Genomic DNA, 71337 nt, shown 5'->3' with positions numbered 1-71337 from the left:
TCTCATCGTCAAGAAATAGCATTTGTAACCCTCCATTTTCAAACCATCTTATCGTATAACTATTCACAGGTCCCACTATTTCTCAAATTTATTTTTTCTCAAACAAATATAATAAAAATTGAAATGTAATATTATTTTTAAAATAATATTCAAATTTTGTATTGAAAAATTCAAAATTTATATATTTTTGGGGGATTGGGAAAATTTTATTAATTTTGGTAAAAAAAAAATGTAAATAAACGAGCCGCGCGCGACTTATGGAAATGAATTAATATATGAAGTAGCAATTTTTCACACTTTATCATTACTTAATTTTTTTTCTTACTTTATTTTCGTTTCACTTATCTCTTATATTATCGCTTTTACTTTATCATCTCATCACTTAACATTTAACATTTTTTTTTGAATCTCCATAGTAAAAACAATTTTGTTATTATCATAAAACAACTTTGGTAAGATTCAAATTGTTTAAGGTCATCCACAATCCCATCTCCAGTTCATTTTATATCTATTCATGGTGGCCCCACACCACTTTTTACTTCATTACTTCATCAAGAGATATCACTTGTAACCCTCCATCTCCGAACCATATCATCTTATAACTATTCATAGGTCCCACTATTTCAATTCAAATTTAATTTTTTTCAAACAAATATAAATAAAATTGAGATGCAATATTATTTTTTAAAATAATATTCACCTTTTGTAATATTTTTGGGAAATTGAGAAAATTTTACTTAGTTTTGGTTTTTTTTTTCAATTTTTTCTGATTTTTTAAAAGAAATACAAAAAGTAATAAACGGAGTCCACTCGCGGACCTAATCCAAGCTCGCAGCCCGCGAGATTTTATGGAGATGAGAGGTTTGCAGCCCGGTCTCTTAGCCATCTCATCTTGGCGAGACAAGATGGCGCCAAGATGGAGATGGCTAAAAGCCGAGTCGTGGATGCTTTATTAATTGTTTTAATATTTGTTGTATTGAATGCTCTGTTCATGAATAAATCCGAATTAATCAGAAAATATTGACAAGTTCTACATTGGGGTTAATTGTTTTAAATGGGTTTGATATTTGAATTTGTAATTACATATGCATAATATCGTCATTAAATTAAATATTATGATTGTAGAACTATCTAAATAATACCTAATACTACTTTTTTAACGATTACAATATTTTAAAAATCATATTTGAGATTAAAATTCGTGGTTTAGTTATGTGAATTCGATAGTCCTATAAATGGTGTCTTGTGTGAAACGATCTCGTAAAACAAAATTAATGACAATAATTTAGATTCTGATTTAATACAATAAAACATCTACGTAATTATAATATGGATTCCACATGGAATCTTAACCTTTTCTATTGCTGGAGTATCACATGAAGATATTTCATTGGATGGGCTAGCTAAACTCAAAATTTCCCTCTCTTTTTCAACTTATTAGTATAAAGGATAAAAACTAGTAGTACTATCTATGGAATGAAATGAGTAACTAATGATTAAAGGACGTTCTAACAAATCAATCTCAACCCACTCTTTGTAACAACAACTCCAATTTCATAAAATAAATGTTTGTACGTTTCATAAGAGACAAAAGTTTTTTATTTAATTCATTCACGTGTGTATAAAGGAAAAGCGTTTGTGGCATCGTACCTCGCGGTGCGGTAGTTTTTTAAGGTGTTTAGCAATTGCCAATTTGAGACAAAAAAAAAAAAATTGAAGCCACGTTTTCATTGAGAATTAGTTGTAGCACAAGACGTTAAACCCAAAACATTAGTATTTCTTACAAATTTTAGTTAGAACTTAGTAGTTACATAATATTTCGAATGTTTCGTAAATTAGATTCAATTTTTTAGCATAACAACTTCTCAATTAGTAATAAACTCGTTTCTTTTAATTGATGCATCTATTTAAGATAATATTCAAATATCCATTTGGCTTTAACGTTGACATGTCCTCCATTTTAGTTCATTTATTACGTTTGACAAATGAGTAATTGACTCGGGATCTGAAATGGTCACATGGTATTTGGCTAGATGATAAAATATGATGGTGTTATAGATCTTAGTGGAATATAATACTAACAAAATATACTAATGCATAAGGCAGAAGTTAGATTTATAGAAAAGTCATATATGAATTATTGGAATCATATATATATAAAAATGGATCTCCTCCTCCTGGAGAAGGCGCTGATCGGCCTCTTCTCCGCCATCATCGTCGCCGCCGTGGTCTCCAAGCTGCGGGGGAAGAAGTTCAAGCTCCCGCCGGGGCCGATGCCGGTCCCGATCTTCGGCAATTGGCTCCAGGTCGGCGACGATCTCAACCACCGGAACCTCACCGACTACGCCAAGCGCTTCGGCGACATCTTCCTCCTCCGCATGGGGCAGCGCAACCTCGCCGTCGTCTCGTCGCCGGATCTGGCGAAGGAGGTGCTCCACACGCAGGGGGTCGAGTTCGGCTCGCGCACGCGCAACGTCGTGTTCGACATCTTCACGGGGAAAGGGCAGGACATGGTGTTCACCGTCTACGGCGAGCACTGGCGGAAGATGCGGCGGATCATGACGGTGCCGTTTTTCACCAACAAGGTGGTGCAGCAGTACCGCCAGGGGTGGGAGGCGGAGGCCGCGGCGGTCGTGGACGATGTGAAGAAGATGCCGGAGTCGGCGACGACGGGGATCGTGCTGAGGAGGCGGCTGCAGCTCATGATGTACAACAACATGTACCGGATCATGTTCGATCGGAGGTTCGAGAGCGAGGAGGATCCTCTGTTTGTCAAATTGAAGGCGTTGAATGGAGAGAGGAGCCGATTGGCGCAGAGCTTCGAGTACAACTATGGCGATTTCATCCCGATTTTGAGGCCGTTCCTCAGAGGCTACCTCAAGCTGTGCCAGCAGGTCAAGGAGAGGAGGCTGCAGCTGTTCAAGGATTACTTCGTTGATGAAAGGAAGTAAGTTCCTCAATTCTAAACGATACAAACTATGAAAATATACACAGATTCGTCGTTCTTAATTCTAATTGGCTGACTTGATTGTGTTTTAATTAACTTTGATTTGGATGTTGATGTTGTTATGTGGGGCTTAGCTTTATTTAGTATATGATTGTGTGGGAACTTCTATTTTAGGATATACAACTAACTTTTGAGGGAAAGGTATTGAACAGGGGAATTGAGTCTTATCTGCTTGCATAAATCATAGTTGGATTCCACTCAATTTTGAACCCATGGTTATTGTCTCATTTGTAGGGTCTGCTTTTACTTTTGCATTAGTGCATTTTAGTTTGCATAGTGTTCATAGCTTTTTAAAAAAATGAAGTTGAGGACTTTGCTCCTTTTTCGTATTGGCTTTGGACTGTGATTTGATCCTAGTAAATGAAAATGTATTAGTGCAATAATGTTGCTCTCTTATTTTTATTCTAGCTATATGAATAAGTATCAAGAAAATCCTTTCTTTCCTTTTCCACTCCTGATGGATGCTTTTTGTATCTATAGAAAGCTCGTGAGCACGAAACAGGGCGATAATGGCCTAAAATGCGCGATCGATCACATGCTTGAAGCCCAGCAGAAGGGAGAGATCAATGAGGATAATGTCCTTTACATTGTTGAGAATATTAATGTTGCTGGTATGTTTCTCCTAGCTAATCCTTGTTATAAGTCTCCATGTGATTTGGTGCACTTTTATATTCAACCAAGTAAAAGAGTCCAATTTATCCTTGGGAAAGGATATTGTTGTCACATGATTTTCGCACATATTGCTCGCCTTCCACGCCACGTATCCTAACTATGGAAATGTTTGGATTTGATTGTGACATGTCACTTAGTGGATTGATGGCCTTCACAATATGAAAATTAATAACAATACTTGTCTCCAAATTGCAGCAATTGAGACAACTCTATGGTCGATTGAGTGGGGAATTGCTGAGCTAGTGAACCACCCCGAGATCCAGAGCAAGCTCCGTCACGAACTCGACACGGTACTCGGCCCGGGAGTCCAAATCACGGAGCCCGACACCACCAAGCTCCCGTACCTCCAGGCCGTGATCAAGGAGACCCTCCGTCTCCGGATGGCCATCCCGCTCCTCGTGCCCCACATGAACCTCCACGATGCAAAGCTCGGCGGCTTCGACATCCCTGCCGAGAGCAAGATCCTGGTCAACGCGTGGTGGCTTGCCAACAACCCCGACCACTGGAAAAACCCGGAAGAGTTCAGGCCCGAGAGGTTCTTGGAGGAGGAGGCGAAGGTCGAGGCCAACGGCAACGACTTCAGGTACCTCCCATTCGGGGTCGGGCGGAGGAGCTGCCCCGGGATCATCCTCGCGCTGCCTATCCTTGGCATCACGATAGGCCGCCTCGTGCAGAACTTCGAGCTGCTGCCTCCCCCGGGGCAGTCGAAGATCGACACCTCGGAGAAGGGCGGGCAGTTCAGCCTCCACATTTTGAAGCACTCCACCATTGTCATGAAGCCAAGATCGTTTTGAATCAAACAACGTTACACTCTTGTAGTAAGTATTTAAATAGGTGATGGTTTCTAATGTTTCTAATGGTCAACGGTTTTAATTTTGTGAATGTTGGGATGATGCCAAATGTCATGGTCAGTTAAAGCCCCATCCAGGGTCGAGCTATGTAACATTGTGGCCTGGGCGTGGTATTTAGAGATAGGTGATGGTTATTCAAGACTGAAGTTAAGTAGCTGGTTTGACAACATTGATGTAAGGTATTGTTGTTATGGTTTGAATATGGCTTTTTTATAAAATATATCTAATTTATACGTGCAAAGTGATAACTAAAATCTGATCGGAGGATTACATGGGGATGTTGAACTTGATCCTTATGGTGAGGTGATAAAGGATGATATCTTGGCAGTTGCGAGAAGAGTTCACGTCATCGAATTTAATTTCATCCCCAGAGATTGTAATCGTGTTGCTCACTTGTCATCTAGGTGTCCAAATTTTGTGGGTATAAATTTTATTCCTAAAAATATTTTGACTATTGTATCAGAAGAAACATCTTACTCCTATATATATATATATGAAATTTTCTTCTTTTCTAAAAAATAATTCCCTTTGAGGGTCAAGCAATGTCACTATGTCTACTATTCATAGAAAACGCACTAATATATACTCCCTCCGTCCCTGATTAATTATCACTCCTTTTCATTTCGGTCCATCCTTCAATAATGTCACACTTCATTTTTACCATAAATGGTAAGTAGGTCTCACATTCCACTAACTCACTTTATTCACATTTTATTATAAAACTAATATAAAAAAGTGGGTCCCCCATTCCACAAATTTTTTCAATCAATTTTTCTTTATATTTTTTAAAACTCGCGCCCGGTCAAAGAGTGATAATTAATCGGGGACGGAGGGAGTATTTCAGCCTATAAAAATAAAGACTTTGAGAATAACACGAGTTTTAGTACGAAATTAATAAAGTAGTATGAGACTGATTGCTAGAAAAAGTGATTGGAGTTTTGTTAGTGGAGAATAAGAAAGACCTCAAAAGAAATTAAAACTTACCAAAAATAGATGTGGATTCTTTTGTGGTTAGTTAAATATGGAAAAAGAAGACTATTTTTATAGGATAGAAGGAGAATTAAATAATTATAATGATGAAATAAGTTTATAAATATGTATTGTTGATAACAATAAATTTTACAAATATTATTATAAATCATCATCCGCATGGTGCCTATTCATTCTTAGTACAGTACTATGTAATTAAACAAAGAGTGAACTAAATAAATGGTACCTGATCTTTCACTTTCACACGCAAATAGTACGTGATCTTTATTTTATATCGTTTTTGGTACCCAGTGACAAAAATAACCCTAACTACTAAACTTGTGATTATTTTGTTATGAAGGATATTTTTGGAAATTTCTATTAAATTGTATACCAAACATGTGATTATTTTTTTCTTCATTTTTTATTTCTTTTTTTCTTCTTTAGTTTCTCCTTCTTTCTTTTTTCTTCATTTTCTTCCTTCTTTTGAGTATTTTTTCTTCCTTACTTCTTTCTTTTTCTCATTAGTTTATGTTTCCTCTTTTTTCTTTCTCTTCTTGTTCTTCTTTTTTTAGTGTTTTATACATACATCTGATTGCATTTATAATATAAATAAAAAACAAAACACCTAATTAAATTAATTATTTAAAATATTTAAATTAATTAAATATTTTGTATTGAATTGTTTTATACTCATTTTATGGTTGAAACACCTAACTAAAAATATTCAACTCTTAATATCATTATGAATATAATTCACAATTTTAAATTTTTATTAAGATTATATTTATTATTTATTAGTATAATGTAAAATAATAATAATAATAATAATTATTATTATTATTATATAAATGATGTGATTCATAATTTAAATAATTATATTATTATTACTATTTATTAGAACTAGTTTTTAGTATTATAAAAATAATATTATTATAATAATTAAATATAATTATTACTATAATTACGTATATTTGACTGATATTAAAAAATAAATTAATTATTAATTTATAATATCAAAATAAAATTTTAATATTGATTAATAATAATAGTATAAAGAGTGAGAAGAATGAGTGAAGAGATTATAATATCACTTTTGGTACTTAGTTTTGTATGCCCAAAATAACCTTAATGATACAAATGGAAATATGTATTTGTTTAGAGGGCATTTTGGGGTCAAAATTGCATCAGGTACCAAAAATGTGATTTATATGTACCAAAAACGATATAAAATAAAGATCAAGTACCATTTATGTGCGAAAGTGAAAGATCAAGTACTATCATTTATGTAGTTCACTCTTAAACAAAATTAAACCAATACCCATGAATAATTATAAAAATTATTTATATGAGTACATGCTTAAGCTGTTTAAAATATTTTGCAAACATACAAAAATTTCTGAGTTCTTTTTATTCGGTTTTGATTTTATAAATTTCAAATTCTCATTTCCACAAAGAAATGCAATTTGGAACAAATTTTTACAACTTTTTTTAATCCTTGATCTATAAAACTACAGACTTACTATTCTTTACAGTATGTTGAATTACAAATGTAGATCTATAAAATTACAGACTTACTTTTTACGTATTACTCCCTTCGTCCCACTTTAGGAGTTTCATTTGAGTTCAGCACGAGTTTTAAAAAATATAAAGAAAAGTTAGTGAAAAAAGATAGTGGAACGTGAGTCATACTTTTATATACACCCTCCGTTCCCGATTAAGAGTCGCACTTTTCCATTTCGGTCCGTCCCCAATTAAGAGTCACAGTTCATTTTTACCATAAATAGTAAGCATGTCTCACATTCCATTAACTCAATTCACTCACATTTTACTATAAAATCAATATAAAAAATGGGTCACACATTCTACTAACTTTTTCAATCAACTTTTCTTTACATTTCTTAAAACTCGTGCCAGGTCAAAGTGTGACTCTTAATCGGGGACGGAGGGAGTACTAGTTTTATAATAAAATATGAGTGGAAAAAGGTTAGTGGAATGTGGGCCTTTTACCATTTATGGAATATTCCAACTCGGGACTCCTAAAGTGGGGTAGATGGAGTAACTGATTTTTTGTCTGATTATTGTTTTTCGAAAAACTGCAGATTTAGATTTCAAAAATATACCAACGTCCTTATAGAACAATTATCAACAAACAACAAAAATTTCTAAACTCATTTTTACTAGTCAGTGGAGCGGGACTCAAAACATCAGAGTCAACTAAAGAGAAAAAATGGAGTTCACATGAGTATTCTTGAGTTTAAATGATATAGATGGCGTTTGGGTAAAAAATACGTTTCACAATTTAAGGGAGTTTGAGTAAAAATTTCATTGTCATTCCACATTGTGGCTACATAATAATTTGGTGTACCTTCCTAATAACTTCTTGGCAATTGAAAATACAAAAGGGTCCAATACCAGGGTAATGGCACCGCACTATCCATTTTCATCAATATTTAAAATTAATACAACATGTTTTAAGTTTACATGAATCGTGAAAAAAGTTTCTTTACTATTTTAAGGGCATGTTTGATAAGTTAGTAATACCAAGATAGAGAATTATATATGGACATTTCTTATTGTTTGATATTATAGTTAAGCTTAACTCAAAGCCCAGTATAAGACCATGACCCTATCTAATCTTACCAAAATTATAACATTAACCTTGTTTATGTATCTCACCAATTTGTCAAGTTAAGCCATGTTATTTAATTTATTTTCTATCAAACAATAACGGAAAAAAATCATATCTTTGCATATCTTGACATGAAGCCCGTATTTCTTATCTTATTTTACATATCTTCTCATATCCCATCTTTTTTATCAAACGAGTCCTAAGTTAATACATTCCGTTTAAAAGATACTGCTCAAGTATCTCTTCTATGATTAATTAAGTACACCGAAGTTCGGGCTGTAACATCATGCTGCATCTATTTAATTCACCATCCACTCAACAACTCAAACAGTTAGTTCATGAAGATAGTCAATATATTCTGATATTCCAATAACAATTTGGACAAATTAGCAAGTCTAATTATAGTGACTAAAGAATTGATACATATATGGAGTACTTAGAAAGGTAAGTATGGCTAAGTTAAAATCGGTAAACCAAACTCTTGTAAACTAGCTCTGTAGTTATTACTCCACTTATTAGCTCCGAATATAATTTCTAATACTAATATCTTTAATAGGCAACAAAGGAAGAACTCCCTTGTCTTCTCTATTTCAAGGTGAGAAATAGTATTAGGTTTAGGCAGATCAAAACAATTTGTTTCTCCAACAATACATTAGTGATAAGGTAAGGACCTAGCCACAAGAAACTCACCAGTAATTATGCTAAAACAATGAGAAAATGAACAAAAACATGTCATGACAAGTACTCCCTCCGTCCCGGCTAAGATGACATATTGCTTAGCCGGCACGGGATTTTAGGAGTTATTGGTTAAAGTGTTTAATTGGAGAGAGAGAAGGTGGGTGTAGGTATTAAAGTAGAGAGATGGAGATAGATGAATATTTTAATAGGAGTGAGAAAAAGTGGTTGAGTGTATTAATTGAAGAGAGAAAGTTACCAAAAAAGGAAATGTGTCATCTTAATTGGGACAAACTAAAAAGGAAAACGTGTCATCTTAAGCGGGACGGAGGGAGTACTACTTAGCGCAGGACCTACGCCTCTGTCATTCACCAACATAAACACAGGACCGTCAATCCCAAAGTTTACATTTTTAGTACTCCCTCCGCCCGACATTAAGAGTCTCCTTTGAGTTCATGAGCACGGCTCTTCCACTATTGTGGACACTCTTACACCCCTGATTTGATAAAACACATGGATCGGTTGGCAGGTGTTAGTGATATCGAATGTATGGCCAATCTTAGGATGTACAAAAATACATTCGTAGACTTTACATCTTATGAAAACAAACAACCAATCTTATATTCGAAGGAGACGAAAAGAAACTAACGAATCTATAGTTGTATGAACCTTAGTTATTTGACAATAGAGTTCAGCTTAATTAGTACTCCCTCCGTTCCAAGGAAGTGACCTCTTCCTTGAGGAGCACGGGTTTTTATGCACTTTTATTTTGTGTGATAGGTGGAGTGAGTAAAAAGAGATGGAATAAATTAGAGATAAAAGAGTTTTCATTTTTAGTAATAGGTCATCCTGATTGGGACAAGTCAAAAAGAAAAGTGGATCATCTTTAACGAAACGGAGGGAGTAAGATATCTCTCCTCCAATCAATAGGTTAGTGGGAGAACTAGTGTTGATCTTCTAACAAACACCTTAGTTATTTCAATGTCAAAGATAACGTGAAACGAGCGTTATTTTCGATTAGCTAAGATATGTAGATGGTTGGCTCTTTACACTTTATTGTTGAAAGGCATAAACTATAATATTCACACCTATAATCTTGTTTTATGCTAAAGTAATGGGAATTACAAATGTCATTTGATAAAAGCATTTTCGGTTAAAGGAAATTCTAAGATACCTCTACTTTGCATCAATAGTTGCGGTAGTACTCTCTCCGTTTCTTCATAATTGAGGCGGAACTTTTCGGTACGGAGGTTTATAAATGAATGTTGGGTGTGTTAAATAAATAGATAAAAAAGTAAGATGAGAAAAGATAGAGAGAATAAAGTAAGAAAGAGTAAAAAGTTACCATATATGGAAATGACTCAACTATAAAGAAACATCTTGAAATGGAAAAATAACTCAACTATAAAGAAACGGAGGGAGTATTTTTATAGAATAGAAAAATATAAATAGAAACTAAAATACTTGTACTTGCTGGTCTTAAAGTAGAACAAAAGACATTAATCAAACAATACAAGCTCACACTTTTTCATAGTACTTGGGTATTGTATGAGACAATCCAATCTTCTAAACAATTACACCAACACAGCTCTAGAAACTTGGTGATCTGGAATTGGCCTTCAGTTCTTGAGGCTCACCCTTCTTTAAGTCTTGCCTGCAGAATTTGGTACAAGTACAACCAACTCAATTTCAAACATCTCCCATTTAATTCTTTTTTTTTTTTGAGTTTTAGTATATAATACTCTTCGTCTTACTCTAATTAAAGTACTCCCTCCGTCCCACGTTACTTGAGTCACTTCTTTTTCACACTCGTTTTGAAAAAATAATAATAAATAGTTAAAGTGGAGATAAAGTAAAGTAAGAAAGAGAATAATATAGTTAAGAGTCTTAAATATATTATTCTCTTTCTTACTTTACTTTATCTCCACTTTAACTATTTATTATTATTTTTTCAAAATGAGTATGAAAAAGAAGTGACTCAAGTAACGTGGGACGGAGGGAGTATTTTTTATACGGAATTTAAGGAAGTGTTAGTTTAGTGATTTTAGTATAAAGAAAATAAAATAATTAAATAAATAAGTTAAAGTTAAATAAAGTAGAAGATGGAATGAAATAGTAGAAAATCAAAGAGAAATTAAATATGTTAATTTTTTCATAAAGAAAAATACTCTCAATTAGAGGGGAACAACTTAAAGAATACTCAACTCGTTGGGACAATGAAATAGTTATTACTTTTTTGTTTTGTAAAAAATATTTGAGACCTTTTTTTTAAGCGTAGAGTAAAGTGAAAATAGAGAAGGAGAATGAATAAAGTAGATAAGTAGTGAGAAAAAAATGGAAGGGAATAAAGAAAGATCAAGAGAATAGGATTTTGCCAAAAATAATTTGATAATATAGAAAATACGACTAAACAATGGGACAGAGAGGAATATTAAGAACATAGTAGTCTAATTTTCACATTACCGCAGTATGCCAACGCTTCAGTGCTTCAGCGATATCAACTCTGACTTCAAATTTGGGTTTCTTCTATATTCCTAACATCATCTACAACATGAAGGTCTAGTTGGTCTCCATATGAATCCTCTCGTTCTTCTACTATCTTTTTAGCTGACACCATAAGTGATTTATTCATACTGCAAAATCTCAAATAAATTGATTTCAGCATTGCTATATCTCCAACTTGTGATGGGATCTCTTTCAATTCATATAAACTAGAAAGATGAAGTTGTTGGAGAAGTGGAAAGAGAGAGTTATGTGTGACAATCCAATCTTCTAGACCATCACAATTGGCCAAAGTTAGAAACTTGAGGCTTGGAAATTGGCCTTCAATTGTTTCCCACATGCCTGTTTTGAAGAAACCATTACGTAATACAAACTTCTCAAGAAGAGGCAACGAACCGACTTTTTCCAATAAGCCCTCCAACTCCTCATCATCAGATGCATTAACAGTCAACTTCTTGAGTGAATGTGGGAACCTAATCCACTGCCACCACTCACCACTTCCATCTTCGGTGGAGCACCGCAAGTTTTCCAATTTACTCAAACATTGAAGATATCTTAGACACTTTTCTTCCTCCATTTGTTTCCCATGGTAGCTTATATGCAATACCTTCACATTAGGAATTCTTTTAACCACCTCCTCATCCAAAATCAAATTCTTCACCCCTTTGAGTGTTTGCAAATTCTCCATGATAACAACGTTATTGCCGCCTCTAGGAGGAACCGGGAGAATCACCTCGGCTTCCTTGAACTCGAGATGTCGAAGTGGATGCATTTTCCAAATTTCAGTCGGCACGATAAGATAATCCTCACAATAAATAATCAATGTGTGAAGATTCCAAAGTAGCTCGATCGAAGACGGGAATTTGGGCTTAAGAACACCAATAGCAAGATACCGAGAGTTCACCAATTCAAACACATTTTCTAGGAAATAAGCACCACTCACAGTATCTTCGTTAAGTGCTTTCAATATCCTCAGCAATCTAAGAGTGTGAGGTAGTCGAACTTCTACATCACAATCATCTTTAATGTGACAATCACTTATTATGGAACGAGCATGTGAAAAAGATCCCAAAACTTCACTTTTTAACAATTTTGAGGCTTTAGGTGGAAAAACAACCCGGCGTTCGGAATTATTAGATGGAGGATCATCTCTTATGACATAATGAAACCCTTCCTTTTCAGCTTCTTTCAAACACATGTCTCTCAACAAATCATGGATTTTACAATACGTAACATTTCCAATAGACCCCAACTCATCAACTAAAATGAGATTTCTATCAACCAACTCCTTAAAGTACTCTTGCGCAATTGTTTCCAAACATTTTCCACTCCTCGGTTTCAAAAATCCTTCAGACACCCATAGCCTTTCAAGCGTCGATACACGGATACTACAATCTTCCTCAAATATAGACAAATACAAAAAACTTGGCTTCAAATAGTTTGGCAAATAGATATAGCTCATCCTCAATATTCTCAAGCACAAATCATCATTACTACTATTAACAATTGAATTCAAATTTTGATCGACACGCTCCCAATATGCTCTCGTATGCTCAGATTTTGCCAAAAGTCCTCCAATCGTAACAATTGATAAAGGAAGACCTTTACAATTTGCTACAATATTCTTGCCAATATTCTCAAACTCAATAGGACAGCTCTCTTTCCCAAACACAATCTTAGAAAACAAATCCCAACTACTAGCCTCATCCAGAAACTCCATATCAACTCTATGAGACTCATTCAATTGAGCGCTCAAGTTTGACATCCTAGTTGTTATAATTATTCTACTCCCATTTTCACAATCAGGAAAGAAAATTTTTATCTTCTCCCACACATCCACACTCCACATATCATCCATTATTACGAGATACCTTCTGCCATATAAAAACTTATATAATTTTTCTCCCAATTGATTGTCATCCAGATGGGTCAAATTTTCATCCCCACTTGCTTGAATATAAACTTGTCTAAGTGTTTCTCTAAAATTATAAGTTTGAGAAATTGTAGTCCAAGCACGAATATCAAAACTCTCCTTAACAAGTCCATTCTCAAATAAACTTTTGGCAAGAGTGGTCTTACCAATTCCGCCCATCCCCGTGATGGGGATGATTTGGCGGTTGAGTTGATCCCGAGTGAGCTCATCCAAAACTTCAAGAAACACTTGTTCAGATCCCACCATCACGTTTTCGGTGGAATACGACCTCGTCAAGGGAGCAACAGGCTTTTTCTGCTGCTGAGGTTCGACTGCAATCTTTTGCACCTCTTTCGTGATCAGATCCATTTCTTCTATCACTTTTTGTAGATTAGTGTAAAAGCTGTCATCTTCAACAGAAGTGGATCGTTTATCAATTTGAACCACAATTTGGGCTTCAATAATATCCTCAGCTGCATAAACTGCGTTAGCAATGCTACGCTCTAATGGATCAGCTTCATGGCTATTGGCAAAAGGGGAAATATAAGTATCAAGAAACTCTTGCAAGAAGGTGACATTTTGAGTAAGAGAATGAAGTTGTGGTTTGGGGATTGAAATGGGAGGGGAAGGGTGTTTGTGAAGGGTGTCTATAATATGCGTAAGAGAAACCAGAGCACCATAAGCTGCCATGATAACTCTTTGAAGGAAATTAAAGAACACAACCAATATGATTCCCCAAATGAGAATTGCAACTTTTATAGCATAAAATTAAACACATAGTAGAAGAATCATGTGCACCATTGATATCGATATAAGTTGGATACAGATAATGTTGAATGCTTTTTCTACTTTTTTTACTTTTCCATATACTCCCTCCTTCCGCCATTAGAAGTTCCATTTACGAGCGGCACAAGTTAAGAAAAGTGAGTGAATAAAAGTTAGTGGAATATGAGTTCCACATGTATATATTAATTTTAAATGAAATGTGAGTGAAATGAGTTAGTGAAAGGTAGGACTCTATAACCATTTATGGTAAAAGTGAACCGGGACTCCTATTCGTAAATAGACTAAAATGGAAAAATGGAACTTTTATTCACTAACCGAGGGAATACATATTAAAGAACTAAGGGAATATATAAAGTTACAAATTCTCAATGTGGCACCAATACATAGTTGTCTCCAATTTGCCCAAAAAGAGAAACCACTACAAAATTCCTGGGGCAAAAGAAAATGATACTAGTACAATTTGATCTTTTTATCCGCATCACTAAAAATCAAAAAGTGACCGTGAATGGCAGGCCGAACAAGTCGACCTCGCGCGTGGCAACAACGATATTGAATGCAGAAAATGCTTTGGTTTCAGGATTAAGGGGAAGCACCGTTTTATGGTTGGTGTGTGTTGGAGATATCACGGAAGATACACCAAGATTAGGAACTAAATTAGAATGATCTCACATTAATTGTAAATTATCTCTTCCTGATTTATAGCTAGGGTAAATCATACCATATGTACATGATTCTCAGCCTATTTAGGCGTGTATTCTCCTCTCTATGAAATACACTTGAATGAATATATGAAACAATAGAAAACATGGCTTCAGAGCAGGAGATTCAGAGGCTCAGAAAATAGTTCATCATCGCCAATACCTTGTCCCGACCAGAAGGCGACGGACAACCGAACCTGCAAAATGTCAGGGGATGAAGATGATGTTAAACCCGGCGATATCAGACTCAAAACCAACAAGAATGTGACGGTAGCATTCAAACTAAATGGGAGAAATTATCCATTATGGGCTCGGCTTATGCGAGTTGCCATTGGATGCAGACGGGCATCGAGGCACATCACGGGAGTGCCGGCGCCCCCAGACCCAACAGATAAGGAGTATCTGGAGTGGGAAGAGACCGATTTGGTGGTCTTTTCCTGGATCGTTGACAATATGGAGATCAACCTCGTCGGAGATTTCGCACATCACCAAAGTGCGAAGGCGATTTGGGATAGCTTGGCTGTGACGTATCAAAGTACGTCGGATGCATATCTGATATACGACCTAGAGGAGAAGGTCAGTCGAATTGTCCAAGGGGACATGGATCTGGAAACGTACTGGAGAACCCTGCACGGAGTATGGGTGGAGATCGATAGATGCCAGAACAAAACCATCACCTGCTGCGACAAAGGAGTGTGTCAGTATCGAGAAATCATCAATACACGCAGATTATACAAATTTTTGGCCGGATTGAATTCTCAATACGAAGGAGTCAGAAGGGATATCCTCAAAGATAGCCCGACACCTCCAGTGGACGTCGCATATGGCTGGGTAAAACGGGAGGCTATACGACAGAAAATCATGTCGCCGGCGAACCCGACTGGAGCGTCGACTGGAGAAGCGCCGTCAGGAGGAGTGGGCTTCGGATTCGGAGCCCGAAACCAGCGAACCTCATCCCAACCGGCGCCGCCCCGCCAGCAGACCCAACACCCCGCCGCCACCAACAACCGCCGCGGTGGAGCCAACAAGCCAGACAAAACCAAGTTGTGGTGCTCTCATTGCGGGATGAATAAACATACCAAGGAAACCTGCTTCAAATTAGTGGGATTCCCGGAATGGTGGGATGAAACTCAAAAGGGGAAGGCACGATTGGCCATCGGAGTGGAGGAAGCCGGTGGAACAGAGTTCAATTCCCGTGGGAGAGGCGCCGACGGAGAAACTCCACGCGGCGGCGGCGGCAGGCGAGGCGAAGAAGTCGGGCAGGCAGCCTTCGCCGGACGCGTCGGAGGAGAAGAGAGCGGCGGGATTTTCCCAGGAGGTAATGGGCTGGGTTTGAGAAACCCTAGCCCAATTTATAATTTTCCTGCCAGCCCCTCTTTTTTGAAAAAACTACATATTGAACCCCATGTCTCACAATCTGACCCCCATAGTTTGAGTATTTCGAAAAATGACCCCATATTATGTGATAATGCATTTGTCAGCCCCAATAGATTTGAAATCTTGCACAAATTGCCTATTGCATGTAATGTAGAATGTAAGCCGAGTGAAAAAGATAGAGGGTGGATTTTTGATTGTGGGGCGACTGATACTATGACTCATGATAGGAGGGATTTTTTGGATTTTTGTGGAAAAATATGAAAAGTCAAATACAGACTGCAGATGGGGAATTAACATCAGTAGAGGGTAGTGGAACAATTGAGATTTCTCCCACGCTAAAATTGTCGAATTGTCTCTATGTTCCCAAATTATCTCACAAGTTGATGTCTATTAGTCACGTGACGAAGGAATTAAATTGTACGCTACTAATGCATCCTAATTTCTGTGTATTACAGGATATCAGGACGAGGAGGATAATTGGGCGTGGCACTGAGCGTCAAGGCCTCTACTATGTTGACGAGATGGCTCACCAAGGGAGTGCCGCAATGCTGGCTCACGGATCTGCGACTCGAGAAGCTTGGTTGTGGCATAGACGTTATGGTCACCCATCTCATGGTTATTTTAAATTACTTTTTCCTAAGTTTTCTCATTTTAAGAACTTTGATTGCGAATCTTGTGTTTTGGCCAAGAGCCACAGACAATCGTTTAAATCATCTGAAACTCGAGTTAAGAGTCTTTTTTCTTTGGTACATGCTGATGTCTGGGGTCCTGCACCCGTTACTGGTGATCATGGTTTTAAATATTTTTTATTGTTTGTGGATGATTGTTCGAGAATGACGTGGGTATATTTTTTGAAAAACAAATCTGAGGTGTACGAAAAATTTGTCCTTTTTTACAAACTGGTTCAAACTCAATTTCAGATAACCATTAAAATTCTTAGGTCAGACAACGGGAGGGAGTTTGTAAATCGGGAAATGTCAAATTTTTTCGTGGATAAAGGGTTAGTTCACCAAACCTCTTGCCCATATACCCCCGAACAAAATGGAGTAGCTGAAAGGAAAAATAGGATCATTTTGGAAATTACTCGTGCCTTGTTTTTTGATTCTAATGTTCCAAAATTTTTATGGCCTGAGACTGTTGCTACATCTGTGTATTTAGTTAACCGTCTACCAACAAAAATTTTAAACATGAAAACTCCTTTACAACTTTTATCTTCCCTAGCCAAAATACCTGAACCACTTACCTTACCACTTAAAATTTTTGGGTGTTCCGTGTATGTCCATGTTCCAAAACACGAAAGAACCAAATTTTCCGCTTGCGCCATAAAATGTGTTTTTTTGGGGTATGGAATCAACCAAAAGGGGTATAGGTGCTTTGATCCATCCTCTAGGAAGATAATAACCACTATGAATTGCAACTTTCTTGAGTGTGAGTATTACTACACCAACCTTAGTGGTCAGGGGGAGAGTAGAACTATTGATAGGACGAGTGGACCTCTAAGTTGGTTTGTGTCACCACCAAGCAACTCTGCCGCGGAACCAACAGAGACAGTTAGTACTGCCGCAGAGCCTGTCTTGTCAACAGCGGAGCCTCCTCACTCGCCTTCTCCCGATAGTCCTCCTCCAGTGATATCTGAGGTAATTACTGAACCTGGAGTCAATAGTACGAATATTCCTAATGACTCTGTGACAGAACTGGAACCGGTAGAGACTGCTGCGATTGATGGAGATACAGGACAGTACATACTCCCTTATCGAACCACAAGGGGCGTCCCACCCAAGAGGTACAGCCCAGAACGTATCTCGAAGAAGAGTAGATATTCGGTGGCGAATCTGGCTAAAGCAAATTTGACGGAGATGGCAAGGGCCTTCACAGCAGCTCTATATGATGAAGAGGAAATTCCCAGAACTGCGGAAGAATCAATGAAAATCAAACATTGGAGGGAAGCAATGCTCGTAGAAATGAAGGCACTAATGAAAAGCAGAACGTGGGAAGTGTGTCTGAGACCCGAGGGGTCTAGACTAGTAGGATGCCGTTGGGTATTCACGATCAAGAGGAAGCCAGACGGTTCAATTGAGCGCTACAAGGCGAGGTTAGTGGCAAAGGGCTATACTCAAACCTATGGAGTCGATTATTCAGAGACCTTCTCACCAGTGGCCAAAATGAGTACTATACGTGTGCTTTTCTCTATTGCCGCAACAAAGAACTGGCCGCTACATCAGTTTGACGTGACTAATGCCTTTCTACATGGCGAACTCACTAAACCAATCTATATGGAGGCTCCACCAGGATTTGATGGGGAATTCAAGGCGGGAGAGGTGTGTAAGCTGAGAAGGACTCTTTATGGTTTGAAACAATCTCCGAGGGCATGGTTTGGGAGGTTTACTGAAGTAATGAAGAAATATGGATACCAACAGAGTAATTCAGATCATACTCTGTTTCTCAAGAAGAAAGAAGGGAAGATCACGTGTCTCATTATCTATGTGGATGATATGATCCTTACTGGAGATGACGAGGAGGAGATAAGCCAGCTAAGGAAGAATCTTTTTTCTGAATTTGAGATGAAGGATTTGGGTCTCTTAAAGTATTTTCTGGGCATTGAAGTGATGCGATCCAAGAAAGGGATATTTATAAGCCAACGGAAGTATGTTTTGGATCTTTTGGCCGAAACAGGGATGCTAGATTGCAAGCCTGCAGAGACTCCAATGATGCAGAACCATGGTCTTCGACTAGATGAAGGAGCCGAACTCACGCACCAAACGAGATATCAACGTCTGGTGGGTAAGCTTATCTATTTATCCCATACTAGACCAGATATTGCCTATGCAGTGGGAATAGTTAGTCAGTTTATGCATAAGCCTCAAGTCGATCACTGGGAAGCGGCTTTGAGAATTGTGCGTTACTTGAAGGGGACTCCGGGACATGGAGTTTTGTTTGAAAACCATGGGAACTTAGAAGTGCATGGGTTCACAGATGCGGACTGGGCAGGGAACCCAAATGATCGAAGATCGACTGCAGGATATCTTACCTTTGTGGGTGGAAATCTCGTGACTTGGCGAAGTAAAAAGCAAAAGGTAGTAGCTCTATCAAGTGCAGAAGCAGAGTTTCGTGGAATCAAAAGTGGATTGACAGAGATCCTATGGCTGAAGAAGTTGATGACAGAAGGCTTGATGTCAAAGGAGCCATGCAAGCTCTTTTGTGACAACAAGGCAGCAATAAGCATATCTGAAAATCCCGTGCAACATGATCGAACGAAGCATGTTGAAGTAGACCGCCACTTCATCAAGGAGAATATAGAAGCTAGAATTGTGGACCTTCCATTTGTTCGTTCAAAAGACCAGTTAGCAGATATTCTTACGAAGGCTGTGGATTCAAGAAGCTTCCATGAAGTATTGGGCAAGTTAAAAATGGGTGATCCCATTGTTTAACTTGAGGGGGAGTGTTGGAAGATATCACGGAAGATACACCAAGATTAGGAACTAAATTAGAATGATCTCACATTAATTGTAAATTATCTCTTCCTGATTTATAGCTAGGGTAAATCATACCATATGTACATGATTCTCAGACTATTTAGGCGTGTATTCTCCTCTCTATGAAATACACTTGAATGAATATATGAAACAATAGAAAACAGTGTGTAACATGAATCCGCTCTCCACCAGTCTTGAGAACAAGGCATTGCTTAACAATATTGCTGATTGACCCCGATGTGGAACTTCTCTGTACAATTGGAACACAACAGTTTTAAATAAATATAAAATCCGGATATTTTGTCCCAATTTTAACACTAAAATTTTTTGGCGATATTGTCTTACTTAAACTTACTCCGTCCGCGAATAGGATTTCCATTTTTTCATTTTAATCTATCCACGAGTAGAAATCCCGTTCATTATTACTATAAAAGTGAACCACAAAAACAATCTTGGACTATGGATTTATATTGCCAATAGTCTATGGAACTAAGAGTTTATTTCATTGGCAGTCTTTTTGCATTGTTTTCTCCCAAAAATGCCTCCAGAAGTGAGATGGACATTTTTGTCCATTCCATATCACCTTTTCAATCTGATATTATTTTAAACTATTTGCACTGCGTGGGATATAAAATTTTATAATACAATATTATTTCAAAACTATATTCTTCTTCCCTCCCTCCTACACTTTGTTTTTTGTTTTTTTCATAACACTATCTATATCCTTTTTTCATCCATAACACTATCCATAGCTCGTTTCCTCTTCTTGTCATCGCCGCCGTCCATCCCTCCGCAGACACGCTGCCGACGGTTAAAATAACATGCTTTAGCTTACTTTTACTTCTCTCTCTATTCCTTTCTCTCTCTAGCTAACAATAGGATTCCTGTTTATAAATATGAAATTGAGAATGAAGGAATCGATGCAGTTTTTAGCCCTTCTAGATTTTATGGAACTCAAAAACAATCTCTATTCTAACTCTTTATATTCTTGCATAGATTTGAGGAACTCAAAAAGATCTCTCTTTCTCTTTCCCCTTATTTATTTATTTATTTATTTATTTATTTATTTATTTATTTATTATTATTATTATTATTATTATTATTATATATAAGAGTTTGACCAATTAAATGCTTATCCAATTCTCTTATTTTTTTAATTTTTTTCCATACACGACAATTTCATTTATCTTGGATTAAATTTATTAAATTCTTGTCAAATTTATCAAAATTGTTCTATAATTATTCTTTTATTCTAATAATCATGTATTCTATTCCTATTTTGAATGTGTTAAAATTATGTTATAACAAATTGACTATTTTACTCTTTTATTAATATTTTATCTATTATAGAAATATGTGAATTTTAATATTATCTATTCATTTTAAGAGCATCCACAATGTGGCGCCCTATAGGACGCCCTATCCTCCGCCACATCAGCATTTTATCCTCCTACCCATCCACCTGCAGTGGGATACCCTATAGCCTGCTCTATACTACGCCATATAGCATTTTATTTATCTTTTGTACTCCCTCCATCCCATAGTAGATGACATGAGATTTTAGGAGAAAATATAATTTTACAATTGATATGAGAGGGAACTTTTTCTAAAAAGGAAAATGTGACATCTTTTGTGTGATAAACTAAAAATGAAAGTGTGACATCTATTATGGGATGAAGAGAGTATTTATTTTACTTTTTATTAGTATTTGAATATATAATAAAATTGTAACACAACAAATTTTTTTAAAAAAACTTCATTTTTTTAAACAAATTCCTGACCCACTTCAACTAGTGAGTATAGTGGAGGTAAGGGTCGAATCCCACAAGGATGGACACGTTCGGATAACTGTGGTGATGCTCCTGGGTGGTTTTGGTTAGCTACCTCGCTTTTGGGTTGAGACTTTATCTAGGCGGAAAGTAAAGGTGGTACTCTACTGACTAGTAGACGTGAAAGTAACAGACATGTGGTTGTGTTCGTGAAAGTAGGGGACAAGGTATCTCAGAAACATGTGAAAAGAAGACAGTTACTAATTTGGGAAATATAGACAACAGGGTATATGTGGAGGCTGGGTGGCTTTCTGACAGGTCTGGAAGGTACAACTGAAAAGTAAAACACAAAAGCAAAAAGTAGCCAAAAAGCAAAAGTGGTCCAAAGCAAAAGTAGATTGTGATATTTTCTTCTTCAACAAGTATTAACAGAAATCATATGAACACAAGCTCCATGGCTAAACTTAGATTTATGACTTCAAACTCGAGATCCATTAATTAAATTGCTCAAACTTAAGATGAACGACTGAGACTGCAGATTACTTCTACTGACTAACATGCAAGGTGGTAATAACAACGCAGAACAAGAAACTCATGCATAAAAAAGTTGAACTGAAACTTAACTACAACCTTCGATCAACAATTCCAGATTCAACCTACTCAACAGGAAACATGCGTAAACATTTAGAAATTAAAAGCGACAACCAGATCTAGCTTTCCTAGGCAGAATGAATCAAATTCAAACCAAAGAGACATGCGTAATAGAAACTTCATAACTTAAACGTTCGGATCTTCACGAAATACTTCAAAAGGCAACAAGGAATAATGTTTGCAACAGATCCAACGAAGAAGGCAAGTAAACTTTAAACTAGGAAAGCGATTAAAGATTGTTTATGCCACTCCGGGCGATGAAACAGTTATACTACGACGACAAACTGGCTGGAACGATAGGATGATGACTCTCCGGTGGACTTATGGATTTCAGGTGACCATAGCTGTGGCGAGGAACGAGAAGAACTGGACAATGCTGAAGGAACTGATCTTCTAGAGAGAATTCTAATTAAGTGTGGTGGTTGGACTTTTTTTTCCGAACTCCGATCTCTCTCCAAGTGGCTTCTTTTATAGGGAGACTTGCCCTTGCTTTTACGGTAGACTTCCTTTGCGAATTGACTTTTCTGCCCTTGTTATTGATCATCCCAGCTATCCTTCTTCCGCATCTCGAGCCTTTTCTCTGGCATGCATCATGGTCAGTATTGCACCCTTCTTGTGCTCTTTTCACCTGCGATTTCCTAATCGTCTCCTACTGACTTGGACCCCTTTATCATGCACACTTAAGCAACTGTTTTGCAGATAATACATGTAATTCACGATATACTGACCAGTAACCAAGGCTTAGAATACGACTTATCAAACTGCTCACACTTACCACATGCTTGTCCTCAAGCGTGAAGACAAACAAAAATAAATAAGTCGAATTCGAGCCTGGTTACTCCCCCTGACCGACTCTACCTAACCTAGACACAGGACTCTAGACTCTGACGCAAAGAAAAACAAACAATGACATAAACACATAAACACATAAAAAATAAACAATTAAAACACATAGAACGGGCTATAGTTTCAACCATACCTCCCCTTGGGATCAGGTGCAATTCGGCCTTAGGCAACCTTGAACTTCCGCCGCCCCCCTTTTCCTTCCCAGTCAGCATATCTGCTTGTCAGGATAACTCAACTCTAGGCCAAACACTGGATTCACTCAGTCACTCATTCCTCACAGGGGATGTTAGGACTATTTTCTCTCAATGCTAAACACAGATGCTTCGGACTCAGATCTCACGCGCAGCTCCTGAAGGTCTTTAAGGCTTGTAACGGGGCTATTGGTTTGTAGTGTTTGGGGTGGATGTTCCTAAGGCTCTAAGGTTCAAAAACTAACTACTTTATTTGATATGGGGGAACTGTGTGCATTTGGGCTTCTGGCTAGTGCTTCTCTTCGGCTGGACAATTTCTGATATTGGCCTCCAACTGGTCAGTAGCTTCCTTGTGGCTTCGCCACCCTTATTCCTTCTTCCTCTTTTTTTTTTGTGGTCTAGTATCTCCGACCATTTTCTTCGATGTTTTCTGTGGCTTTGCCACCCTTATTCCTTCTTATTTTTTTTGGACCTGGAATTTTTCCAGATCGATTTTCTCCTTCTCTCTTTGATTTTCTTTTCTTCAGCTGGTTCCTCTTGTATGTCCTCCTGGCCAGTTGCCTCCTTGCCTTATGCCTTGCACACACACAGTCCCAGTGGCTGATGGGTTATTTCGGGGTGTAGATCAGGTTAGAAGATGGGGTTCTAAGGGTAAGTTTTTTTGTTTTTATTTTTTTTTGGGGGGGGAGGTTTCCTATTGCCTTTGCTACACGTGGTCACCTTGCCCTAGACATTATGTGGCAGCCACTCTTCTTTTTTATATGCTTTTAGTAGAAAATAGTTCAACTTTAGGCTTCTAACTCACCATTTAAGAGGGCTTTCGTGTCTGACCTAAAGGATGGGTTTTTTTCCTTCATACTTGCATCATTTATACTGACTAGGAGCTACTGGGGGGGTGGTTTCTGTTTTCCAGCATGTCTTATCTCCCTCAATTCCCCTCACCGTCAGTTTGAGGCAGTTGAGTTTTAAGCCCATTCATAAAAACACACATAAATCCTAGACCTAAACAAACCCTAAAAACACTAACATGCAACTGACTCAAATAACACATATATACATGTCATACTGGCCATTTGCTCCCCCCTCTCTCTTCACAAGTGTCTGCCCCAGATACGGGCTGTGAAGTGAAAAATGGAAATGGCTAGTATGACAGACACACATTTATAACAAACACATACTATATCTAAAAACTTCTCACACTTAGACTATGCAATAGGCTAAGTGGGAGAGTTTTAGATATATACATAGACTTAACAAAACAAAACAAAATATGACAAAACATGACACATAAACATATAAACTCCTCACACTTAGACTACGCAGTAGGCTAAGTGTGAGCTAGCATGCATATGACAGAAACATAAAAACATACATGCGCCAAAGTAGCGAACCCTTTACTTCTCACACTTAGACTATTAGATAGGCTAAGTGTTGTGAATGGGGTTTGCACACATAACTACACATATAATTCTACCTAGACAACAAAAGTAAAAAAAAAATAGAGATAAACTAAAATCTAAAAATTTAAAAGGAAAACTAACTGGTCGGCGGGGTGCCTTGTCGAACATTCCTCCTGCTCCTCCTTGGGGCAGTGCTCTGTGCAGGTGATTCTTTGGGTTCCTCCTCAGTAGCTTCTGTTGGGTTCTCTTCTGTCTCCTCCGGTCCATCACTTTCTTCCTTCTCGGGTTCAGTGGGTTCATCATCCTGGCCTCCATGGCCACTTGGTCCAGCTCCGGTGCTTTCTTTTCCTCTCGCTAACTCTTTGAGTACACTTTCCATCAGACTTGTCAACCTCGCCATCTCTGCTCGCGATTGTCTGTTCTCCTCTGCTAGCTCGGCTACAACCCTCTCCAGATTTGCTTGCCTCTGCCCTTGCGCTTGTTCGTTCTGCCCAACTCGCCCCTCTTGGCCTTGTTGTGCCCTCCCACCAGGGACTTAGTACACGACGTTGGTGCGGACGAAGAAGGGGATATCGAACAGGCCAGGAGAGTCGACCATATACATCGGAGATAGGTCGTCTGCCTCGGTTATGATTATGTTGTTGCGCACGAAGGCTCCTGGTATGTTGCAGAGGGACAAGTTTTTGGCTGGGTGGGTAGCTATCAGGTGGCATCGGTAGGCTGTCCAGAATCCCAAGTGCAGCCTCCTCCCGCGATTAGCGCACCACACCATGTACAACTCGGTCATAGATGTCCTGGCGGCTGAATTAGTCTGGCCCAGTAGGTTGTAGCCTAAGTAAAGTTGCACCAGTCGGAGCATGGGGTTGTTGAAGTGAGTTGATCTGGATGTGGTGGAGGCGAACTGACCAGAAGCTGGGTGAGTCAGCTCCTCCCAGGCTTCTTGGGGTCAAAGTCTACGTGTCTCCTTGGTATTCCCCTTTCTCGGCTTCTCCATTCTGGTCCTATAGCCTCCTCCAGGCTACACATCCCTAATCGCACAGTCCACTCTATCAGACTCATGGACAACTCCCCACCAAATATTCTAAAGGAAATTGACACCTCGTCTAGGTCCGTTGTGACTTGGAACCTAAACGTAGTGAAAAATTCCTTGGCTAACCTCACCGATATCTCCGGGTCCCTATTCTCTAACAGCCATTCAAAACCCAACACTCCCATACTGGCCAGGAAAGGGTCACGTACAGACAACTCATCCAGAGAGGGTATGTGGAGTACCTTGCCGCATTTAACTTGCTTGTTGTTATCCTCCTTGTCGTCGAAGGCGTCTTGAAGCTTCTTGGTGTTGTAGTGCTTCATGTCCTCCATCAGCTCATCAGTGAGCTCCACCCGCCACCGTCGGTACACAATCCTCTCCACCGGAGGGTGGACTAGCTCTTGGTGGTTGTCGGGGAGCTGTTGCTCATGGTACTCCTCACCGTCCAGAGAGATGTCACTCTCTGACTCCGACTCTTCGCTGGAAGTGTAGTCACTGTCACTCAACCTCTTTCTCTCTCCTGGCTCTCGGATCACAATGCTGGTGTTGGCTATGCGTTGTTTCTTTACGACATGCTTCTTCTTGGCAGGGGCTTTTCCTTTTCTCTTCCTCTCCTGGAGGTACATGTCTTCGGTTTCGTTTGCCTTAGCTTCCTCGTCGGCTGGTGTTGAAAGGTCCACTTGGGCAGTAGGCTCGGTCACCACGCAGGTACTGGTATTATCATTTATCGCTTCCTCCTGACCTACTGACTCCGATGCGAGGTCCAGACCCTCAGCCACCTTGTCAGCCTCTTCCTCCTGGTCATTTGGTGTTGATGAAACCGTGCCTGTTGCCATTGGCGCGTCCTCCCTGCTAGTTGTCGAGGGTTCCTCCCCAGGTTTTGTAGGAGTAGCCCTCTCATCTTCACTCGAGATCTCCACTGCATCTGCTGCCGTGTTTGCTCCTGCCTTGTTGGACGTCCATTTTCCTAAGCATCTCTGTGACACTCTCTTGGGCTTCTGCCTTTCTTCCTTGGGGTCGTTTTTCAACACTAGTTTCCTCTTGACTGGCTTTGGTTTTGACACGGTTGGGGCTATAGTTTCCGGCTCCTTCGGTTGCACTTCGGCCTCTTCCTCTGTTTCTTTCTCATCCTTCCTTTCCTCTGACTTGTGTGTCTCTGTTTCCTGCCTCTCCTCTTCAGGTTGCTTCACTCCTTCGGTTTGTTCTACTCCCATTTCCTGTACTGGTTGGTGGACAACACCCTCTGACTCCTCTGCTACTATGGATGCTTCTCCTTCCCCTACTGCCTGGGATGCGAGGTTCAGAACCTCAGCCACTCCCTCAGTATTTATTACTATCTTGTCTCCCCCTCCTAAAACCGAATGGAATTCATCATCAGTCAATAGCCCTTGCTTCCTGGCCATTTCGTTCAGATCTATCTCCTCCCTCTCCGCTTCTTGGGTTACGGGCTCTGCGATCGGTGTTTCCTCTGATTTATCCTCCCCTCCTTCGCTCACCCTTCCTTCGCTGTCTTTCTCTTCTGTTTCTCCCCAGTTAGGGTCTTGATAGGCGGAAAGGGGGCTAACGTCGAGTGGCTCTGTTTGTAGTTGTCTGGGAGAAGGGTTAGAGGGTTCCGACGGTGCAGTTGCCGTTGGAGAGATTTTTTTGGATGTGGGATTTGAGGAAGTTGGGGTGGTGGTAGGCGGGTTGACGGTGGTTGCAATTTCTGGGGTAGGGGTCGGTATCGCCGGCACTCCTCCTATTTGGCCGAATCCTGCCAAGGTCGCCGTCCAATCTCTGTTCGGTTCTTGCTGCCTCAGGTAAGTCGCAAGCGCGTCTAACGGGACCATCGTCGGAATTTGTGGTGGTGGCGCCGGTTGAGACCGCTGCGTGCTCAGCGGCCGTGCTTCCATGGTCGTTGGATCTTCCGATTTCTTCTCGCTGGTGGTTATTTTCTTTTTTCCCATGGTTTGGAAAGGGTGGTTGTCGGTTTCTGGTGGCGGTTTGCGGCGGTTAGCAGGGTGGTTCACGGTGGTCGGGGGTGGTTGTTTTCTGGGTGAGAGAATGCAGGTAAGGGTTTGTAAAGTGAAGGGGAATAGGCGGTGGGGTCTTTTATAGTGGGGTGGGCAGTTGAGGGTTTTGACCGGTTACAGGCGATTACTGGTCGCGACGCTTCGGGTGGTAGGCGGTTGAGCATTCCCGCAGCTGATTGGACACTCCTGTCACATCTCTGCTCTACGCGCCATCCCAGTCACTGTTCTCGCCCTGCAAAGCTGCACCCCATACAAAAATTCAAATTTCCTGTCAATTAGCTAAAAATAGAAATAAAGCAATAAAAGGACTCTTAAATATAATTTAGAGTTTCATCAAATTTGCATCCTCGTGGTCAGTACGTACTCCAAATTAATATTCAAGGTCTAAAAATCTTTTTGGTATTTTTAATATTTTCCTACTTCCTTAAAATTAAATCGCTAACTATTCACAATATTTACATCATTACTAAGGGCGTTTGAAATTCTACCTGGTCAATAAGCAAAAGTCATATAAAGTTGGCCAGGTGGAACTCCAAACCCCTTTCCTACTGGTAATTAGACGCATTTCCGCATTTTCTTCCACCACACACATTAAAGTGTAGTTGAATTTCTTTCATATTAAAGTGTAGTTGAATTTCTTCCACCACACACATTTCCGCATTTTCTCTATATATTTTCAACATATGCCCATTTACGACAAAAGGTTCAGAGTTAGGGATAATCCCTGAAATCTCGACCGCTCCATTAGAACGAAGTGCGGTGATGATGTAGGGCCCTGTCCATTTTGACTTGAGTTTCTCAGGCATTAGTTTCAGTCTCGACTGGAAGAGTAGTACTTTCTGTCCAACTTGGAGGTCATTGGTCCTCAGATTCTTATCGTGCCACATCTTTGTTTTTTCCTTGTACCACATGGCTGAGTCAAATGACTGCAATCTGAGTTCTTGCAACTCCTGTAGTTGCAGCTTCCTTTCCTCCTCACAGGCTCTAGCATCTACGTTAACCTCGTGAACTGCCCAGTACGCTCGGTGTTCAATTCCTACTGGTAAGTGGCACATCTTCCCAAAAACAATGCGGTATGGGGACATCCCTATAGGTGTCTTGTAGGCTGTTCGATATGCCCACAGAGCATCTTCCAACCTTGTGCTCCAATCCTTCCTGGAAGTGTTGAATGTTTTCTCTAGGATACTCTTTATCTCCCGGTTAGAGATCTTCGCTTGCCCGTTGGCTTGAGGGTGGTAGGGACTAGATAGGCGGTGATGGACCCCGTACTTTTTCATCAAAGCTTCAACTGTACGGTTGCAAAAATGAGTTCCTTGATCGGATATGATCACCCTTGGTATCCCGAATCGGCTGAATATATGACTCTTGAGGAACTTATCAACCTCCTTGGATTCACAAGTGTTCGTGGCCTTGGCTTCGATCCACTTTGATACATAGTCGACTGCCACCAGGATGTAGGAATTCCCGTAAGATGAGGGAAAAGGACCCATGAAGTCCATGCCCCAAACGTCGAACACTTCACAAACAATCACTGGAACTTGTGGCATTTCATCTCTCGCGGAGATCCCACCAGTCAGTTGAAAACGATCACAGCCTTTGCAAAACTCGTATGCATCCCTGTTTAAAGTTGGCCAGTAGAATCTGCTGTCCAGTACCATCTTCCTAGGTCCAAAGTGTCCTCCACATGCCAAGGAGTGGCAGTGCTTCAGTACATCTCGTTGCTCCCAGTCAGGAACACACCTCCTTATAACTTGGTCGGCTCCTTCCTTCCATAAGTATGGATGGTCCAAGAAATAATACTTTGATTCACTCTTGATCTTCATCCTCTGAGCCTTTGTAACGTTTGACACTCCTGGAAGCTCCCCAGTTACTAGGTAGTTGGCTAGGTCTGCAAGCTAGGGTTCCTGCCCTACCTTCTCTTTGCCCTTGGTTGTTTCGTCCTGACCAGTAAGCTTCATCACTTCTTCCCAATCGGTCTTCCTTGCGGAGAAGATCACCTCACACAAATGCTCTTCGGAGAATCGATCTTGCACATCCTCACTGTTCCCTTCTTGCACTATTCTGCTCAAATGGTCTGCTACCTTGTTCTCGACCCCTTTCTTGTCTTCTACTTCTCAATCAAACACTTGCAATAGAAGCACCAATCTGATCAGTCCGGGCTTTGACTCCTTCTTTGCAATGAGATACTTAATGGCCGCATGGTCAGTATAGACGATGACCTTGGATCCTAACAAGTACTGCCTGAACTTCTCGAATAAATAAACAACAGCCAACATCTCCTTCTCGGTGGTGTCATAGTTCCGTTGGGCTTGATTCAAGGTCTTAGATGCATAGAATATCACGTACCTCTTTCCATCGATCTTCTGACCCAGTACGGCCCCCACGGCGTAGTCATTTGCATCGCACATCACCTCAAAGGGGTGATCCCAATTAAGAGTTTGGATGATCGGTGCAGAGATCAAGTTTTCCTTGAGAAGGTTGAAGGTAGCCTTGCAATGCTCGTCAAAAACGAACTTCACCTCGTTCTGGAGGAGTCTGGTAAGAGGTTGGGTGATCTTGGCAAAATCCTTGATAAATCTTCAATAAAATCCAGCATGCCCCAGAAAACCTCTTATTCCCTTCTGATCAGTAGGGAAGGGTAGTTTGGATATGACATCCACCTTGGCTTGATCCACCTAGATCCTTCTTTCTGACACCACGTGTCCTAAGACGATTCCTTCTGTAACCATAAAATGGCATTTCTCGAAATTCGAAACAAGATTCTTTGCTTGGCATCTTTCTAGCACAACATCCAAATGTTGTAAGCACGAGTCGAAAGAGTCTCCATAGACAGTGAAGTCATCCATGAAGATCTCTATGCAATCTTCTATCAAATCCGAGAATATGCTCATCATACATTGTTGGAAAGTACCTGGAGCGTTGCATAAGCCGAAGGGCATGCGTCTGTACGCATAGGTTCCAAACGGACAGGTGAACGTGGTCTTATCCTGGTCCTCGGGGTTCACGTAAATTTAGTAGTAGCCATTGTACCCATCCAAAAAATAGAAGTACTTCCTCCCAGCCAGTCGCTCCAGCATTTGATTGATGAATGGCAGGGGGAAATGGTCCTTCCTGGTTGCAGTGTTCAGCTTGCCGTAATCTATACACATTCGTCATCCAGTGACTAGTCTGGATCTCGGATTTCTTGGGGACCGTATGGATCGGACTGACCCATTCACTATCGGGTACCGAATATATGATGCCCAGCGAGAGCAACTTCAAGATCTCCTTCAGTATCTCTTGGCGCATATTGGGGTTCACCTTCCTTGTGAATCTCTATGTGCCTTAGCTCCATCCTCTAGCCTAATGTGGTGCATGCACACATCTGGACTTATCCCCACCAAGTCTGTAAGGCTCCATCCAATAGCCTTCTTTATTTTGCTCAACACGGTCAGTAGCCTTGCCTCTTGTTCTTCAGTTAGCCTGCTATTGATGATCACAAGGAACGAGTCTTCCTCCCCGAGGTAGGCATACTTAAGGTTTGCTGGAAACTTCTTCAACTCCACTTGTGGGGATAGTGTGTCTGTAGGTAGAGGGTTTTTCGTAGAATCCCCCTCTTGCTCTACTTCACCATCTGAGATTTCTTCCATACTGGCTGGTAATAAAGCCCCCGCGGCTCCCGCGACTTCCGACTTCTGACAGAATTCCCTGATTGTTTCTTCTATCTCCTCGTCAGTTAACCCTCAGTTATTGATCAGATCACACCATGCAGCTGCTTCCACATCAGCCTGGGCATACACATCTAAGGCTTGGAGTTTCTCCTGCAATAACTCGGTCTCAAGAAAATCTTGGACTAGGGGGTCAATAACATCAACATAGCATAGATTTTCAGAATCTATTGGCTTTTTCATGGCTTCATTGATGTTAAAAACAAATTTTTCACCATTAAATTCTATGCAAATTGTCCCCTCAGCCATATCCACGATTGTCTTAGTTGTTCTTAAAAACGGTCTCCCTAGCAATATCCCGCTAGACTCCCTAGCTTCTGATTTACTCATCTTAATCACATAAAAATCAGCAGGATAAGTAAAATCTTGTATTCTGACCAACACGTTTTCTAACACACCCTCAGGATTTATACATGACATATCAGCCAGTTGGATCAACACCCTAGTGTTTGACAACTTTACTCCCTTTAACCGATTATAAATGGATAAGGGCATAACATTGATAGATGCTAGATCACACATTGCATGCTCGATTTTGACATCTCCAATTGTTATGGGTAAAGTGAACATACCTGGGTCGGCTCTCTTGGGTGGTAGTTTCTCCTGCACAATAGCTGATGCTATCCCTTCCACTATGATTTTTCCATCCTCCTGGGCCTTCCCGACTATGAACTCCTTGATAAACTTCCCCAACAGGGGTAGTCTCACAGCTTGGAGGAATGGTATGGTGACATCCAGCTTCCCAAAGATTGCATGAAATTCACGTGGTTTTCCTTCTTCCTCTTCGTAACAAACCGATAAGGGAAGTGTTTCTCTCCCTTAGTTTCTTCCACAAGTTTTTTTGGATTTTCCTTGGGTGCCTCCTGGGTTTGAGTCTCCAGCGTGGGTGTTGTTTCTTTATGTTGCTCGCCCCCAGGCGGTGCCTTTTCCGCATTTCCTTCCCCAATAGGCTCTTCATCTAGAAAAAACGGATCCTCCATCTGAGGCAGAGGGCTCTTGAGTTCTTCCAATGAGACTTGGTCGCTCAGCACCTTTCCTCCACTAGACTCCCCAATAGGTTTCCTGAGCTGCGGTCCATTATAAGATGTCCCGGACCGCAGTGTGATTTTACTCACATTTGCCTTTTCAGGTACATGGACTGTAGATGGGAGTTTCCCTGAGTTCCCTTCCATTTCGCCCACCGAGTTTGCGAGCTGGGTTAACTGTCTGTTCATCATATCCATATTCGCCCTATGCTCCTTCTGGGCACTTTGCATCCCTTGCACTGCTTCATTATTGGACTGCAAGTCACTTTTGATACTCTGCTGCGAAGCGAGCATCTCTCCCATCATGTCTTCCATAGACCTACTTGACCGGTTTTGGTGATGGAACTGATTTGAACCTTGGTGCTGGTTGTAATGGGGTGGTGGGTTTTGCTGGTAATTCGGGAAATGTTGCTGGTTTTGGTTCGGTGGGTACTGGTTATACTAGGCAGGAGGGTTGTACTGGTCGTGGTTGTGCTGGTACTGATTTTGGTTTTGGTTACTGTTTTGAGGCCCTTGGTTATACTGGTTTTGGTTTTGGTAGTTTAGGTGATGGGGTGGCACATAGACAGGGTTCGGGTTCTGGTTTTGAGGGTTTTGGTTCTGAAGTTGCTGGTTTCTTCCTGTCTAGTTAGACTGGTGGTCGGGATTCGCTGGGCCACGGTTGAAGTTTTGGTTCGGGTGGGGGTTGGGCTGATTCTGACCTTGACCTTGGTTCTGATTTTGATTTCCATCTCCCCATCGGAAGTTTTGGTGATCCCTCCATGGCGCGTCCCTTGGCTTCCCCGGAATCCAATTCCCATTAGAATTGTAGTACCCTGCGGCATTGGCTTGCTCCACATCAGGTAGGTCATTTGGTTGATCATATGGTAGCTCTAGAGCCTCTTTGCCACCAGTTGGAGAAGGTGATGGAACGTTCTGTTTGATTGCTCTTAACAATTCCCTCTTTATTTCCTCCATTTTCAGATCCATCCTTTCCTCCTGGTTAGTAGCTGAAGCACTTGCTGCTCTCTCTCTCTGCTGTACTCGTCCCTTGCGTTGTCGTACGTCTTTTTTGCATTCAGTAGTTTGCGTAAGACCTTCTTGGCTTCATTGACCCTCAACTGTGTGAAATCACCTCCGGATGATGAATTCGCCAGATCCTTTGTTTCCTTGTTCATCCCCTCATAAAAGGTGTGGTGCACCTCTATCTCTTTCATGCGGTGATTAGGGCATGACTCCAGAAGACTCATGTATTTCTCCCAATACTCGCTCAGGGTCTCATCGTACTCTTGCCTTATACATGATATCTTCCTATTCAATGCGCTTGTCTTTGAAGAAGGTAAAAACTCAGCTAGGAAAGCTGACTTGAAATCGGCCCATGTGTTGATGGAGTCGGCTGGTAGGCGCATGAACCAAGTGTTGGCCTCCCCCTTCAGGACAAACGGTAGAGCCTTCAGTCGGTAATCATCCTCGGTTGCCCCTGCTGGTCTCCTCTGTGCCTTGCAAATCTTGCAGAATTCATTAAGGAACTCGTAGGGTCCCTCGTAACTCTTCCCACAGTAGGTTGGCAGAATTGCGATGACATGGGGGCTTGTGGGGGATCTCCGTCGGCATGCGCAGTAAGCGTTGCGAGCTCTGGGTCGTCCTCACCTTGGTCAGCCATTCTGACTGGTGCCCTTACTAGTTGGAGTGGAAGCTCAGGGAGCTGGTACTCTACGTCTTCTTTCTCCTCGTCGCTACTCGTGCCTAGGTCAGACAGTGTCGTCGACAGGCCATAACGAGTGGTTACGAGTATCATTCCTCTAGGAAGTATCCTTGGTCTCCACTGGCCAGGAGCCGAGCTACTTCTCATAAACTAAAAATAGAAAGAAAAGGAAAATTATAAACAATATATACACCAAAAGGTCACACACAATAACAGATTTGAACGCAATCCATCCCCGGCAACGGCGCCATTTTGAAAGTGCCTGGGTTACGGGTCTTGTGTTAAATTAAGAGAGTGCGTCCAACTGATCAGGATGAAAATCCCAAACTAGCTAAGTTGTTGGCACGACAACCGGAACCTGACCTATCAAACAAATTCCTCAACCCATTTCTACTGGTTAGTATAGTGGAGGTAAGGGTCGAATCCCACAAGGATGGACACGTTCGGATAACTGTGGTGATGCTCCTGGGTGGTTTTGGTTAGCAACCACGCTTTTGGGTTGAGACTTTATCTAGGCGGAAAGTAAAGGTGGTACTCTACTGACTAGTAGGCGTGAAAGTAACAGACATGTGGTTGTGTTCGTGAAAGTAGGGGACAAGGTATCTCAGAAATATGTGAAAAGAAGACAGTTACTAATTTGGGAAATATAGACAACAAGGTATATGTGGAGGCTGGGTGGCTTTCTGACAGGTCTGGAAGGTACAACTGAAAAGTAAAACACAAAAGCAAAAAGTAGCCAAAAAGCAAAAGTGGTCCAAAGCAAAAGTAGATTGTGATGTTTTCTTCTTCAACAAGTATTAACAGAAATCATATGAACACAAACTCCATGGCTAAACTTAGATTTATGACTTCAAACTCGAGATCCATTAATTAAATTGCTCAAACTTAAGATGACCGACTGAGACTGCAGATTACTTCTACTGACTAACATGCAAGGTGGTAATAACAACGCAGAACAAGAAACTCATGCATAAAAAAGTTGAAATAGTTACTGCCACTCCGGGCATGAAACAGTTATACTACGATGACAAACTGGCTGGAATGATAGGATGATGACTCTCCGGTGGACTTATGGATTTCAGGTGATCATAGCTGTGGCGAGGAACGAGAAGAACTGGACAATGCTGAAGGAACTGATCTTCTAGAGAGAATTCTAACTAAGTGTGGTGGTTGGATTTTTTTTTCCGAACTTCGATCTCTCTCCAAGTGGCTTCTTTTATAGGGAGACTTGCCCTTGCTTTTATGGTAGACTTCCTTTGCGAATTGACTTTTCTGCCCTTGTTATTGATCCTCCCAGCTATCCTTCTTCCCCGTCTCGAGCCTTTTCTTTGGCATGCATCCTGGTCAGTATTGCACCCTTCTTGCGCTCTTTTCACCTGCGACGTCCTATTCGTCTCCTACTGACTTTGACCCCTTTATCATGCACACTTAAGCAACTGTTTTGCAGATAATACATGTAATTCACGATATACTGACCAGTAACCAAGGCTTGGAATACGACTTATCAAAGAGCACACTACAAAATACTTATAAAAAACTACAATTTCAGCAGCGGTTACGTGCCCAAATATCTTCAATCATGTCAGACATGAGCCGAGCATGGTCTTGTTGGTTGTGCATTGAGGCATGTGCCGCTAGAACTAGAGATGCCAAGTGGGTCGGGCCGACCCAGCACAGGCCCGGCCCGTTACTGAAATAGAGCGGGCCTGGGCTGGGCTTAGTACTTTAAACGGGCTCCAATTGAGTTGTTTTACAAATCCAGGACTGGCCCGAGCCCAGGACCACTCGAAGCCCGACCCAGGCCTAGGAACGGCCCAGGCCCAGGACCAGCCCATCTCATTTATCTGATAAATATTATTAAATCTATTCCATATGTATATTTTAAGAATTCACAAGATTAATATGTAAAAAAGTGAACTGCATGAAAGGTCCCTAACTTTTCGGTTTGTAACACCGGTGATCCCTAACAAAAAAAAAATCCCACCACATGGGTCTAACAAAATATACAATCACAAATGAGGTTTTTTCGGACCATAACACCCTCAGCCCCTAAAAGGCATTCTCGTCAAGCACAGACACCATGCTGACGCCGTCCCTGCCATTCAGCCTGCTTCATGTACTGACACACTTACACATCAAGAGGATGTGACTTAAAGTAATATTTTTTCACTCTATATAAATATATATTTCAGAAAGACTATTAAATAATAGTACTCCCTCTGTCCCGTAATAGATGTCACACTTTTCTTTTTATTTTGTCCCACAAAAGATGTCACATTTTCTTTTTTGAAAAAAGTTCTCTATCACATTAATATAAATATATTATTTTCTCTTTCCACTTAACACTCCAAACAATTCCTAAAATTATGTGTCGATCCTCAAGTGTGATATCTACTATGGGACGGAAGTAGTACCAACTTGAAATCTCATTCAAAATTTTGTACATAGTTGATATGAGAGAGAGCAATTTATATACATAGTTGACAATTGACATATATATCTACAATCGTACGAGGCACTTTTACGAGGCAGTATTGTAGTAGTATAATATAATAATAATATTATTAACTTTCTAAAATGCAATCTTCTTTTTCCATAAAACGAGGGCAGTCATTTTTGCTCCGCAATTTCAATTCCAAAAATTAGTTTAGCCCTTTTTACCGTTCAATTTCGATGATTTACTCTCCAATAATTTTAACTTTGATAGGGGCTAACGAGTGTTTATGAATTTCTTTTAAAAAAAGTGTTCTTGGGAGGGGCTTAAGCCCTGTTGGAATCTATGCCCGGTCAATGAACTTTGACCAATTATAATTTCAACGAGATATTTAATTTTGTGAAATTAAATAATATAGTGTCGATCTACGTTCGGAGTAGATGACCGTGGTATATTTATTTTCTCAAATCCGATTCCCGGTGAGTGAGAAATAATTGATTAAAGTTGTGCAAAATTGCAAACTTAATGAGCTATGAGATAAGCTTAGGGAATAATTAAGAGAGTTAATTATCCCACATTGGAAGTTACAACCTTATTAAACTAGTATTTAATAAGAAGGATTATTACATGTAATAATTATAGTGGACCAAGATGGGCTGTAAGAGCCCACACGCGCGCGCCGCCCGCCCTGCCGCGAGCCTCGAGCCTGAGCCCGCGCCCGCGCCCGCGCCCGCGCTCGTGCTCGTGCTCGTGCCCGTGCCCTTGGACTTGGACTTGGATCTTGGCAATTGGTCTTTGGGTGGTCTTTGGGCTGTTCTTTGGGCCTGGTCGTGGGCTTGGTGCTTGGGCCTAGTTGCGGGCTTGGCCCAAGTCTAGTGGGTCTAGTTCTTTTTAGACCACCACCGTTTCCACGTCAGCGAGCCAAGCGGGATGCCACCTCGTCAGTATGACGCGGTAAGCCAACGTGGCTGACACGTGATAGTCCACGTCGTGAACGAATCTAGAAGCTTCTAGACTCGGCCTCTCTAGCTCTGAGCGTGTAACGGCTCGTAACGCCCGAACGTTACAGCTCGTAACCGACGACCGTTACGGTCTAGCATTAATGACGGCCATTATGGCCGTTGACCCCCTGCAGTGGACCGAGCCTATAAATAGGCTAGTCATTCCATACATTACACACATCAAACACTAGAAAGCATTCTGCATCATAAGCTCTCTCTCTCTCTGCATTGTTCTTCTGTCGAAGCTCTGCCCTCTCCTCCATCCAGTTCGCCGGAGCTCTGTTGATTGCGGTGCTGCTTCATCAGAGACGTAGCCGTTTTATCTTTGGGGACGAAACGCCAATCCGAAGAGCACTACCGGGGCGTATCTCGTCTTGCGGAAAGAGGCCTCCTCGACTCGGCTAATTCCTTTACGATCTATTTGTTTCGAGATTTCCACTGTAATTTCGTTTCAGTTTCCATTTGTATTTCTTCTTGGGTTGTATTACGCCCGGCTAGTTTATCTTTTGTAATCCCTAAATCTCCAACAAGCCCTTCTTCCCTACTTATTGTGTCTGCCACTGGGTGGAAGATGCGTAAAATTGCGATAACTAACTCAGGGATGGCGATGCACACTAACTGTATAAGCACACTAAAAACAAAAGAGAATGAAAACTCTCTAAAAATGAGAGAAATAAATTGAAAAGAGAAATAAGTTGAGAGAGAGATAAATTAACTCTTCAAATGCAACAACATAGGATATACTCCCTTTATCCCATTAGAAATGCAACGTTTTTCTTTTTGGGTTGTCCCACTAAAAATGAAACGTTTCCTAAAATGGAAGCATCACTCTCTCTACTTTTTCCTCTCTCTTACTTTACTCTCTTTTCATTAACTCACAAAACAACACTGCATAAAATCTCGTGCCGGAAACTAAATGTTTCATATTTATTGGGTCAGAGGGAGTATAACCCTTACACTGTATGATTTGACAAAGCTCTGCAAGTTAATGTAGAGTGGGTGAGTAGGTTGGCGGTTATTAGATAAAATTGTCCTTCATGTCATTTTGGCATTTTCGTCCGAGAAAAATGACTAAAAACACCTAGTTTGTGATTGTATATTTTGTTAGACCCATATGGTACTATTTTTTTTGTTCAGGGTCAACGATGTTACAAACACAAAAGATAGGGACCTTTCATGCACTTCCCTGTACATAAAAATATTCTACTTCATAAGATAGATACAAGTATAAAAACAAAAAAAACGTGTAATTAATCTTTACGTTTAGACCACCTAGTAATTGGGAATAATTGATTTATTCCATTAAGACTAATTTCCATAATTATCGAGATTTGATTAAATATGGTTCCCTAGAGAGTCTAAAGAAAGTAGGCCTGCTTATTCGGCCGGTTCCGGTTCTAACTAAATCGGTTGACCGGTTAACCGATTTTAAATTTTCATAAATCCTATAACCGGAACCGATATGTAATTTTAATCCGAATTTATTTATAATTTTAAATAGTTCAATACTAAAAAAATAATAATCCAACATCTAGAAATATAACAAATAATACCTAAAAATTCAAATCAATGCACAAAAAATACAAACCAACAATACAATAATATTCATATATGGATAAGAGCGATGCCAAGCATAGTAGCTAGGACTAGTTTATGTTAGCAATTTTAAAAAAAAAATAAGTTTTAAAATTGAAACCATTTTCCCTTTTTGGCTAAACAAATATTCATTGGAATTTCCAATACTAATTGATCTTGTTGTGACTTTTTAGTTTATAACGGAAAAGTTAATAAATTATTCACAAATAGGTTAAAATCGTATGTTAAATGAATTGTTGCATAAATTTGTTATAAAGTCAAATTTCTATCATATGATAATATTAATTGCATTTGTATAAATTCTTTTGGAAATTAAAAACAAACTTAAGAAGTCCTACTCATTGTAGTTCATAAAAAATAGATTAGGGAAATAATTGTAGATTCAAAGTATCTCGGTTTAAACATTTTAAATACTTCAGAAAACAAAGCTCGCAAATCTAACACTATTTAAATCTAAAACTCACTCAATGTTTCAAATTATTTTACTTTAAATCAAAATTAATTAAATTAAATCGGATTTATTAGTATATTAAATTTTTTTTAAAAAATAAAATTGTATTATAATCCGGTTCCCGGTTAGGAACCGGTTGGTTCCGATTCCGATTTTACGGTTCCGATTCCTCAATTAACCGGCCGGTTTCGATTCTGATTCCGGTTAACCGAGAACCGAAGAACCGATTAAGCACCCCTAAAAGAAAGTCAAAATTATAGGAACTTTCAGTATATTCCCTCAATTTGTTCATACTTGACCTATTTCACTTAATCATACTCGTCTTTTTCTATTCTTTTTTCTTTTCTCTAAAATGAAATAATAAAATTATCCTTATGATTTATACAATGTTTTATTATATAGTACTTGATTTAAAGTATTATAATCATTATCTAAATTTTTCTATAAACATAGTGGATCCTATTCCTAGTATTAAATTAATAGTGGTTTCCATAATTATAGAGATTCATTGTCAACTAATTTCTCTTTACAAATTAGTGGATCCTAGAATTAAAGATATTTACATAGTTATAGAGATTAATTATTAAATTAGTTAAATTTTTATTCATATATGTATATAATAAATAGTGTTTGATTGGTAGATCTAACATACTACTGCTACTATATTTTAGCTACATCATACATTTAGCTAAGTTTTATGAATTTGTAATTTTTGCATATAAAATTATGAAGACTATTATTTGTTTTTCTTTCAATATAAAAGTATGTAATCTTGACCCAGCCCAAGCCCAAGCCCAGCCCAGCACGGCCCGGCCTAGACCAACTTGCTAACTGGGCCTGGACTGGGCTGGGCTCATATATGCAAACCAAAACCCAAGCCCGGACCAGCCCGACCCAGACATGGGCCTGGGTCGTGCTGGGCCTAAATATCAGTGGGCCTCTCCGGGCCCGGGCCGGGCTGGGCTGGGCCGGCCCACTTGACACCTCTAGCTATAACCTCATTGTGGCCCATCCGTAATCCTCGAACGTGGGGTGGAGTCGCCGTGCTAGATCCAGCTTCATCATCGGCCCAATCGGTGACGCTTCCACCTTCGTGTTTTACTATCATGTTATGCAAGATGATGCCCGCATACATGACATCAGCGATGACTTCCTTGTACCAGAAACGCGCTGAACCTTTCATTATTGCCCAATGCGCTTGGAGCACACCAAATGCCCGCTCCACATCCTTCCCCATGGCCTCCTGTCGTTGCATAAATAAAGCTCAGTGATGATCCGTTGGGCACCTGATCGTCTTCAAAAATACAGGCCACCTCGGGTATATGCCATCGGCCAAGTAGTACCCCATATGATACTTGCGGCCGTTTACAGTGAACTCGATGGTCGGGCCATTGCCATTGCATTGCTCGGTGAAGAGATACGATGAATTCAGGACGTTGATGTCGTTGTTCGACCCCGCCACACCGAAGTAAGCATGCCAGATCCAAAGCCGATGGTCAGCGATGGCTTCGAGGATCATCGTCGGGTGGCTGCCCTTGTATCCACTAGTAAATTGGCCTCTCCACGCCGTCAGACAATTCTTCCACTCCTAGTGCATACAATCTATGCTCCCTAGCATTCCAGGAAAGTCGTGCATCGTCTCATACATGTTCATCACGGCCTGGCAATCGACAGTATTCGGCTTTCGCAAATATGTGTTCCGGAAAGCCTCCACAACTCCTCTACAAAATTTCTTCAGGCACTCACGGGCAGTTGTCTCCCCGACGTGAAGGTACACATAGAACATGTCCGACGTGGTGCCATAGGCCAACTATCGGATCGCAACCGTGCACTTCTGCAACGGCGTAAGTCCGGGTTTGCCGATGCCATCTTCCCGTACTGGAAGTATTGATCACGTGCCTCCAATGTGTGGATAATGCGGAAAAAAGAGATCCCGCCGCATTCTAAACTGGCGGTGAAAAACCGTTGGGCCCTACCGTGGTTCCTCGGCAAAATAGTCTGCGAACAGACGTTGGTGAGTTAAGTTGTGCTCACGGCAGACAAACATCCGACGTCGAATCGGCCTCTGGATTTCTTCCGCCGCTTCACGCTCGCATACCACTTCGGCCAAGCATTCCGCTGCAACCTCATGAACGCAATCGAATAAGGCCCGAGTAATGCCCGCTAAGGTACTCCAGTCGTCGCCGCGTCTCATTTATTTAGTGAGAGACAAATTGGTGTGTGGGGAAAAGAGAATTGATGAGAGATGGGAGAGAAAAGTGTGGAAAATGGAATGAGAAATGTGAGGTATATATAGATAAGAAATTAAAAAAAAAAAAACGAATTGCATCATCCGCGTGACTCGCAATGGGGCAGACGATACCGCGGACGCTGCATGTTCCGACGCCATCGTCCGCGGACGATGCATCGGGTATCGTCCTCCTTGCTACAGTGGCGGACGGTAGCACGCTCGATGCATCGGGCGGAGAGTCCGTCCCACTGTGGATGCTCTAAGCGTGACGGGTCATGTTAAAATGCATATAGTATCCAATCTAGAACTAAGACTAATCCTACACCGTTAGATCTTATAAGCTGATTTTATGCTAAACTAATGGGAATTACAAATCTCATTTGATAAAGCATCTATGTTTAGGTGTGGAATTGATATTGTTGAATTGGAATTGGTGGAATTGGAATTCATTTCCAAATCCACACATTTTTGTGATACCGAACAGCGGAATTGGAATTGAAGGCTTCAATTCCAATGCCTTCAATTCCAATTCCAGAGCCCCAATTCCGCGGTACCGAATGGAGCCTTAAAGGAAATTTTAAGATACCTCTACTTTGCATCAATAATTACAGTATTATTTATAGAATAGAAAAATATAAACAGAAACTAAAATACTGCAATGCTTGTACCTGCTGGTCTTAAAGTAGAACAGTAGAAAAAACTTGCGCTAATTATGGGTGTGAGTTATTGGGTAGTTGGTGACATGAAGACATATTAATCAAACTATATAAGCTCACACTTTTTCACAGTACTTGGGTATAAGTTCCCTTGTTCGTCCACTATTATTGTTGTATGAGACATTCCAATCTTCTAAACAATTACACCAACACAGCTCTAGAAACTTGATGATCTGGAACTGGCCTGAAGTTCTTGAGGCTCAAAGTCTTGCCTGCAGAATTTGGTACAAGTACAACCAACTCAATTTCAAACTTCTCCCATTTAATTCTTTTTCTATTTTTAGTATATAATACTCTTCCTCTTATCCTAATTAAAGTATTATTTTATACGGAATTTAAGGAAGTTTTAGTTTAGTGATTTAGTAGTATAAAGAAAATAAAATAATTAAGTAAAAAATTAAATCAATAAGGTAAAGTTAAATAAAGTAGAAGATAGAATAAAATATTAGCAAATCAAAGAGAAATTAAAAATGTTAATTTTTCCATAAAGAAAAATACTCCCAACTAGAGTGGACAACCAAAAAGAATACTCAACTATATTGGGACATATGGAGTAGTAATTACTTTTTTTTTTATTTATAAAAAAAGTATTACTACTTCATTTGTCGTACCGATATTAAGACATTTTTTTCAGCATGGAGAGTAAGGAATAAATATTTAGTAAATTAAGTAAAGTGAGAATAAAGAAATAGAGAAGGAGAGTGAATAAAGTGGATACGTAGCGAGAAAAAAAATATAAAAGAGAATAAAGAGAGATTAAGTGAATATGATTTTGCCAAAAATAATTTGATTCAACTAAACAATGGTACATAGAGAGGAATATTAAGAACATAGTAGTAGAATTTTCACATTACCGCAGCATGCCAACTCTTCAGTGCTTCAGCTATATCCACTCTGACTTCAAAGTTGGAACTTGTCAAGTAGCGTTTGTACAACACGAAGGTCTAGTTGGTTTCCATATAAATTCTCTTGTTCTTCTACTATCTTTTTAGCTGACACCACAAGTGATTTATTGCAATATCTCAAATAAATTGATTTCAGCATTGCTATATCTCCAACTTGTGATGGGATCTCATTCAGTTTATATAAACTAGAAAGATGAAGTTGTTGGAGAAGTGGAAAGAGAGAGTTATGTGTGACAATCCAATCTTCTAGACCATCACTATTGGCCAAATTTAGAAACTTGAGGCTTGGAAATTGGCCTTCAATTGTTTCCCACTTGCCTGTTTTGAAGAAACCATTTCGTAATACAAATTTCTCAAGTAGAGGCAATGAACCGATTTTGTCCAATAAGCCCTCCAACTCCACATCAATAGATGCATTAACAATCAACTTCTTGAGTGATTGTGGGAACCTAATCCACTGCCAGCACTCACCATTTCCACGTTTGGTCCAGCAGCGAAAGTTTTCCAATTTACTCAAACATTGAAGATATCTTAGACACTTTTCTTCTTCCTCCATTTGTTTCCCAAGGTAGCTTATATGCAATACCTTGACATTAGGAATTCTTTTAACCACCTCCTCATCCAAATTCAAATTCTTTACTCCTTTGAGTGTTTGCAGATTCTCCATGATAACAATGTTATTGCCGCCTCTAGGAGGAACCGGGAGAATCACCTCGGTTAACTTAAACTCGAGATGTCGAAGTGCATGCATTTTCCAAATTTCAGTCGGTACGACAAGATGATCCCAACAATAAATAATCAATGTGTGTAGATTCCAAAGTAGCTCAATCGAAGACGGGAAACTGGACTTCTTACGAACGCAAACAGCAAGATAACGAGAGTTCACCAATTCAAACACATTTTCTAGGAAATAAGCACGACTCCTAGTATCTTCGTCAAGTGCTTTCAATATCCTCAGCAATCTAAGATTGTGAGGCAGTCGAACTTCTACGTCACCGCCATCATAAATGTGACAATCACATATTATGGAACGAGCATATAACAAAGATCCCAAAACTTCACTTGTTAACAAATTTGAACCTTTAGGTGGAAAAACAACCCGGCGTTTGGAATTATTAGATGGAGGATCATCTCTTATGACATAATGAAACCCTTCTTTTTCCGCTTCTTTCAAACACATATCTCTCAACAAATCATGGATCTTACAAGACTTAACATTTCCAATAGACCCCAACTCATCAACTAAAATGAGATTTCTATCAACCAACTCCTTAAAGTACTCTTGCGCAATTGTTTCCAAACATTTTCCACTCCTTAGTTTCAAAAATCCTTCAGACACCCATAGCCTTTCAAGCATCGATACACGAATCCTACGATCTTCCTCAAATACAGACATATACAAAAAACATGGCTTCAAATAGTTTGGCAAATAGATATAGCTCATCCTCAATATTCTCAAGCACAAATCATCATTACTACTATTAACAATTGAATTCAAATTTTGATCTACTCGCTCCCAATATGCTCTCGTGTGCTCAGATTTTGCCAAAAGTCCTCCAATCGTAACAATTGATAAAGGAAGCCCTTTACAATTTGCTACAATATTCTTGCCAATATTCTCAAACTCAATAGGACAGCTCTCTTTCCCAAACACAATCTTAGAAAACAAATCCCAACTACTAGCCTCATCCAGAAACTCCATATCAACTCTATGAGACCCATTCAATTGAGAGCTCAAGTTTGACATCCTAGTTGTTATAATTATTCTACTACCATTTTCACAATCAGGAAAGAAAAATTTTATCCTCTCCCACGCATCTACACTCCACATATCATCCATTATTACGAGATACCTTCTGCCATATAAAACCTTGAAATTTTTTTCTCCCAATTGATTGTTATTCAGATGGCTCAAATTTTCATTCCCACTTGCTTGAATATAAACTTGTTTAAGTGTTTCTCTAACATTATAAGTTTGAGAAATTGTAGTCCAAGCACAAATATCAAAATGCTCCTTAACAAGTGCATTCTCAAATAAACTTTTGGCAAGAGTGGTCTTACCAATTCCGCCCATGCCCGTGATGGGGATGATTTGGCGGTTAATTTGATCCCGAGTGAGCTCATCCAAAACTTCAAGAAACACTTGTTCAAAGCCTACCATCACGTTTTCGGTGGAATACGACGTCGTCAAGGGAGCAACAGGCTTTTGCTGCAACTGAGGTTCGACTGCAATCTTTTGCACCTCTTTCGTGATTAGATCCATTTCTTCTATCACTTTTTGTAGATTAGTGTAAAAGCTATGATCTTCAACAATTGTGGATTGTTTATCAATTTGAACCACAATCTGGGCTTCAATAATATCCTCAGCTGCATAAACTGCATTAGCAATGCGACGCTCCAATGGATCAGCTTCATGGCTATCGGCAAATGGGGAAATATAAGTATCAAGAAACTCTTGCAAGAAGGTGACATTTTGAGTAAGAGAATGAAGTTGTGGTTTAGGGATGGAAATGGGAGGGGAAGAGTGTTTGTGAAGGGTGTCTATAATATGCGTAAGAGAAACCAGAGCACCATAAGCTGCCATGATAACTCTTTCAACGAAATTAAAGAACACATCCAATTCGAATAGCAACACTGATTCCCCAAATGGCAACTGTTTATAGCATAAAAAAATAGTAGAATCACGTGCAGTCGTGCACCGTTATTGATATCACATGAGTTGGATACAGCTAAGATATGTCGACGATTCAATGGGCCCTACACTTTATTATCCCAAATTAGGCCTAGATTGGCAACCGCCTAATCTAATTATTATCTCCATTAGAGCATTAGAGCATCCAGTGGACTCGACCCACTTATATTAATTTTTTATTCACTGCTTTTTCCTAAAAGTAGAACACTCACGTCAATATTCATCCGCGAGGACCTGATCATTTCTTAATTTAAATACTTTAATTACTAAAAATCTTTCTACAATATAAAAATACATAAAAATATAAAAATTATATAATTAAATCCTAAAAAATAAAAATTACAAACTTAAAATGCTCAAAAATAAAAATTACAAACTTAAAAATCTTTTAAAAAAATACATAATTAAAATTCTACAAATTAAAAATTATTACATAATTAAAGGCTAAAAAATACCCACGTGGAAGAACTAGTTCTCCGGCCCTATCCCCAATGTTTGTCGGAGACCTCGTATCATTGCCCGATGCGCTTCAAGTTGCTCGGGAGACATGTGAGATGTCTCGGCCATATTAAGTTGAGCCAAGAGGGTCCACAACTAGTTGGTGGGGGGTTGAAGTGGCACAAAGGGAGCGGGAGCAGGGGCGGATGGTGTCGCGGCCCGTCGGCGGTTAGCCGTCGCCTTCTTCCTTCCTTGCGACCGGCGTCGGGAACTGCTCGAGCCGGTGTCGGGGCTACCCTAGTTAGTTGCGGCAAGCTAGCTAGCCACCTCATCCTCGCCGGCTTCGGATAGGGATACCGACCTCGACCGTTTGTTGGAGGAGGATGTTAAGCCACCCTTATACTTCTGATGATGACGCACCTCGTGCCAAGCGCTTAGGTACTTGAACGGTTTGTGATATTGGAATTGGTAGGTCGCCATGGTGGCAGTGATGATGTTGAGCTCGCTCCTGCCGCTCCCCGCCGACCGCTCTTCCTAGGGGTAATACTAGGAATGAGTATTCGAGTTTCGGTTCGGTTATTTGCCCAAACTGAACCGAACACCAAAAACCCGAATTTTGGTGAAAATTAAACCCGAACTGAAGCCGAAAAACCGAAAACCGAAAACCGAAAAACAAAAAACCAAACTATAAAAACCAAATTAAACCAAAATTATATGAAATTTCAAAAAACTATAAACCCTAAAATCAAAATTATATGAAATTTCAAAAAACTATAAACCCTAAAACTGAAATACCAAAAAAAATAAGAAATCATAAAACCATATCATGATTAATATCCATCAACCAACAAAAATCAATATTTAGGCTACAACATCAATATCAACCAAACCAAAGTTTCATAGGAGTACATAAACTAATGGAGATTTCACCACAGATATTCGCTCTTCAATATCTTCAAATACGTTGTTCTATGTTTTCATCATATTGTGTTGGGCGAGTTCCTTTTCTAGATGGAAAAGTGTTGAAAAGACTCCCCTTCAACAAACTTAAGCTTCATGACCTCTTCTTGCTCAAATTTCCAAGTACCAAGGACATCTCCAACTGTTTGACTTTCATTATTCAACACCTACAAGAATAGAGATTAAGAAAATTACAACATTAAATTACACTCAATTTCAACCTATGGAAATTACAACACTCAATTAGTCAATTTCACCATCTAACAATATACTTGCAACGCTTTATATCAAAAACTTTTAAATCCAGGCATGGACATCTTACACAGCCTAAACATAACTCTGAATTACAACACTTGATATCAAAAACTACAACACATTGAATAGGAATCAAATATATGAGTCTGAACTTGTACCTTCTTGGAAGCGGCATAGATGGCTGAAGGGCGGAGGCAACTGTTCGATGGCTGGAGACGACGGGTGGAAACTGGAGGCGACGGGCTGGCTAGAGGCGACGACCTGGACTGGTGAAGAGATAGCCGTCAATTTGGAGTTTTGGACTTTGGAGGTGGAGAGTTTTAGGGTTAGAGAGTGGAGAATGGAGATGGAGGAGGCGGAAGGTATTTCTATTAGGGTTAGAATTTTAAATATTTATATATATTTATATAATATAATATAATAAATTAAATATATTTCGGTTTTTCGGTTATTCGTTTTTTTTCCCCCACCGAACCAAACCGAACCAAAAACCGAAAATTCCAAAATTTCAAAACCGAACTGAACCGAAAAACCGAAAATACCGAACCGATTTTTAAATTTTTCGGTTTGGTTCGGTCCGGATATTCGGTTTTCGGTTTTTTTGCTCACCCCTGGAACTTTTGGATTTTTTTCGTTGGCTCTGAAGATGTCATTGCGCACCATACTCTCATTGTGATAGATGGTTCCAGCCGGCCGGTTTTCATTGTATCGACGAGAGACGCGTCACCAAAACCTATCCCCGCTTTGGTTCGTGCCAACCTCCTGATCTTCGGAGATAATCAAATAGGCTTTGAATAACTCATTCATCTCCCCCGGAGTGTACGGGGTGCGGACACCACGAGTAGGAGTAAGAGTAGGAGGAGTTTGAGAGCCGCCGCTCCCTCCCGATCCGGGTTCGGGTGCCCACCCGTATCGCCCATCATCGGGGGCTTCTTGGTCGTCCACAGGGTAAGGCCGGTAGCCATAAGAAACTTGAGAACCTTGGGTTTGAGGAGGGGATGAGAATTGCGTTTCCGGACTAGGGAATGGTTGTGAGCCGAACCATTCGTGGTTCCAATCACGGGAGTCGGAGGGGCGATTGCCAAAGCTGGACTTTTTTTTTTAAGAGTGAAACATTGAGAATTGATGAGAGAATTTAGATGAGAATTGTGTAGTGTGTTGGTAAATTTCTTGTATGGAAGTGAGGGTATTTATAGATGAAAATGTGAATTTCGAGGAAAAAAATTGAAAAAAAAATTGAAAGTGGAGAGAAAATGGATATAAGTTATTGGGAAGTGGTAAAATATTTTTTTATTTAAAAACTATTTTTTAAATTAAATTCAAATTTAAAAAAAAAATGAAAACGCCTATGGCTATGCCGTTGGCCAATCGCGTGCCGCCACGTCAGCCTGCTCAGCAGCACGGACATGCTCGATGCATCGAGCAGCGCCATGCCAGCGGCGAGAGCATAGCGTCATACAGCGCGTTACCGCGCCGACGGCACGGACGCCGTCCGTCCCAGCGAGCAGCGCTGCGGATGCTCTTAGCAATGGAAAGTCTTTCCATAGGGCCCTTCTTCTTTTTTTTTTTTTCACATCGTCATTGTTTGAAAGGGCCTATTTCCCCATAATGGAAGGATCCTCCCATAAGACCCTTCCCTTTCCATTTCATTTCCACACTATTATATTTTGTTTTAATTTTTTAGCACTTCTATATTTAATATGTTAACATAATTAAATTAAATTTAAAAATATTATAGTACATAAAATTAATTTTAATTTATCTCAAATATGTTACAACTTATTAATTAACTAAATGAAAACCTAAATTAGCCCATCTCAAATATAGTCTATTAATTTAATAAAATTATTGGTCCATTAATTTAAAGTCCATCTATTTAATAAAAATTTTGGCCCACTAATTTATAGTTTAAATATAAATTATTTGGGTTAATCTTAGTAATCACAACTGCCGCTTTCTCCTTCTTCTTCCTCCATGTTTCTTCCTCTCTCATTTTGTTTCAGCTTAAACAAGATCAAGGGCCGATCGTCAGCCCTCTCATCACAATGGAGGGTCGATCAAAGGGCCCTTTTCATCGGCATAGGCCGATATATCGGCCATTTGGGGGAGAGGGGAAGGGGGTGATCGACAGCCCCCTGCCTGCTATGGTCAGGCGTTGAGGGCCGATGGGGAAGGCCCTCCCATCGGCCCTCCATTGCTAATGCTCTTAGACAAATGATATTCCATATGTTCCACTACAAGTAATGGATTCCATCCGTACCTGATCTTTCACATTCGCATGTAAATGGTACATGATCTTTATTTTATATCGTTTTTTATACACCTATAAATCACATTTTTGGTATCCGATGCAATTTTCATCCGAAAATGCTCTTTAAACAAATACATTTTTCCATTTATATCATACTCCCTCCGTCCATGAAAAATAGAGCACATTTGCCATTTTTTGTTGTCCACGAAAAATAGGGCACATTCAAATAATATGTACCTCACATTCCACTAATACTACTTATCTCTTATTTTTTTCCCTTCTCTCATACTCCCTCCGTCCGCGAATAGGAGTCTCGTTTTTCCACTTTAGTCCGTCCGTGAATAAGAGTCCCGGTTCACTTTTACCATAAATGGTAATTGGGTCCCACCTTCCACTAACTCATTCCACTTACATTTCATTTAAAACTAATATATACAAGTGGGACTCCTATTCCGCTAACTTTCTTCCACTCACTTTTCTTAACATTTCTTAAAACCCGCGCCATTTAGAAATGGGACTCTTAATCGTGGTCGGAGGGAGTAGTAGGCTAAAATAGTTATCTATGCCCAGTATACCAAGATTTTATTGGGTTAAAACCCGTGTCGCCCATGAACGGAACTCCTAATAGCGGACGGAGGGAGTACTTTTTTTTCCTTCTCTCTCTTACTTTACCAATTTTGCATTAAAACCCGGGTCATTCACAAAGTGCCATATTTTTCGTGGACGGAGGGAGTAGATGATATTTTGGGCATACATAAAATTAGTACCAAAAGTGATATTATAATATCTTCTCTCATTCTCCTCACTCTTTATACTATTATTATTAATTAATATTAATATTATTATTTTGATATTAAATTAATAATTAACTTATTTTTATAAGGTGATCAATTGCTAACTAATTAGCAATCCAAAACTAAAATCAATTTTTAACTATTAGATTAGCAGATCTAATGGTTGATATAATGTCAAGCGCATTATATTTTGAATTTAAATAATTATTAAATAAAATTAAAAGGTATTACTGTCAATCCTCTCTTATTAAAATTATCCTAAAACTTTATTTTTACGTAACTTTCTCAATTTAAATTATTTTTTCACAAAAAATATATCAAATTAAAGGTAATTTTACAAGGATTCTGACGAGATTTCAATTCCATATGTTTCGACGATGTTCGGATGATGAAATTTGATGATTTTTATTTCAGTTTTCGTATATGTTGATGATTCGACGAAATCTCAATATAATGCATATAAAATCTCAATATAATGAATGTATAATCTCAATATAATGCATGTGAAATCTCATTAAAACTGGGTTGATATTTTTGTGTACTTGTGTTGAAATACTAACGTCATTGTGTTGATATTTGTAATACATTATGTTAATGTAAAAAAAAACACGAAAATTATGATAGAATGATGAAATTTGATGATTTTTATTTCAGTTTTCGTATATGTTGATGATTTGACGAAATCTCAATATAATGCATATAAAACCTCAATATGATGAATGTATAATCTCAATATAATGCATGTGAAATCTCAATAAAACTGGATTGATATTTTCGCGTACTTTTGTTGAAATACTCATGTCATTGTGTTGATATTTTTAATAAACTATGTTGATATAAAAAACACAAAAATATGATATGATAACAAAATGACGATCTTACCCTTTTGTTGATATTTTGTCTACTATTTATTGAGATTTAATCTCATCCACTCATTTTAAAATCTAAGGGTGGAGATTTGATCTTGATTTTGGATTATGATGCTATAAGCAATAAAAGATGGCCCTCATTCAAATATGCTTAGTTATAATTATATTTAATTATTATAATAATAATATTATTATTATAATTTAAAAACTAGCAGTAGTAATTAATAAATAATTATAGTATAATTATATAAGTTATGAATCATATAATATTATGTAGTAATAATAATAATAATTATTATTATTTAATTACTATTATTATTATTATTATTATTATATTTTATATTAAATTAATAACTAATTAATATAGCCTTAATAAAAATTTATCATCGTGAATTGTATTCATAAAAAATAAAAACCTGAATATTTTTAGTTAGGTGTTTCAACCTTAAAATGAGTATAAAATAATTAATAAAAAATATTCAATTGATCTAATTACTTTAAATATTTAATTTAATTAGACCTTGTGTTCTTGATTTATATTATGAATGCAATTAGATGTATGTATAAAACATTACAAAAGAAAGAAGAGAAAAGAAAAAAGAAGGAAGAAGAAACATAAACTAAAAAGAAAAAAAGAAAGAATAAAGAATAAAGAAAGATAAAATACTAAAAAGAAAGAAGAAAATGTAGAAAAAAGAACGAAGAAAATGAAAGAAGAAAAGAAATAAGAAATGAAGAAAAAATAATCACATGTTTGGTACTACTATTTAATTGAAATTTCCAAAAATATTCTTCATAATAAAAAAATCACCTGATTGGTACCTAGGGTTATTTTTGTCACGGGGTACCAAAAACGATATAAAATAAATATTAGGTACCATTTATCTGCGAAAGTGAAAGATCAGGTACCATTTATGTAGTTCACTCTTAAGAAAATGATACATATTGAGTTAAAGTGGCGAGAGTAAAGTATGAGAGAGGTAAAAAGAAAATAAAGTAAGAAAGAGAATAAAGTAAGAGATGGTTGAAGTTTTGTTTTTAGCTCAAAAAGGAAATTGATCACTTGTGGTGGGACAACTCAAAATGGAAAGTTGATCACTTGTGGTGGGACGAAGAGAGTATGAAATTTTATTGAAAGGAAAATTTGTTATTTAGAGGGGACGGACGAAGTAATTTACTCCCTCTGTTCTCTATTATGTTTCTCAAATTTCTATTTTAGTATGTCTCTCATTAACTATTTCACTTCTTTTTTTTTTGCTATTGGTAATGGACCTCACACTCCACTAACTCATTCCCTCTCGAATTGTATTATTCCCTCGTCCTCGAATAGGAGTCTTGTTTTTCCATTTTAATTTGTCCGCAAATAAAAGTACCGATTCATTTTTACCATAAATGGTAATAGGGTCTCACATTCCGCTAACTCATTTCATTCACATTTCATTTAAAACTAATATGCCATCCGTCCTAGTTTAGGAGTGCAATTTAGTTAGGGCACGGGTTTTAAGAAATTGTTGGAGTGTGTAATAACTGAAGTGAGGTATTGGTTGTTGGAGTGTGTAATAATTGCAGTGATGTAGTGGAAAGTGGGATCCTTTTGACTTTTTGTATGTTTAGGATTTTGTTTTGTTTTATTTTTATGAAAGTAATGTCCTTTTAGTGTAAATTTCATTAACAACGAGGTTAAATTTTATGTCTAAATATGGTAAATTCTAAATGAGACACTTAAACTAGGACAGACGAAAATGGCGAAACAGGACTCTTAAACTGGGACGGAGGGAGTAGTATATACAAGTGAGACTCATATTCCACTAATTTTTTTCTACTCATTGTTCTTAATTAAAACCTGTGCCGCCAAAGAATAAGATTCCTAATGGCAGACGGTATCCTATTAAAAATGAAACTTTTTTCTTTTTAATTTGTCTCATTAAAAATAAAACGTTTCCTAATGGAACTACCACCATCTCTATTTTTTTTCCGTTCTCTTACTTTACTATGTCTCATTAACTGACAAAACAACACTACATAATATCATGTACCGAAAAACAAATATTTCATATTAATGGGACGGAGAGAGTACAAAAAAGTATGACTCATATATAACTAGGGCTGACAATTTTTGGCACGACACAAACCCGTACGAAATTAATGGGTATGTGTCAAAGCTTATTGGGTTCGTGTCCTTATCGTATCGACACGAAAATTTTGTGTCGTGTTTGTATTGTGTTTGTGTTACACGTTAAGAAATACTCTCTCTGTCCTGCTTTAGGAGTCCCGGTTGAGTCGGACACATGTTTTAAGAAAATGTTTGAGTGTGTAATAAATAAATGTTGTACTGGATGTTGGGACCCACTTTTAACACTTTTTTACTTACTTTGTAAGCAACTTTTATTAGTTTATCCCAACCTGGACTCGTAAAGCGGGACGTCCGAAATTGATTAACTGGGACTCATAAAGCGGGACGGAGGGAGTAATATTATAATATTATTATGTTTTATTTATTTTAAAATTTAAATTATGTGTAGTCTAGTGGAGCACTTAGTATAGTATAGTGCCGTGTTCGTGTTACACGTTAAGAAATAGTAATATTAATATAGTGTCATTATTGTGTCGTGTCATATATGTGTTGTTATCGTGTCGTGTTGACCCGAAGTGGTTCATGTCATTAATGGGTTCGTGTCGTGTTCGTGTCTAAGGATAGGGGTCGTGTTCGTATTTAGAGTTTTCTTAACGGGTCGTATTCGTGTTTGTTGTTATCGTGTCATGTCGTTATCGTGTCGACACGATAACGACACAACACGCACTATTTGTCACCCCTATATAGAGTTGTGAGAGGGTCTCACTTTAGAATGTTTTGAAATATGTACTTAATAAATGTTGGTTTTTGAAATTATATATGTTAGTATAGAGTCCACATTTCAGTCTTAGAATTAAAAGAAAAAGGGTAGAAGAAAAGAGAAAGAAGCAACCAGAAACTAGCCGTTAGAATTGGTTAGTTAGTTAGGAAATAGCCGTTGGAGGCTCAAGATTCTTGTTTCTTGATTCTGTTAGTTAGTGGCAGTTACCACAATTGTGTCAGCTATAAATAGCTCGATCTCTTGTATCTTGTAGAGTCAATAAAAGAGAATCCCTTTCTCCAAGAAATCCTCTCTTATTTTTCATCATAATTTTGTTTGTGAGAGTGTTCATACTGTGAGTGTGTGAGACAATCAAAGAGAGTAAATCTTACTTGCTGTGATAACAAGTGGCGCCGTCCGGTGGGAATTATTTTTGAAGCTGAGTTCCAGAGTTTCAGGCGATTTTCAGAGATGGCAGCAAGGTTAGATGCAGAGAAGTTCACAAGCAAAATTTACTATGGCCTGTGGAAGATGAAAATGAAGGTTGTTCTCATTCAACAAGGGTTGGCTGCGGTTTTGGCTCTTGCAGAAAAGGGGAAGACTCCAGTTCTTGATGAGAAATCTCAGACCAAGATGGATGAGATGCAACTTAAAGCCCATAGGGCAGTTATCTTGTGCTTGGGTGACAAAGTCTTGAGAGATGTTCAAGAATCCAAGACAGCCATGGATATTTTGGAGAAGTTGGATGAAGTCTATTTGGCTAAGTCCCTAGAAAATAGGCTTTACTTGAAAAAGAGGCTCTACTCCTACGGTTTTGCTGTAGATAGATCCATCACAGAGCAGCTGGAGGAATTCAACAAGATTATTGATGATCCTGGCTCTGTGGATGTCAAGATTTCAGATGAAGATAAGGCTATCTTGACACTCAATGCCCTGCCCAGTTCTTATGATCAACTTAGTGATGCCATCATCTACGGCAGAGACAAGCCAATCACCTACGCAGAGGTGTATTCAGCCCTTATGGCCAAGGAACTTCAGAGAAGTACCAGCAAAGGGTCTGATGATCAAGCAGCAGAGGTTTTGAATGTCAAGAAATTCAAAAGCAGAAATTCAAGAAGAAATCTGGAGATTCTAAACCCTCTAGCTCTGATACTCAAAAGGAAACCAGGTCTTGTCACTGGTGCAAGAAACCTGGGCATCTAAAAAAGGATTGTTGTGCATGGAAAAGGAAGCAAGCTGCTGAAGGGAAGGGCCAGAATACCTCTGATTGTGTGGAAAGTATAGATCCCCCAACCCAGCTCCTAAATGTAGTTGATAAGGGAGTAAATCAGAGGTGGATTATGGATGGGTGCAGTTTCTACTGCTGGGGTTTGGTGCCCCTTGCACAGCGGAAGTCATGCATAAACAAATAAATCAGATCTATAAATCTATTTGACCGATTATGGGATTAATTATCTACATGTTAAAAAATCAAATTGCATTCAAGAACACAAATAATTCATGTAAAAGGAATTAAAACCCTAATTCATGAATTTCCTACGGTTTAGAATTACCGATCTGATTCCCCAAAGAATCGACGATTGCTTGCGCCTTCTCCACGTGATGTTCTACTCAACCACGAATCTTCTAATTTGTATCCCGAACTCAGAATCTGACCTTTGGGTGGGCAAAGCTTGTCAGAATCGAAAAGGGCTTGATTAGAAAGAAGACAGGATATCAGTTTTGTCAAAAATCGATTTTTTGTCCACTCCTAGAGGGGAGAACGAAAATTAATGATTAAAATCACAATTAATCTCATTTCTAATCTCCTTTTATATAGAGTTATTATGGACCAGATTAGGGATCCATGGAGGTCGGACTTGGGCCAAACCTGTTGGACTTTTACTAATTAAATTGAGCCCCAATTTAATACAAGTGCAACAGAATAGTATTATCAGCCACTACAGTAAAATAATATTGACTGCATGTCCAATCCCAAATTACGAGTAATCCGGGCTTTACCTCTTTAATTTATTATTTCCCGTGTTTAAGATATAAATATCCATTAATTAATTTAAGTCTGTTATTTGACTTTAGTTAATTAATATCTTTTTCCAAGAGTTGTCTAGTTCAAAATCTTTATTTATTATTGTGGAATAAATTCCAACCGGCCGGGTTTCTGAATATAAAACCTTTTTCGAACACCTCTCGATGATATTATCAAACTGGACTCACCCAGCACACAATTCATTGCAATAACAATACTAGCACCTCTAGACTTGATCACCGCTACCCAAGATATCAGGATTCTTGAATTGCGATAAATCCGCACCATTTGATAAATCAAAGTAGTGTATAATCAATATCGTATGCTCAATTTTATATCAACAATGATTAAGAAATAACAATCACCGAGACCTCTTCTTTCGGTAAATAGCAAGAAAGACTTATCTCAACTGTTAGATCCTTCAGTGCTATACCACACCAGTGTCGTTTATTTCCTAAGGTAAGGAAACATGTGGACTAACATAGCAACCTTTCACGATAGGTAGCCAAACCTATCTAGGTTTGTGAAATTCTATTTCTCTTCTACGAAGGACCGACTGCGTCACCTTCTGTGAACACCGTTCACGACCAGTCTACTATGCAGAAGAATCAGACTTATTTGCTTCTTATACATTTAAATGTTTGAGAAACATCTTATAAATTTACAAGCAAACATCAATACGATAATTCTTCATGCTTGCCTTGGTTTAAAAGTGGATTGTATAATATATTGAATACAAGTAATTCTATCCGTGCAACATGCTCGAAATATACTTTTCAGTTTACCAATCCTAACATCTACATGTGCCACAACAAGAGCTAGTTTCATGAGCTTCAAGAAATAGAGGGGACTGTGCTCCTAGGCAACTACAATGTTTGTCAGATAAGGGGGATAGGGAAGGTGAAGTGTGCCTACAAGATGGTTCTATTAAAATTCTGACTGGAGTTAGATTTATTTCAGAGGTGAAGAGAAATTTAATCTCATTGGGAATGTTGGAACAGAAAGGTTTCAACATATTGCTGAATCAGGGGAAAGATTTCAGGTGGTGTTAGAGGTTGACAAAGATCATATCCTCTATTATCTCACTGCTAGAGCTGTTGATGGTAAAAGCAATGCAGTGTCTGATGAAAACCTAAGGCTGTGGCACATGAGATTTAGGCCATCCAGCTGAAGGAAGCATGAAAGAACACTAGTAAAGAAAGGTCTGATTCCTGGAGATAGCAGCAATAGGATGGATCCCTATGAGCAGTGCATTCTTGGAAAGGCAAAGAAGGCTCCCTATCCTACAGGTATTCACTCCTCTCAAGCACCACTTGACTACATACATAGTGATCTTTGGGGTCCCTCACCAGTAAGATCAATTGGTGGAGGGAGATATTATCTTTCTATTATTGATGACTATACTAGAAAGCTTTGGGTCTGCATTCTGAGAGAGAAGTCAGTGATGCACTTTTTATTAGCACTAAATAAACCTGCAAATATACAGAGTATATATAGTATAGCTAAATGTCAGTACCGGATATCAAACACGGGGAATTCTGGGATAGTTTAGGGTTTCTAAGGGGTTCATCTTCGGCGAAAGTCAGTGGTAACACCGTCCTCTCGGAGGGCAAAGAAACAATCTGCTTTTCATTCAGCTTTTCGTACTTTTATCCGATCGAACTTCATTGTTTGGAAGTCGATTTGGTTGTTGCTACTTATCGTTTATCTATGCATTTAGTTTTTGTCATGTTGGTGTTATCTTGTGTTGATTTATGATTCTGGGTTTTTGTTTGAAGTTTTATTTCGGCAGTTGAATGTTAATCTCTGTTTTGGATAATTTCTGTGCTTGATCTGGGGAAGACGTTGTGGATCTGAATTGTTGTTGTTGATCGGTGGTTGTTTGTTGAATCTGAAGCTATGGATATACTTTTGGTCGGAGTTTGTGTCGGATGCTTGGATCCGGAGTGGATTTAGCATCCGAGGTTGGATCTGAACAGGGGAATCAAGTTGTGCATGGATTTCGAACTCTTTTGCTCTCTTTTCAATTTACTCCGTCTAGTAGCCGTAGATCTGCTTAGTTTTTAATTGTTCTTCGTTATATTGCTTTAAATCCAGTCTGCTTCGTTTCCGATTCACGTTCCATCTCTGTTTTTACTGAATTTTTATGCAAATCGATTGGAGAAGATGATGTCGCTGTTAGTTAGTACTTTAGTTAGTTGTTTTCCAGCTTTTTGTCCATACTCTACCTTTTCAGCAAATGGTCCCCACCGTCAGTTTATTTCCCAGGTCTAGGTAATTTAGAAATAGTTTCTTAGATCTAGTGAATGTCTCGTTTTCCAATTTACATGCATGATTTCTGTTCTGCCTAGATCTAGCTGTTAGCGTAGCAGATTTCACTCAAGTTAGTTTAATTTCCTCAACCCAAAAATGCGTGGCAGCAGCCAACCCAAAAATAGTCCCGAATCCTTGAGCATGCTTTATTACGCATTCATCTCTGTGGGATCGATCCCTACTTCCCTGTGCTAAATTTAGTATAAGTGGTTGAGGGTTTTTGAAGCGATATTCTGTGTGTCCGACGACCGAGATCTTCCAACGATCCGTGAGTTCCTAGACCTTGTGATCTAGTGGATTCACTGGACCTAGGAGACTTGTTATTCCTTTCTGTGCACACAGTACTTAGCAAAATTAAAAAAGGCGAGCTTCAAATGGCGCCGTTGCCGGGGATGGATGGCGTTAATTGTTTATGCGTTTGAGGATTTGGTGTAAATAGTTTAATTTCTGTTATTTTGATTTCTTGACAGTTTATGAACACGGGCTTCCATTCTGGAAGTTGGGCTAGTTCATCTGGGTCAGGAAACACCCGATACAAGTGGCAAGTCAAGGAGTCTACGTCCACCGTCACTACCAGATCAGGGTTAAGGACAGTAGACTCGTTTCCGTTCGAATCAGAAAGTGAGAAGGAGTGGAACTCGTCATGAGAAGAGGACCCGAAGTCGTCCACAGAAACAGAGCATTCCGAGACTGAGGAAGAGGAAGACGTGAATATGGCACATTTAGTGGATCCCGATCCGGAGATAGGATCACTCACCGCGCATCTAGACGGTGAGCCCGCCCATGCCATAGTCTCAAACCCGCGCCGGAGGTCTATCGATATCAAGACAAATGTGCTCGGGGTTTTGCCCACATTCTCTGGACGAAGGAACGAATGTCCTTACGAATTCCTAAACGAGTTTAGTAAGCTTTGCAGCATTCAAAAGAGGCCCAACGAGGCGACTGAGGAGGACTACCGCTTGCGTGCAGTCCCGTTTGCCCTCAAGGGGGAGGCTAATACTTGGCTGTTGAGGCTCCCACCAGACTCGATCAACACATGGAAGGACTTCAAGCTGGAGTTCTTGGATTATTTTTTCCCGTCCAACAAGACAAACGCCTTGAAGAAGGAGATCCAGGAGTGCAAGCAAGAATATGATGAGTCTCTGAGCTCTTATTGGTCCCGCTTCAAGGGACTGTTGGATGCTTGTCCGAACCACAGGATGATCGAGGCAGAGACTTACTATCTGTTTTACGAAGGTGCAAACCCTGAATCAAAAGACTTGATGAATTCCTCGAGCGGGGGAAATTTTACCAAAAATAAAGCAAGTGAAGCCAGAGAAACTTTGGGGAGATTGATCGAGGCGAAGAAGGCCTATGATAACCCGCGGAGCATTTTGAGAAGGGGATCAGCCAATGCAGTAACAGAGCAAGATGACAAGAAGGTGGAAGACAGGATAGACAAATTGGAGAAAGCACTGCTGAATGCAATTGAGAAGTACAACCCTCATGCTCCATCGGAAAATGAGAAATCCCCTGGTCCGGAGGAAAGGCAACTTCAGCCTTATTATGGTCAACCTTGTGAAGGGGAATGCCAAGCCCAGGCAAATTCAATGGGAAGCTGGAATCCGGATGGAAGTTGGAACCAAGGGAGACAAAGGGAGGCCCCATGGAGAACTCACCCCAATTTTAGATGGACTGACAATGATCAAAGTCAGCCACCCCCACTGCAGCTCACAAATTATGCACACCCTCCAGAGAGGCAGTCCAACTGGTCAGGGAAAAATCAAGAGGGGCAACTGCAACTGGGGTACAGGAATCAGGATCATACTAATTGGGGAAACAGGAATCAGAACAATCCAGGGAACTCCTATGTGCCACCTCACCAGAGGAATAACCAAGGGAACTATCAGAATTCCCAACCACATACCCAAGGGAATCAAGGGTCTAGCAACCAGTACAATACCCACCAAGGAAATCAGGGGAACTATCGACAACCCCAAGGACAACACCAAGGTCAAGGATCAAATTTTAATCAATTCAACTCCAGGCCACAAAGGAGTCTGGATGACATGGTCCACGACCTAGTGAATTCACAGCAGTTCATGCAGAATAACTTGCATTCCAATAACGACGTGGTGCACAAATTGCAAGACGCTCAGTCGGAACACAAAGCTGCCATGGACATGATGGCAAAACAGCTGTCCCAGATCGCGGTTTCTTTGAACGAGATGCGGGGAAATGAAGGAAAACTTCCTGCCACGGTCAAGCCACCTGACCGAGCAAACATTAGTCACATCACCTTGAGATCCGGAAGGGGTTATGAAGGGCCGACATTGGAGATCGACGAGGAAGTACCCGCACAAGCAAGTAAGGGGAAGGAGAGTCAGGTGTTTCAAGGAGATAGCCCTAGACCCAGAGAAGTTCCTGTTCAGGATGACCTCCAGAAAGGAGATTTAGGGGGATCTTTACCTCGAGCAGCTGATCCATTTTTCCTAGATCCAGAGCCTGAGTTAGTAAGTAAAGAAGGAAGTAGGGAAGCTGGCGAACACCCAGCTGGGAGTTCCACAAATGCGGTTAAGCGGGCGAAGCCGTTTCCATACCGAGGGGAAGCAAAGAAAAAGAAGGATGATACAGAGGACCTCATGGAGATTTTTAGCAAGCTGGAAATCAACCTGCCCTTCTTGCAAGCCCTGAAGATGCCCGCCTTTAGCAAGTTCATCAAGGAATTCATAGCAGGGAAGACCAAGCCGGACGGGAAGATTGTGATCGGGGAGAACGTGTCTGCTGTGATACAAAAGAGAAGGATGCCTTCGAAATGCACAGACCCAGGTATGTTCACATTACCCATTTCTCTAGGGGATATCAAAGTCGAGCATGCTATGTGTGATCTAGGGGCGTCTATAAATGTTTTACCGCTTTCAATCTACAAGAAACTGACAGGGGTTAGGATGGTCGCCACTAAGGTGGTAATCCAGTTAGCAGATAGAACTTGCATCTGTCCTGAAGGTGTGTTAGAAAATGTCATAGTCAAGGTGCATGATTTTCTATACCCTGCTGATTTCTATGTTATCAAAATGAATGATAATGAGTCTGCTGAGTCTAGTGGCGTGCTTTTAGGGAGACCATTCTTGCGCACTGCTAAGACCATTATCGATGTCTTCGATGGAACAATTTGCTTGGATTATAATGGGGAAAAATATACATTTAGCATAGATGAGGGAATGAAAAGACCATTGGATGTTGAGAATTTGTATGCTATAGATGTTATTAACCCCTTGGTCCAAGAATATCTTGAGACAGGAATTGATACAGGAACAAATTGACAACTCGGAGTTGAGCCATTTAATCGATCAAGAAGTTGTAGGGTGGTGTGCAGCAATGAACACAACGGAATTGACAGACGAGGAACTCACAGAGGCCATCATGGAGTTTTGCAGAAATCCCGAGTCAGCTAGATCTAGGGGATCAGCTCACGTGGCTAGTCTGGAGAATTCTCCTGGGTCTGGGAAGGAAACATTACCTGATATTGCAGAAAAAAATCCCTTGCCCCAGGAAACGAATAACACAAGGAAGGAACTGAAGACACTCCCACCAGGCCTCAAGTATGCTTATTTGGAGGAGGATGAGGCATTCCCAGTAATAGTCAACAGTAACTTGACTGAGGAGCAGGAGAAGGAACTGTTGGAAGTGATCAGGCGGAACAAGAAAGCAATAGGGTGGACCCTCTCTGATTTAGTAGGAATCAGTCCTGATCTCTGCATGCACCACATCCGTTTAGAAGAAGGTGTGAAGGCTCACCGAGACGCACAACGGAAACTGAATCCAAACATGCGAGAGGAAGTTCTGAAAGAGGTGTTGAAATTGCTCTCTCTAGGGATCATCTACTCTATTCCGGACAGTGAGTGGGTCAGTCCTGTCCATATGGTGCCCAAAAAGTCTGGAATACAGGTTGTCAAGAATGATAAGAACGAATTGGTGCCCACTAGGCTGGTGACGGGGTGGAGGATGTGCATCGACTACAGGAAGCTGAATGAGGCCACAAAGAAGGATCACTTCCCCCTACCTTTCATTGATCAGATGTTAGAAAGATTGGCTGGCAAACAGTATTTTTGCTTCCTTGATGGATACAGTGGCTATTTCCAGATCTACGTTAACCCAGAGGACCAAGGGAAAACCACGTTCACGTGCCCTTTTGGTACGTATGCATACCGAAGAATGCCGTTTGGGTTGTGTAACGCACCAGGAACGTTCCAGCGGTGCATGATGAGTATTTTCTCGGATTTGCTTGAAGTATGCATTGAGATATTCATGGATGATTTTACCGTATACGGGAATTCGTTCGACACTTGTTTGGCCAGCCTTGACCTAGTGTTAAAAAGATGCCAGGAGAAGCACCTAGTTTTGAACTTCGAAAAATGCCACTTCATGGTGACTGAAGGTATTGTCCTGGGTCACGTGGTTTCTGAAAGAGGAATACAGGTGGACAAGGCAAAGGTCGAGGTGATATCAAAGTTACCTTACCCCACGAACCAAAAAGAAGTTAGAGGTTTCCTGGGTCACGCAGGATTTTATAGGAGGTTTATCAAGGATTTCGCGAAAATCGCGCAACCACTCACTCATTTGTTGCACAACGATGTGGAATTCGTCTTTGACGAAGGATGCAAGAAGGCTTTCAGTTGCTCAAGGACAGACTCGTGTCAGCACCAATAATCAGGGCGCCAGATTGGAATCACCCATTTGAGATAATGTGCGACGCGAGTGATTTCGCTGTGGGAGCTGTTTTAGGGCAGAAGATAGACGGAAAAAGTTATGTGATCTTCTATGCATCCAAGACTCTAAATCAAGCTCAGAAGAACTATGATACCACGGAGAAGAAAATGTTGGCTGTCGTTAACTCGTTCGAAAAATTTGACCTTATCTTCTTGGGTCGAGGGTTATAGTCTTCACAGATCACGCAGCAATAAAGTACTTACTGGCTAAGAAAGAGTCTAAGCCGAGGTTAATCCGTTGGGTGTTGCTTTTGCAGGAGTTTGATTGGGAAGTGAGAGACAAAAGAGGAACGGAGAATCGAGTAGCCGATCACTTGAGCAGAATTCATCAAGGGGAAACGGAAGAGGCCATACCCGATGCTTTTCCTGAAGAGCATTTGTATTATCTAGGGGATTTTCCTGGACGGATCAGTTGGGAAGCAGTTTTGGCATTAACCGGTCTAGGAGAATCCGACAAGGGAAAGCGAACACTGAACGCGGAACCATGGTTTGCTGACTTAGCAAACTACTTGGTCACGGGAGAGGTGCCAAGTTCAGACGAAGTTTCCCGGGCCCAGAGGATGAAAATTAAAAGTGAAGCCAAATATTACTTTTGGGACGACCCTTACTTATGGAAGATGTGTTCGGATCAAGTGATCAGACGCTGCATTCCCGAATGGGAACAAAGAGATGTGCTGATTCATTGCCACACCTTGGCGTGTGGAGGTCACTTTGGACCAAGGAAGACAGCAAGGAAGGTATTGGACAGCGGTTTCTACTGGCCAACGCTTAACAAAGATGCCTTTGAGTTTTGTCAATGTTGCGAGAGATGCCAACAGACAGGGGGAATTTCAAGGAGGGACGAGATGCCTCATGTCCCGGTGATTGTTTGCAAAATTTTCGACGTGTGGGGAATGGACTTCATGGGACCATTTCCATCATCCTGTGGGAACACATATATATTGGTTGCAGTAGACTATGTGTCTAAATGGATAGAAGCTAAAGCCACCACGACATGTGAATCGAAGGAGGTAGCAAAATTTCTGAAGGCCAATATCTTCAACAGATACGGAGTTCCTCGAGCCATTGTCTCAGATCAAGGAACACATTTCTGTAATCGCACCATCGAGGCTCTGATGAAGAAATATGGTGTTCACCATAGGGTATCTACCCCGTACCACCCTCAGTCTAACGGCCAAGCGGAAATTTCTAATCGCGAGATCAAGGCAATATTGGAGAAGACAGTTAATCCGTCAAGGAAAGACTGGAGTAAGAGGCTCGGCGATGCATTATGGGCCTACAGAACTGCTTTCAAGACGCCTATCGGAATGTCGCCTTATAGGCTGGTGTTTGGCAAAATGTGCCACTTGCCCGTGGGTATCGAGCACAAGGCGTACTGGGCAGTAAAGGAGATGAATATGAAGCCTTCGGCTTGTGAGGAAGAAAGAAAGTTACAGTTACAAGAACTGGAGGAACTGAGGCTGGAGTCTTATGAGTCTGCCATGTGGTATAAGGAAAGGACAAAATTATGGCATGACAAGAATCTCCGGGTCAAGGAACTCCATGTGGGACAGAGGGTGCTCCTTTTCCAATCCCGGCTCAAGCTGATGCCAGGGAAGTTGAAGTCTAAGTGGATCGGTCCATATACCATTGTCGGCCTCCGCGCAAATGGAGCAGTAGAGATCCAGGGAAGTGCCTCTAACTCTGTCCCTTTTCTTGTTAATGGTCATAGAGTGAAAGTCTATAGGGATAATTCTGAGTTGTGTGTAGTGGAGGAAGTGCCACTACACGCACTCTCTATTATCACCTAGACAGACGAGGAGGTATTCTCGATGAATTCCTGGGTCAGGTAAATTGGTTGACATTTTGAATATATACATTGAACCAGGGAATCTCGGGAATACTCAAAAGGAGCGTGTAAATAGTTTAATTGCTTTTCAAATAAAGGAAAATCCAAAAAAATGTATATACAATTTTAAATCTTCCAAAAATATTTTCGAAGCACCAGACTCCGTAGGAAAACCGATGCCTTATATTCTAACCTTGACCTAGGAGTCTGGCGTCTTCATTTTTTTTTAAGTATAGGGTCATGGTCAGGGAAATCAGCTAGGGGAGGAGAGCCTGGAGGAAGAAGTCAAGGAGGGATGGAGATAATTTGAATTTCAAAATTGCCGATATTTATGGGAGGTGTACGGTTGCTTACATCACGCCTGCAACCGCACCATCTTTTCACCAGAAAAGGCTAACCGGCATTTCTCTCTCCAATAATCCCAATCGACGAAACTGCATTCTCTCTCCCTTCTCTCTACTTTGTTTCTCTCTCAAGAAACACAAACCCTAACCAATTTCGACCGAGTTTTCTTTTCGATTTCAGATTTACAGTAATGGATCCAACTCAGGCCACCAGAAGTTCGCAGCCGGCGGTGTACGACGCGGTTCTGTTGGCAGAATTGACGCAAAAATTAGGAAGCGTCGAGAAGGCAAAAGAAGTTTACGCTCTGTTCTCCACCAGTCTGATGGCGTCCGCGGCGGCCGTACCATCACCGACGATCCCAGCGGATTCGGCGGCGCAACCTGCAGTTCCCCAAGAAGAAAGGCCTCAAGATTCAACCAGGGTACCGGACTCTGGATCTCAACAAGCGGAAACCGCTTCACTGGAGGCGGATAAAGAAGAGGCGACGAATGAACTGCCGGCTGATGGTGGGCAGAACGACGGCGAAACGGAGGTGGAGACCGAAAGACAAGGTAATGAAAACCCTAACTTTGAGGGTGAAAAAATTGCTTGAGGGGGAAACCCCTGTTCACGAGAAAGTTGTTGAGGGGGAAACCCCTGTTCGAGAAGAGATTGTGGAGGGGGAAACCCCTGTTTTGGTAGAAGTTGTTGAGGGGGAAACCCCTGTTCGAGAGTTGATGGATGAGGGGGAAACCCCTATGGAGGCTGGGGATGAAACCCCAAAGGATTTTAGGGGTGCGACCCCTGAACCCATGGAGGAGGAGGTGACCCCAAGTGATGTCAGGGGGGAAACCCCTGTTTATATTGAGGGGGCGACCCCGATGGTGGATGATGTGGGGGAAACCCCGGGAAAACTTGTGGAAGAGACAGATCTATACACTACTGGAGTACCGGAGCCCGTTGAGGAAGGGCTAAATCTGATTGTGGACCTGGTGGACGACCAGGAAGAAGAGGCACCCCGGGTGGACGAAAGAGCAGAGAGGAGAAGGGCCAGGCGGAGTCAGCTTGACGAAGTAGAAGACTTGGTCTATTCCGAGAAGGAGGAGTTCTCCTGCCCGAGGGACGGAAGCGGAAGTAGCAGAGGAGAGTCGCCTGGTCAAGGAAAGGGCGAGAAAAGGAAAAGCAGCTGCGACCGGGTCAACACGGTCGAGGAAAGCTCCCTCCGTCAAGGAGGTTGAGGAGACCCTTTCCCCAGTGACCGAAGCTCCCTCTACCGAGGAACAAGACAAGCCTACTCATGGGTACGACTCTGAACTTGGAGAATCTGAAGAGGAGTTTGTGCAAGGACGTCCGGAGGTATGGCTGACTAAGGAACTGCTGGAGTCGATGAGGCATTTCGACGATCAGAAACGGGCCACAGTGTACAAAGAGAGATGCAGTGCTGGAAAGATGGCTAAGTCTGGCAAGCAGTACAGCTCCAGGGAACTCATGACGATTGCATGTGATGAGAATTTCCGCGCATGTATCTATTCAATCGGTTTCGAGTGGTTGCTAAAGCACAGCCAGGAGAAGGTGCCGGTGGACCTAGCACGGGAGTTTTTCTCAACATTCCGATTAAAGAACACCTCTGACCTCGACGCGGACTCCATAACATTGAGGCTTTTCAATGAAGAACATGAGATGAGCATCCGGGAATGGTCTTTGAAGATGGGGTTGTTTACCCAGGCTGAGGATGATGAAGGAATATGGAACGAGAGGATGATCGGCGTGCCGAAGAATACGCCAGGTTTCAAAGTACAAGCAGCATGGGAACTAATCACTCACTCCAAGGCAGGGGCGTTCAAGTCAAGCTACTCCAAGGCTTCTCACATCGAGGACAGAATCCTCCGTTTTGCTCAGACGTTTATCAGCTACAACTTAATGGGAACTGCAAATTCAGCTCTGACGACAACCGACCTTTATTTCACTTGGTGCATGGAAAAAGGCGTTAAGGTGCATCTAGGCTATTGGCTGGCTCAAGCATGTCATCAAATGACCAGCAACCCTGCTCGACATATGTATACCTGCCATCTCCTAGGCGCCTACCTCCAGCGGAACATTGAAATGAAGATAGCCAAAACCGCTCCCTTGGTCGTGATGTGCGAACCCCCGGAGGTTTTCAGCGTTGAGTACTTTTTCAACAAGGGGTTACTCCAAGCTCACGGCAAACAAACCTTCTTCTACACGGTAGGAGATAAGGTGAAAGCGGAGGCTGAGGAGGCTGCGGAGGCTATGCCGAGTGAAGAGGTCGAGGAGCTGAGAAAGGATGTCCAGGATGTGAGGAGAGAAATGCAGGTGATGAGGAAAGAAATAGTGAAAGAACTTGGAGGGATAAGGAAAGAGATGAGTGGTAGCCGGGAAGAGGTGAAGACCCTGCGGGGAAATATTGCGGACCTGGCGGTGAAGTCCGCCAAAAAGAACGAGCGGATGACGGAGGCTGTGGAGCTTGTAATAAAAATGTTGAAATGGTTGGAGAAGACACTCCCCTTGACCCAGTCGAAGGCAACTCCTGGGTCCAGCAGCGAGGTCAAGCAACCAGGCCAGAGCAGTCCCTCCGTCCAGCGACCACCGCACCCGCTCAAGCAAATGGTTACCCCGTCCGCGTCCAAGCCAGTGTCAATCCCATCCAGATCGAAGTCCATGATGTTGAAAAAACCAGAGTCTGTTCAACCAGAGCAAGAGAAGGAAGAAGAGGAGCCGGAGATGCCGGCGAAAAAGAAAGTGAAGATGACCCGACCCGGAATCCCACCCCAATCTGGCTCTCGAGGGAGCCAGACCCAGAAGTGAATCACCCCCATGACCAAGTAACTTTTATTTTCTGCTTTCCGTTATATCTGTTTTTTTTTTGTTTGTTGTTATTATTTGTGTCTCTGTGAATATTTGCTATATGTGTTTACCTTCTCCCACTTAGCCCAATGCTTGGTCTAAGTGTGAGAAGTTTATATTTTCTGTTTTTATTGTGTCTTCTCCCACTTAGCCCGTTGCTCGGTCTAAGTGTGAGAAGTTTATCTGTTTTGTTTTATTTGTGTCTTCTCCCACTTAGCCCGATGCTCGGTCTAAGTGTGAGAAGTTTTTATTTGTATAAATTGTTTATTGTGTGTTGAATTGACTACCCTTTTCCCCCCTTCACGACGATGGCTTGGGGACAAGCTTGAGTGAAGTGGGAGGGGGAGGGGAGTCAATGCGTGTAGTTGTCAGCATGTTATGAGTCGTTAAGTCTAGGTTTTGTTTGCGTCGCATGAGCTGGTGAATATAATATGGCATGATCTCCTTAGTGAAAGTAATTGAAGATAGGATGTATTTCAACTTAGAAGCCTTTTCCTTTAATAAGCCAAGTCAATCTGGACGAAGTAAGAACGATAGAGGATGCCTTAGCTTACTTAGTTGTGAAGCCCCACTATAAGAGTGAGTTATAAGCCTTAAATAACTTTGAGCTAACACATGTAAAGGGGCCGCCACTGAATGCTTAGGGAGAAGAGTCATGACGGAGAAAAAAAGGGGAATTGGGTTATGAAGGTATAAGCTGGACGAAGTCCAGGTAAAGGAGTTATAAGCTGGACGAAGTCCAGAGGAGAGAAGAGGGAAATGGAGGAATAAGCTGGACAAAGTCCAGAGAAAAAAAAAAGAAAAAAAAATGATGAAAAAGAAAAAAATAAAAAGGAGGTATAAGCTGGACGAAGTCCAGAGGGAATATGTCTAAGGGCAGGAAACAATAGTAACCTGACCCAGTAAAAAAGGGGAGAAAGAAGTATAAAAGGAGAAAACTCTCATAACCCGACGCTTCAGTGGTATGGCAATAACTTATGAGAGAATCGATCCTAACATCCCTGGTGAGGAATGAGTGATCGAGTGAATCCAACAATTGGGGAAGTAAAAGGCTATCTTGACGAACTGACAGATTGATTAGGTAGAAGAAGGGAAGGGGCCAATTTGGAGAAGTGCAGCCTGTTGAATTGACCTTGATCTTGTGGGGACGGTTGCCTAAAAGTTGAAGCTAGTTCATGCATATGTGTCTATGTGTTTTTATTTTTAAGTGTTTGTTATCTGTGCATTAGTTGTGTCTAGGTCTAGGAGTCTGTTTAGAGTCTAAGGAGTCGGTCAGGGGATAACCGTGCTTTGAAATTCGCCTTATTCTTTTTCTTGTCTTTATACTTGAGGACAAGTATGGTTTAAGTGTGAGCAGTTTGATAAGGCTAATTTCATGCATCGGTTATGTGGTGAGAAAACACTTTATTTTGCTGGGTCTAACGCAGTTTTTAAGCCAGGTGTGTGAAGGAGACGCTAGATCCAGGAAGAGCTGGAGACAATGGACTAGCAAAGGAAAATGAAGGAAAGTGAGCAGAACTGAAGGGAAAAGAATGGCTAGAAGAAGGAAGTCAATAGCTGAGGGCAACAAAGACTATTCATACCTCGCTGGACCCACTTCAACGCCTATAAATAAAGGAGCATGCAGCACACGCCAGAGATAGGATTTTTGCTCTTAGCTCACACACTCACACACACACTTGGTAAATGGGAATTCTGGGATAGTTTAGGGTTTCTAAGGGGTTCATCTTCGGCGAAAGTCAGTGGTAACACCGTCCTCTCGGAGGGCGAAGAAACAATCTGCTTTTCATTCAGCTTTTCGTACTTTTATTCCGTCGAACTTCATTGTTTTGGAAGTCGATTTGGTTGTTGCTACTTATCGGTTATCTATGCATTTAGTTTTTGTCATGTTGGTGTTATCTTGTGTTGATTTATGATTCTGGGTTTTTGTTTGAAGTTTTATTTCGGCAGTTGAATGTTAATCTCTGTTTTGGATAATTATGTGCTTGATCTGGGGAAGAGGTTGTGGATCTGAATTGTTGTTGTTGATCGGTGGTTGTTTGTTGAATCTGAAGCTATGGATATACTTTTGGTCGGAGTTTGTGTCGGATGCTTGGATCCGGAGTGGATTTAGCATCCGAGGTTGGATCTGAACAGGGGAATCAAGTTGTGCATGGATTTCGAACTCTTTTGCTCTCTTTTCAATTTACTCCGTCTAGTAGCCGTAGATCTGCTTAGTTTTTAATTGTTCTTCGTTAAATTGCTTTAAATCCAGTCTGCTTCGTTTCCGATTCACGTTCCATCTCTGTTTTTACTGAATTTTTATGCAAATCGATTGGAGAAGATGATGTCGCTGTTAGTTAGTACTTTAGTTAGTTGTTTTCCAGCTTTTCGTCCGTACTCTACCTTTTCAGCAAATGGTCCCCACCGTCAGTTTATTTCCCAGGTCTAGGTAATTTAGAAATAGTTTCTTAGATCTAGTGATTGTCTCGTTTTCCAGTTTACATGCATGATTTCTGTTCTGCCTAGATCTAGCTGTTAGCGTAGCAGATTTCACTCAAGTTAGTTTAATTTCCTCAACCCAAAAATGCGTGGCAGCAGCCAACCCAAAAATAGTCCCGAATCCTTGAGCATGCTTTATTACGCATTCATCTCTGTGGGATCGATCCCTACTTCCCTGTGCTAATTTTAGTATAAGTGGTTGAGGGTTTTTGAAGCGATATTCTGTGTGTCCGACGACCGAGATCTTCCAACGATCCGTGAGTTCCTAGACCTTGTGATCTAGTGGATTCACTGGACCTAGGTTAGACTTGTTATTCCTTTCATCATGCAAAGTTTACCATAGGCTTGCTCAAAGTCTAATCCCTCCTCTACTAGATGTGATTAAGCATCAAAAGTCCGAAAGGTCTTTATCTTTTGTTGTAATGTAGGCTCTATGGTAGGTGAGGAATATTTGGCT

General features: G+C 40.3%; 6 protein-coding genes and 1 long non-coding RNA gene across 7 annotated transcripts; 2 read left to right on the top strand and 5 right to left on the bottom strand.

The window, feature by feature from the left end:
- Positions 1-2158: 2158 nt before the first annotated feature.
- On the top strand, positions 2159-4475 carry LOC125200968 (trans-cinnamate 4-monooxygenase). Its single transcript, XM_048098822.1, has 3 exons — positions 2159-2947; positions 3488-3618; positions 3875-4475. The coding sequence occupies exons 1-3, from the start codon at positions 2163-2165 to the stop codon at positions 4471-4473; spliced, it is 1515 nt and encodes a 504-aa protein (XP_047954779.1). The 5' UTR covers positions 2159-2162; the 3' UTR covers positions 4474-4475.
- A 5772-nt stretch (positions 4476-10247) lies between these two features.
- On the bottom strand, positions 10248-13930 carry LOC125211937 (putative late blight resistance protein homolog R1B-16). The gene is made up of 2 exons (XM_048111908.1): positions 11270-13930; positions 10248-10460 (listed from the first exon to the last, which is right to left on the bottom strand). Exon 1 carries the CDS (start codon positions 13908-13910, stop codon positions 11316-11318), a length of 2595 nt encoding a protein of 864 aa, XP_047967865.1. The 5' UTR covers positions 13911-13930; the 3' UTR covers positions 10248-10460; positions 11270-11315.
- A 10617-nt stretch (positions 13931-24547) lies between these two features.
- On the bottom strand, positions 24548-27387 carry LOC125195154 (titin-like). Its single transcript, XM_048093347.1, has 2 exons — positions 25568-27387; positions 24548-24932 (listed from the first exon to the last, which is right to left on the bottom strand). Exons 1-2 carry the CDS (start codon positions 27385-27387, stop codon positions 24548-24550), a joined length of 2205 nt encoding a protein of 734 aa, XP_047949304.1.
- A 12886-nt stretch (positions 27388-40273) lies between these two features.
- LOC125195140 lies at positions 40274-40870 on the bottom strand. Its single transcript, XM_048093336.1, has 2 exons — positions 40658-40870; positions 40274-40594 (listed from the first exon to the last, which is right to left on the bottom strand). Exons 1-2 carry the CDS (start codon positions 40868-40870, stop codon positions 40274-40276), a joined length of 534 nt encoding a protein of 177 aa, XP_047949293.1.
- A 1269-nt stretch (positions 40871-42139) lies between these two features.
- Positions 42140-45810, bottom strand: LOC125214374 (putative late blight resistance protein homolog R1A-3). Its single transcript, XM_048115377.1, has 2 exons — positions 43152-45810; positions 42140-42509 (listed from the first exon to the last, which is right to left on the bottom strand). The coding sequence occupies exon 1, from the start codon at positions 45784-45786 to the stop codon at positions 43198-43200; it is 2589 nt and encodes an 862-aa protein (XP_047971334.1). The 5' UTR covers positions 45787-45810; the 3' UTR covers positions 42140-42509; positions 43152-43197.
- Positions 45811-47134: 1324 nt separating this feature from the next.
- Positions 47135-47897, bottom strand: LOC125201980. The gene is made up of 2 exons (XR_007173012.1): positions 47706-47897; positions 47135-47459 (listed from the first exon to the last, which is right to left on the bottom strand). It is a non-coding gene; the product is annotated as an uncharacterized LOC125201980 (long non-coding RNA).
- Positions 47898-65745: 17848 nt separating this feature from the next.
- LOC125195127 lies at positions 65746-66772 on the top strand. Its single transcript, XM_048093325.1, has 2 exons — positions 65746-66106; positions 66174-66772. Exons 1-2 carry the CDS (start codon positions 65746-65748, stop codon positions 66770-66772), a joined length of 960 nt encoding a protein of 319 aa, XP_047949282.1.
- The last annotated feature ends 4565 nt before the right edge of the window (positions 66773-71337 follow it).

This window comes from Salvia hispanica, chromosome 1 (assembly GCF_023119035.1).
Source record: "Salvia hispanica cultivar TCC Black 2014 chromosome 1, UniMelb_Shisp_WGS_1.0, whole genome shotgun sequence".
Lineage (NCBI taxonomy): Eukaryota > Viridiplantae > Streptophyta > Magnoliopsida > Lamiales > Lamiaceae > Salvia > Salvia hispanica.
Note: the sequence above shows the minus strand (reverse complement) of the source record. Positions and strands in the feature narration are given on the sequence as shown.

What these genes read in the sequence shown, in the direction of transcription:
- LOC125200968 (XM_048098822.1), top strand. Translation starts at nt 2,163, where the DNA reads ATGGATCTCCTCCTCCTGGAGAAGGCGCTGATCGGCCTCTTCTCCGCC. An exon ending in TACTTCGTTGATGAAAGGAA is followed by an intron (nt 2,948 to 3,487) that starts GTAAGTTCCTCA and finishes TTGTATCTATAG; the next exon opens with AAAGCTCGTGAGCACGAAAC. An exon ending in TGAGAATATTAATGTTGCTG is followed by an intron (nt 3,619 to 3,874) that starts GTATGTTTCTCC and finishes TCCAAATTGCAG; the next exon opens with CAATTGAGACAACTCTATGG.
- LOC125211937 (XM_048111908.1), bottom strand. Translation starts at nt 13,910, where the DNA reads ATGGCAGCTTATGGTGCTCTGGTTTCTCTTACGCATATTATAGACACC.
- LOC125195154 (XM_048093347.1), bottom strand. Translation starts at nt 27,387, where the DNA reads ATGGGAAAAAAGAAAATAACCACCAGCGAGAAGAAATCGGAAGATCCA. An exon ending in GACCCGGAGATATCGGTGAG is followed by an intron (nt 24,933 to 25,567) that starts GTTAGCCAAGGA and finishes CCCTGGTGGGAG; the next exon opens with GGCACAACAAGGCCAAGAGG.
- LOC125195140 (XM_048093336.1), bottom strand. Translation starts at nt 40,870, where the DNA reads ATGATCCTCGAAGCCATCGCTGACCATCGGCTTTGGATCTGGCATGCT. An exon ending in GCATATACCCGAGGTGGCCT is followed by an intron (nt 40,595 to 40,657) that starts GTATTTTTGAAG and finishes ATGCAACGACAG; the next exon opens with GAGGCCATGGGGAAGGATGT.
- LOC125214374 (XM_048115377.1), bottom strand. Translation starts at nt 45,786, where the DNA reads ATGGCAGCTTATGGTGCTCTGGTTTCTCTTACGCATATTATAGACACC.
- LOC125195127 (XM_048093325.1), top strand. Translation starts at nt 65,746, where the DNA reads ATGGATCCAACTCAGGCCACCAGAAGTTCGCAGCCGGCGGTGTACGAC. An exon ending in GGTGGAGACCGAAAGACAAG is followed by an intron (nt 66,107 to 66,173) that starts GTAATGAAAACC and finishes TTCACGAGAAAG; the next exon opens with TTGTTGAGGGGGAAACCCCT.